Genomic DNA, 72,089 nt, shown 5'->3' with positions numbered 1-72,089 from the left:
CAGTTACTTAGAAAATTTTTGATAATTTGGGGGGATAGTTTCTATTGCTATGTCCTTATCCAGTGAATTTTTTTGTTTTCACTTTGTATTGCTGAGTTACTTTTCATTGATTGCTTTCTTCCTCTCCTTTTTATGGTTTATATTTTCCTACTTCTGTGCCTGCCTGGTTGTTTTTTATTGAACCTCAAATATTTTGAACTTTAACTTCTTACGTGGAAGGTATTTCTATAGTCCTATAAATATTCTTGAGTTTGTTCTGAGTTACAGTTACTTAGAAAATTTTTGATAATTTGGGGTTTTGTTTTTAAGGTTTGTTAGGTGTGACTGAAGAGATGTTCACTTTAGTGTTGATTATTCCCCACTACTGAGCCCAGAGCCTTACAGGTATTCTACCCAGTGCTCCATGAATTGTGAAGTTTCCATGTCACTTCACAAAGACATGTAAGAACTTTGAAAAGCACAAAAAATTACTGAAAATTTAAAGAAATCATAGAAAAGTAAAGAAATATATAATGTTCATGGATTGGAAGATTCCATAACATTGAAATATTAATTCCCTCAATGTTTATGTATCAGCTCAACTCAATCCCAACCAAATTGTACCAATAAATTTGACATCTTAGAAAAACTGGACAAATTCCTCTAAAGATACAAGATTTTTGTAGAAATAACAGGATGTTTCTAATTGTTTTAATAAAAACTTGGAAGACCTAGAACAGCCAAAATAATTTTGAAGCAAGAGAATTAAGTACACTTCTGAATTTCAGTAATCAAGTGCAATAATCATGATGATGTGGTATTGCCAAATGGATAGACATATAGATCAGTGCAACAGAATGGGGAGTGCAGAAATAGATATACACATATACGGTCAATGACTTTCAGCAAAGGTGCTAATATAATCCAATGGATAAAGGATTGCTTTTTAATATATTTTTCCTGAACAACTGTATATCCACATAGAAACAATAAACCTTGACCCTTAACTGTCAATATGAACAAAATTTTTTTTAGAAATATACTTAAATATAAAAGTCTATGAATTAATGACCAAACATTTAAAAAGACATTTTTCCAAAGATGATATTTGAAATAAACTCATAAAAGGTCATCAATATCAGTAGTATTAGTGTTGGTGTTGGTGAGGATAAGAAGCATCTGGAACTCACGTATTATTGGTGGGAATGTAAAATAGTACAACCATTTTAGAATATCCTTTGGCATTTTCTTTAAAGCTTAAACATATGCTTGCCATATGGCAGAGTCATTCTCCTAAGTATTACCTAAGGAAAAGAAAACATATGTCACAAGAATTCACATATACGATATCTATATTAGCTTTATTAGCATAACCAAAAGTGAAAACAACCAAAATGTCAATCAACAGATGAATAGACAAATACATTTTAATGCATACATAAAATAGATCCTTACCTAGAAGCAAAAAGGGGATGAACTATTTACACACATGACAACCTGGATAAATGTCATAAATATTATGGTGAGTGAAGTAAGACGTATTTGAGTATATGTTGTATGATTTCCTTTTTTTGAAACTCTAGGGGGAAAAATTAGTCTGCAGTGACAGAAAGCATATCAGCTTTTGTTAAGCCAGTGGTGGGTATGAGGTGCTGAGTGAGGAAGAGGCAACTTGTTGGGGTCATTTAAATGTTCCATATCTTCATAGTGACAGTTGTTTCACAGCAATATACCTTTAACAAAACTTACCAAACGGTCTTAAAAATATTCTGATTCTCTTGGGCCTCCTCCACAGTCTCTAAGATAGATTGAAATGGGTGTCAGTCCTGGGTCCCAAGAGCTCAGGGTCACCTGAGGATATAAATCTGTCCCTTCTCTGGGAGGTGGGGGTGAGTGAGTGAGCTAGCTTTGAGCCCAGCAAAGACCTCTCTGGCCCCAGTGGTATTCTGTGAATTTTGGGGGAGCATGAGTGTGAGGGTCCTACCTCCCAAGGATCTAGAAACTGAGCTCCCACAGCCTGAGTCAGACAGCTATCTCCCTTCTCTGCCCAGCACTTCCAGCATTAGAGCACTCAATGCCACAAACAGGAAGGGGGTGGTCCCATTCCATGGCTTCTCTTGTCCATCCCATCATCTAGGGATCCAAGAACCAACCCCAGGAAGGCATAAATTTTTTGCATATAAATCATACTTTCAATAAAACTGACAAAAATAGCATACCATTTCTTGCCCATCAAATTTACAAGCATACTGGCAAGGATGTGAGGAAACTGGAAAACTTGCACCTGCTAGCAAGGTTGTAAAATGGTACCAACCAACAGAAAAATTTCCCAATATCTAGTATATCTAAATTTGTCATAACTTATGACCCAGGAATCCCACTTCTAATTGTATAGTCTTGTGAGTCTCTCATTCATATTACACTCCAGGAATAAAAATCAAATGTTTTCACTGAAGCATTCTAAGTATAAACAAAAAACTAGGAATTTATCTGGTCTTCAATAGTGAAATGGGTAAATAAGTTATGGTATTTTCATACAAAGGAACACCATACAGCAGAAATGAGTGCTCTAAATCTTCAAAATGAAAAGATCTGGAAAATATAATATTGAGCAAAATATTATATTTTAAATATTAAAATATTTTATGCTATTATATTTTAAATATTAAATATTTTCTTATATAATATAATATATAATTATATTATATATATATAATATATATTATATTATATATATATTATATTTTAAATATTAAATATTTTATGCTATTAAAAAACAGCATAAAATGCTAGATATAATAAAGGCAGCAGAAAGAACCAGACAAGCTAATAGAATAAAGGGAATTTTGTTTTAAATGATAGAGTTATTATAACTTCTTTATATCAGTGTGATATTGACCCAAAAGAAAGGGAAAAAATTAATGTTGCAGGAATGAAAGTGAAGGGAGGGGCAATTTCAGGAGTTACATTCTTCAGTATGGATTCAATGCACAAATGGAGAGCAAGGATTTCATAAAGCTTAATGATGTTATCTTTTTTATGCTGTGTATATAAAACCTTTAAATTAGAAAAGAAATTTAAATTGAAAAATATAAAAATTAATGTCAAAGTAAACAAACATCATTTTGGTTGAAGATACATTCAAAATGAAAGATGAGACAAAAAATGAGATGGATCGCTGAAGGAAATTTTTACTAGATATGAGAATTTGGATTTCACAAGTGTAGTAATAAGGAGACACTGTAGATTACTGCCACTCTCAGAGCATTGCTTTTAAATATTCTCCTAGGTTATATCCTTCCAATTAAAAATTTTGCAGACTCAGGTTTATGAAAATACCTGAGGCAAAGCTTTTGCAAACATAATCCATTTAAGACTAGGTTTTGAGCCCTTCACACATTGGTCTTAACTTGCATTATTTAAAATACAGAAATATCAGGATTACTAGTAAGTGAATAGTTTTAGCTTTATGGGGATATGTATGGTTAAATTAAGATAATTAATGTACTAGTACATTTAGATTCTCAACCTATTGATATGTGGTTAATTAAGAAAGCTTCACCCTCAATTAGTTCTTGGATGAAACCTAAATGTAGAGGCAGAAACATTGCTTAAGTGATTAGGAATATCCAATTGTACTTCCGGTCTCATATTATTCAACAAGCTTGTAAAAAAATTGGACGCATACATAGGAACTCTAGATACATTTGTTAAAGATAATAAACCAAAGCAGTTATTTTAGACATTTAATAGGCCAATGATCCACCCATTTTAGTGTCTCCCTTATGTAGAACAAAGCCTACTTCAAATTCTTCCTTTAAAGTTTATTTTTATAATATTTTGTGTAATAAATCACAAAGGTTTGGAGGAGAAAGATTAATAAGCTAAATATATGTTCTTTTTTTTAATTTGCTTCAAAATATACATTTACATGGCAAACTATGATAGTGCTGAAGAAACCGACATATGCTACAGAAATGGATTAATATTGCTGTTCTCAAGGATTTCCAAAATGATTGTATGTGAGAAGTAAACAGCTTTTATTCTTAATACAAAGACCCCTTTGGGCACTATAAGAACTATGAATGATCACACATTATCTATAAACTGATCCACTATATCTTACATATCTTTACATACTGCTGCATTTTTTTCAATTATCTGTGAAATACAAAATTAGTAAAATAACATTTTAAAATATTTTAAATACAGAATGGTTTTAATAAGTCATTTATCCAAAAAAACAAAACAAAACAAATAGCCCTAAAATGTAATTGCTATCAACTGGATGATTAAAAAAATTTTTAATTTTATACTGGGAGCTGCACCCACTCTAAATCATATAATCTCAATTAAGATTGCATCATAATAAGACTGAGCACTAGTATTGTCTTCTCCCATAGCCGTATGATCATGTTACTAAATCTTATTTAATTTCTTCTATAACCAAATGGTCACCAGTCCCAAATATCTCTTAAATCCATTTCTCATGTCCCATTTCTACTGGATCTTCCCCAAAGACCCTCCATATATCTCACTTATGGATTCTACTCGCTGTGTAGCCCTCTCACACAACACATACTAGATGAATCTAACATAGGGATTCTCTACAGTCAGTTAGAAAAAAATCAAACACAAGAGTATTTAATATTTGGTATGATTATCTTGCTTCCTTTGTCTGAACAACCATATTTTATGCTGTGTCTGTAGGGTGTTTTTCAGCAAACTTTACCTGCTTTACACATACCTGATGGATTAAAAAAAAATAGCATCTCTCTTGGTAGGTGAGTGAGTGGCCTGTGGCAGTTACAGCTTACATTTATTCATTCATCAAATACACATTCCTTTTTTGATTAGTTAACATATTTCGAGAGTGGCCTGGGCATTAGGAATACAAAGTGAATAAGACAGTTCCTGTCCTTATAGACAATGAAACACATACTTTCAATATAGTTTGATGACTTACATAAGGGACTTTTAAAAAAAATACTTAGGACACAGGTTGCAAGATGAAGAAATGTTAGCCTTGTTGTAGACAAGTGAGGTAACAACATTCCAGGTAGACAGAAATAGTTTATGCAAAGGCATAGAGGATAAAGAGCAAATTATAGTAGTCCCACCTTATCCACAGTGAGATGTTCTAAGACCCCCCCCAGGGGATAGCTGAAAACATGGATAGTATTGAACCCTATATGTGCTATATTTTTTCCTATACATAAAGTTTAAGTGATAAAGTTAACTGATAAAGTTTAATTTATAAGTAGCACAGTAAGAGATTAACAATAATAACTAATACTGGAACAATTATAACAAGATACTGTAATAACAGTTATGTGAATGTGAGCTCTCAAAATATCTTACTGTACTGTACTTGCCCTTTCTCTCTTTGTGTTGAATGAGATGAGAAAATACCTATGTGATGAGATCAAATGAGGTGAATTACCAAGTCTTTGTGACTATGGCATTAGGCTACTATTTGACCTTCTGATGATATGTCAGAAGGCGGACCATCTGCTCCCAGGGTTGGTCAACCAAGGTTGACCATGGGTAACTGAAATTTCAGAAGGCAAAACTGTGAATCATGGGGACTACAGTACTTTGGTGTGGCTAGAATGAGGCAGGGGGTAGAGTTTTACTGGGACAGTCAACAAATTTGGAAAAATTGGCAAGGACCAGACAGAGAAACCCTTTTATGCCTTTATGAAAATTGGTTCTTATGCCGATGGCAAGAAGGAACCATTACATGATTTTAAGGTCATGACTGACATGGTTAGATTTGGTTAGATTTGGTTTTGCTTTTTAAAAATATTCTGGTTGTGTTTAGTAGTGTGGATTTGAGAAAGAAATGCTGAGGGCAGGGAATCCTTTGAGGAAGCTACCATGGGAAACATGAGAACAATAATGAGAAGTTATAAGAAAATGGAGGCAGAGAGGACAGTGTTCACAAAACTAGATACTTGACTGGAGGCAGTCATGTTTACTGATGCAAATTGGGGAGCAGATTTGAAAGCATTAGATCAGTGACTAAAATCTAAGTTTTGGTGGTAGACACGTTAATTTGAAGTACCGGTGATAACCTAAATGAAAGGCACAATAAGCAATTAAATATGCAAATCTATAGTCAGAATGGGGACCATTCACCAACTCAACCCAAATGTGCAATGGCCCATGTCTAGCATGGCATCACGAAGCTGGAGGGAGAGGAATAAATGCAACTAGGATTGCTATTTCTGGCCACATCTCCATTTCAAGGGGACAGTTTACTGCTGTTGCCAGAAGGGTCAGCATTCCACTGACTTCTCAATGTTTCCATTTCTTTGGTGGCGCAAATTTCTCCACCTCAAATCATCAGACAAATTAATCTCTGAGGCTGCTTCTTCCACGGCAGCATTATTCTTTCAGTCTTGGCAACCACAGGAGCTGTTCCTGAGAATGCCAGCTAAAGGACAAGCAGTTTAGCAGTGTGTTCTGATACCCACTTCATTTGAACCAATGAAGAAGCAGGGTTGCGGCTGGTAATTTGTTTATACAGAATAAAAAATACATCAAAATAAGGGTACTGGATTTTGCAAGTCTGAAAGTTGTGATGACCTTCAAGAAAGATTGAGCTGGAATTTCTATGTTGGTGTTTTAGGGAAGTGATAGCCATCTGATATAGCCAGGGGATGATTTAATGCATTGCTAATATACTTAATTCTAACAAAACCAATCCATATTCCCCTAATATCCCATTATTAGGAAAACTTTAGCAAAGATGAAACATTTTTCTCTGAAGAACCCTGGTATTATAACAAGATAATTTGATAAGTACTGGGTTGACAATGTAAGGATATGAAGACCATCTTACATATTTTTCACTCAACCTGAATTTCTAAACTATCTGGTCATAATAACATCCCTTGTATGTATTAGACACAGACTGAATCAAACCCAACTCTCTCTGCCAAGTTTTCAAACCCTTTCATGATCTAGCCCCAGAGGCAGACTTACCGTGATGGTAATGAAGTTTAATACTCAGGACTCCCCACTTGCACATGAGGAAGACCCCGGCCCCCAGCACTGTGTTCACAGTATCATAATATGAAATTGACAAAAATGAAGCTTTTTTTTTTTTTTGCCTAGTTTTAGAATTGCTGACCTTTCCGCCCCTTCCTCCCTTTTGTCATACTTGCCCTCATGTCAGGTTGTGTTGAAATGACTAGGGATTTGGGGGATCCAGCTAAAGGGAAGGTGAGCTGACAGCAGGTCATCTTCTTTGTGTTTAGTGGGGTGTTTCTGTGCAATTCAAAGTCACTATTGTGCGTAATTAAGTTATCGCCAGCCACCAAGGAAAAGAATGGCCTCCAGGAATATTTCCGCCACCCACTGCACCAACTCAGCCAGTGTCAGCGACAAGGAATGCAGGGTCAGGTGATACGTAGATGTCCTGCAGTGCCTTCAATCAAAATATGTGTGTAATGGGGGAGAAACAAGGTTGCAATGTACCAAGGAACATTTTGTGTAGGATTTTCCAATCCTCAGTAATTTAAAACTGTAAGCAGAGGATTTCTTTCTCATGGGCCCCTAATCTAACTCATCAGTAATAAAGAACAAAATGTTCAGGCTACAGGAAAGTCAGAACTATCTTCCTACCTTTCCTGTACAAAATGATACTTCAAAATCATTATCATGTGAAGAGGCAATTCTAGAGGATTAAGCCAAATCATGTAGGAAAAAAAGAGTGTCATAGAGGCATGTCTGGCACCAAGTAACAAAAATATTATACCATTTTTCTGGATTTTCATGAGCTTTTCAGATCTGTGGTTTGTTGTAGTTACTTTTCTTAATCCAAGTAAATATTTCATGTCATAGCTGAGACAATATACAATCGTCTTGTCAAATCAGACTCCTAGAATTCAGATATCGTACCTCACAAATAATTGTATAGATTAAGCAGTTGTGAGGCAGTGACAAAGCAGACAAATTGCTCAGACTTCTCATGCAGCAAACCAGAGACATTGTTCACGTTTGGGTCCGTGTTAATAAGGATATCAACAGGCTAAGTGTGCAGTCCCCTCACTTCTAGAGAAACCCATTTTGAACCTAACACATCTCCATTTTATACATAGTTAAATAGTTCATGAGACATTTTCCAACAAATTCATAGACTCCAAGTTTATTTATGATAAGGGCTCTATAAAATCAACTTCCTTGTGCGTGTGTTTAAGAACGCCCAGTGACTTTCCACTCTTACAATGCTTTTGAATATGCCGTTGTCACTTTATCATTGATTTTGTTGGCTTCTCCATCTGTTCTCCATCAGATTGCTTTGACATCACCCAAGACATGATGGGTATTTCTCACCCTAAGTCTTCTCTGATGGGGTAGTGTTCACTGCTGCCTGGTCATAAGCTGACAACTGTTTTCTAAGTGTCTACAATGAGCAGCTGTTTTGGACAGTTTACAAATGCAAAACCCAAGCTGTCTTTGCCATGTTCAATTTCTGCCAAAGGTTTTGGTCTATATATGATTCATACCTAGGTATGGTTCATAATAACCAAGTGGGACTGCCTATATCATCTTCTCAAACTATTTAACCTTTATTTCTATTCATGACCCTCTTTCTAGCCCGCTTGCCTCCCCTCCCTCCCTCCATTCTTCCCTCCCTGCCTCTTTTCTCCCTCCTTTCCTCCCTTCCTTCCTTCCTTCCTTTCTCTCATAACCTATTGACTTTGTGAAGAGGGGCCATCAGGATCCTAGAAGAGGAATATTATTTCACCAAAAACTGAACAGTCCTGTGGACCTTCTACTGTCTTCCGCATTACCAGGTCTGAGAACGTATTTGTTAGTTATGGGAATGTCCTCAGTTGTTCCGGTCTATGTAATTCCCAGGAATTTCACAGACAAAGCTGAATCTGGAATTTTAGCTGGATAGGTCAGCCAGCTTCTATCTGTCCTCCAGAGCCTCTTCATCTGAGGCATCAATGATAATCATGTCATCAGTGCAGCATACTAACGTGCTCTAATGGTTATCAAGTTCAAGTCCTACCTCATTAAATTGTGGCCATATGCCTGAGAATTCATATTTCCCTGTATCAAAACAGTGTATTCATGCTGATTTCCATCCCACAAGACTGCAAACTGCACCTGTCTGAACTCCAAATCTGGTATGAAAAGAACACGTCAGCCAAGTAGGTAACATCATACCAGTCCCCATTGGACTATACACTTCCTGGGTGGTCTCTACTGCGTCAAGTACAGCTGAAACAATCAAAGGAACCCCCTTGGCTCATGCTCAGTAGTCTAGTATTAACTTCTAAACACTGTCTTCCAGAAGTACTGGCCAGACAGGACTATTACAAAGAGAGAGGGGGGATTAAAACTCCCTCCCCAACCATTCCTTGATGAGAGCAGCAATTTTGTTTCTCTCTTAGAATTCTCCATAGCTTAATATTTATCACGAGGAAGGCTTGATTCCAAAGATTCCCATTTACCATGGCTGATGAAAATTGCGTGAAAGATGGATTTAGCACATTTTTTTGGGTAAAGAATAACATCCCTGATATGCACATAATACCCATCCCAAGCATGCATTCAGGGAAAGGGAAAGAAATTATCCATATCCAGTCACATTTTCCAAATTGTAATTCTACCCTACCTTGGTTCCCTCCAGCTGTATCTCTAATCCTCCTAGGTTTACCGTCATGCCGTATAGAGTACCATTCCTACATTCTTTCCCCCCACCACCCAAACATAGGAATTATTTCACACTGGGCACCCATATCTAATATTCTTAAGAACGCTTTTCTTACCAGACCCAGGCCACTTGACCTAATCATTCCATACAGTCTAAAATCACTTGCTAGAGATTAAGCAAGCAGATCTTGGCCTTTCGGTCCATGTTTTTCAGAATTTATGGCTTAGCCGTTAATGGAGGGATTAAATTCCTCCAGACAGGACAGCTAGAGAAAATTTACCATTACCTTTTAAGAGGTAAGAATGAGGCTGAGGAAGACCCGTCACCTTCCCTCACCTTCCTCCCCTGCAACTTGTTGGTTGCAGACCACGAAGATGCCTTTGCCCATAAAAGTTCTGAGTCACTTAAGGGTCAGCTATAACCCAAACAATCACTTACATTCAGCAATATGTGGTGTCAGCACCATGCTTCCTCATTGCTATTTCTTTTTTAAAAGGAATTTATTTATATAGTTATTTACTTAGAGAGCACGCACACACGCACACACGAGTTGGGGATGGGGCACAGGAAGAAAAAATATCTCAAGCTGACTGGTGCTCAGTGCTGTGCCTACCCAGAGTTCAATCTCATGACCTTGAGATGACAACCCAAGCTGAGATCAAGAGTCACATGCCTAACTGAGTAAACCTCCCATGCACCCGATTAACATTTCTAAGAGACTATTCCAGTAATTATTCCCCAGATTTTTCTAATATTTTGTTTCTAATTGTCCTAATGCTTGAACAGAAAGGATCCCCTTGGGATTCTGTAGTTACTTGAGCCTGGTCTTTAGACACTTCTATAATTTTTTGATTAATCAATAGTCCTAGCTGAGTGGCAAATGAAAATAAGTGTCTCCTGATTTTTTTTTTCCCACTGCCACCTCCTCTTCTATTACAAGTCTAGCTTTTTATCAAGGCTGCTAACAATGGCCAGGAATACAACATTTAATTAATTTGCTCTTTTTCCTGTTATGCCTTGTCTATCCGCTTAGTCATTTCCACCAGATCTGGAAGAGTTTCCTAAAAATTCCACTGATAAGACTTATCCCAGTAATATCCTTTGGGTTTTCACCATTTCATACAAAGGTTGGTAGGCAGCTAACTTGGCATCAAGCCCTCATGATATTTTCCCCATATTTCTTGCCAAAATGATAATAAATGGCTATTGTGATTGGTGGATATGAAACATAACCCTGTTTAATGCACAAATCTGGAATAACTTGAAGGATCACCTTGTCAAATCAGACACACACAGACCAGAGATGTTACCTGGTATCAAGCTTTACCAATAAAGAATTTGAGTAATCCTGAGGCTCAGGCAAAGCGAGGAGGTCCAGGGTCCCCAGTACAGCTCCCCACAAGGGTAAGCTCTGCCATTCTTAACATGAGGCTTTCACACTGCAGACATCACCATTTCTAACCAGGACTGAGGTAAAAGCAGTAGCCCAGAGAAACAGATACCTTTCAAACAAGCAACATGGAAGTTGAATACATCAATTTGTTTCCCATTCTGTTGGGAAAAATAGAGTCCTATAACTGTAAGAGCAGACTGGAAAATGTAGCCTCTGGCATCTCTAAGGCAACGATATGCCAGGCCAAAACTTGATCCTTATGTGTAGGCTAAAATAGGCTAGGTCATGCCGTGATAACAGGCAAGCCTCAACTCTCAGTGGCTTAAAAGAACAATTTTAATTTTTACCCATTCTCCATATCCATTACGGGTCAACTGGGAGCTCTGATCGATACTTGCTCTGTGTCCTTCCTCTGAGAGCTTCATGGCTTGTACAGCTGTTCTCTGGATCTATGCCAGATGCTGCAATAAGGACAAAAAAAAAATCTTAAGAGTCTTTCATTTATATGGTCTGGCCCAGTAGTGAGGCATCTCACTTCCATCAAAAGTTCATTGGCCAAAATAAGATAAGATAAGATAAGATAAGATAAGATAAGATAAATAAAATAAAATAAACTATTGGCTGGAACCAGTCTCAAAGTCTTTGCACCCAGGAGATAGCAAGCTCTTAATATTCAGTAAGCAGCAATGTTTACCACAGTCTAGAAAAGGTGAAAAATGGCTTTGGTTTATGACTAACAATATTCAACACTGGCTGTCCCTGCATCTAAAAGAGGTGATCAATATAATTTTTTAAAAGTTAGATGCAAATAATAGGAGTTCACATTGTAGGATTCAGACGATTTGAGAAGCAAGAATTTTTATAGAAGATAGTTGATAATTGCTGGTCTTTTACCCAACATCATATCAACCCCAAGATTTTCATTAGGGAATAAACTTCCTCTTCACGGGATCATATGGTTTGGAGGAACTGAGTTTTTACTCAAATTCGATGGTGGGCATTTATTGGTCTAAATCAATCAGCACAATGTTACCCACTTGATTGTAGTGATTTGATTGAGAATAGGCATGTAACAAATAAGTCCAACTGGCATAAAATCAGAATTTTAATTTTAAAGTTGAGGGAGAGACACAGTCTTCAAGTATAGACAAGAAAGAGGTAGCCTTGGCAAATGTTAGCACCCATCTTTTTGAGAGGGGCCACCCACACATGAAAATTATTATTTTTTATATTCTTTAGCTGCTAAATTAAATCAACCTTAAAGTTGTATTACTTAATAGAGTTTGGACTGAATATTCTGTTACAACATAAAGTCCTCAACAACCGATTTGGCCTTTAAGGTTTTAGCAACTTGAGTGATATAATCATAAGAAAATAAGGGTTTAGAAATCAAAATAAAGGAATGCTACTTACAAAGAAGTGACAATGGAGCTTCTCTTAGCAACTGTGCTGAAAATAATTTGAAGAAATAAACTGATCCCCTACTTTTAACCTGTATCTCTGTGTTTTGCCAAGTTTTCCCATAGGAGAACGAAATGACTCCACTAATTACGGAGGAGAACATTTAGAATTCTTCAGATAATCTGACATAAAGATAACAAAAAGAAATAGAACATAGAAATAGAAAGATAGGGGCTGGCAAAAGTTGCAGAAATCTAAATAAATAAAATCTTTAAAAAAAAAAAAAGTTGCAGAAATCTGTAGGCTATGCAATTGACTCTTTACTATCAGCCGCTGACCCCTCCACAAAGTCCTCTAACCTGATGAGTGTTTCATATCAGAGATTTATTTTTGTAAATGAGTTCCACCTCAGGGCTTAGGTAATGGAAAAAACAAAGCTCCACATAGGGAAGCCAGAGCCCAGGAGGCAGTGAAGGCCAAGAGAAAAGTGTACCTCAACCCTAAGAATTAGCAAAAGTTTCTATGAGGGCTTTGGACTGAGGCTGATAAAAGTTGGAAAGAGAGATGTTCGGGTGCTCCAAGAAATTAAAATCTCATGAAAACGTCTAGTTTACTTTGCAAGTCACATGCATAGAATGATTTTACTTTTTCGACATTCTTCATTCCCACATTCAACATAAGGGAGCAAAGACTTCTCTCTTTTCCCATCGAGGAGCACTAAGACCAGCAGTGATTGTTCACGAAGCCAAACACATGCACAGTGTGTACACACTGATGAGAAGCCGTGCTCCAAAAGTATGCTTTCAATGAGCAAGGCCAGGAGTTAGGAGTTTTAGATGCTCTCCAGATTTGCCATTAATTAGCACAGGGGGTCTTCCTGGGACTTATACATGAGGACATAGCATAAAGTCACCTTTGGCTCTACAAATCTATGAATATAAGTAACTTGAATATGTGACTTTATTATTTGTCTCATGTCTACTATCCATGCCAGTTACTCCGACAGCCTGGGACAATATGCTATTAACCTATTTGTATATGGCATTCTAAGTTTCAATTCCCTTTCCATACACCCAGTATTCTCCTTGTAAAAAATCTTGTGCAGTAGGATGACCAATTAATAGCATGCCCATTTCCCTGTTAAGGAAACTGAGCTAGAATGAGGGCAAGGGATATGCGCAATGTTGGGTGATCTGTAAATGGCTCAGCAAAACTAGAAGCCAAGACTTTATTCCAACCTAGGATGTTGGAACAACAATTAAGTAGCAAAAACTTTTTATTGTCCCAGAAAGAATAATGAGTGATAGAATAAATGCCCTTTGATGCTATGAACCAAAATAGAGTTATCCTGGAGAAACAAAAATGCTTAAGAAGAGAATAATTTGGGGGGCGCCTGGGTGGCTCAGTGGGTTAAGCCTCTGCCTTCAGCTCAGGTCATGATCCCAGGGTCCTGGGATCAAGCCCCACATCAGGCTCTCTGCTCTGCAGGGACAGAGAGGCTGCTTCCTCCTCTCTCTCTCTCTGCCTTCTCTGTCTACTTGTGATCTCTGTCTGTCAAGTAAATGGATTAAAAAGAGAGAGAGAGAGAGAATAATTTTGTCCAGGCAGACAAGTTTGCAACACATATATGCCAGCATTTTTATTATTTTATATAATATCTCAAGTCTGACTGAAGTAAACCACGGTCATAAATTACAGTGCCTGAACTTCAGTGAATTTTTAAAAATATATCACCAACCACAGATTAATCCCCAAGGTCAATGAGCACTCTTTGAAACACAGGAGAGCAGTCCAGAGACACTCCGAGAGAGCAAGCACATCAAGACGGCAAGTAGTGACAGGTGAGATGCCATGGGGATCAATATGAAAACCACTTTGGCTCACTTTTTTTCAAAGACGGGGGAAAAACAAGCAGTAAAAACGATGAAGTTTCACATGCTAAAAAAGGGAAAAGAAAATAAGGAAAGCAAATCTTGAAGGGAGGGGATCCGCTAGGAGAGCATACGTGAATTCAGAATAACTTGGTCAGAACTGAAGCCCTGAGAGAGAATTTACTGACTAATGTAACTCAGCTTGAGTAAATAAATACGAAATGAGAAGGCTACTGACAAATACAGCGTAACAAGCAAGATGCAGCAATTACAAGCAGAATCCTGTATCCTCTTGAGGTTTTTCAGGTACCCAAGGACGGAGCGCTCTAGTAAATAACGCAGGCACCAGATCACTGCCTGAGAGCGGAAGCATCGAGCATCAATCTTGACTGTTTGGGATGCAGAATAAAAAGGGGCACAGTTCCCTAACTCTGTTGCTGAGTCCACAAGTTCCTGGTTTTGTTTTTGCCAGATTTTAATTTTTGCCTGCTGTCACTTTTCACCTGCAAATATTTTTTTTATTATTTCATAAAAGTCACAATGAAAATGTAAGGAAATTTGAATTTATCTTGTCCAACAGTTTTGCTTTATATCTGGAGGAGACTGAGGCTCCACATCAGTTCTCTCTAAATTTCGGAGATGGATTATATGGTCACTTTGGTCCTATCAGTATTCCTGAAACTTTTTTTTTTAAGATTTTTATTTTATTTTTGACAGACAGAGATCACAAGTAGGCAGAGAGACAGGCAGAGAGGGGGGGGGGGAAAGAGACTCCCCGCTGAGCAGAGAGCCCAATGCGGGGCTCGATCCCGGGACCCTGAGACCATGATCTGAGCTGAAGGCAGAGGCTTAACCCACTCAGCCACCCAGCCACCCCAGTATCCCTGAAACTTTTAAGAATGCATGAATCTCACTCCACATGTCTGTATAGGGCTATAACCTCGTCATGTAAGGCAGTAACAAGGAAACACCTTCTACAGTACAGATGCCTAATCCATGCTAGGATTCTTGGATTTATTCCAAGGGTCTATAATACAAATGCTATGTCTACATTCTTAACCATAATGAACACTATTTTTGTACCTATACTCAGTAAATGAAATTAACATTTCAACCAGAATTAGAAATGCCAGATTGAGTCCCTTCCTCAAGAATACGCTCCTTGCTACAATTCCAAAATTCCCTTACAATTTATCACAGTGCCCATTACACTATGCTATGTCTAATCCCACTTCTGCATCAAAGCTACTCCTGCTAAATAAAAATAAAAATAAAACCACTTTTTGTCCCTTTCCATGAGGAAGAGGACAACAAACCTTGGAGGTGACCCCAGGAGTAGCAGAAATCCAAAAGCACTGAGAAAATAGCTCCATTTTATCCTTGTGACAGCAGCACCTCCTAAAAAGGCATTTGGGATGGAAGGGCAATGGGAAGTAGAAGTTTGGGGGGAGCTTTTGTGAAGGATGTGGAACATGAAATTGGGCGTTGTTGGAAATCTCTAGAAAGAGCAGGGTTAGCTGCAAACATTGCTTGCCATCCCCTCTCTCCTCAACCTTCCAAGTCCACTGAAACTCCGTCAAGTATTCATAGATCTAGCCGGATGTGGAACATCTGACAACAAGAAGAGACCAGGAGGGGCACCTGGGTGGCTCAGTCAGTTAGGCATCAGAGTTGATTTTGGCTCAGGCCATGACCTCAGGGTCATGAAATCAAGCTGCAATTTGGGCTCCCCGCTCAGTGTGGAATCTGCTTGGGATTCTCTCTCTCCCTCTCCCACTGCCCCTCCCCCTGCTTGTGCACATGCACTAAAGAAAGGAAGGAAGAAAGGAAGGAAAGGAAGGAAGGAAGGAAGGAAGGAAGGAAAGAAGGAAGGAAGGAAGGAAGGAAGAATACATATAAAGTCTTAAAAAAAAACACACACAGTAAGAGACCAGTATCAGCTAACTGAGCCAGCAAGTCTATCCCCTCCCCACCTCCTAAGAGGGCAGCCTCTATTTAGCTCATATGGTAATGGGGACCTCACATGGCCAAACCTTAACCTCTAATTTTTAAAGAAAAGCTGCAAATATGATTTTTTTATGTAACCTATATAAGTTTTAAGACATCTGCAATCAATTCAGTCTTGTTTCTTTTTTATTCACTTGGCCTGTTTATTCCTGATGTGTTTTTAAGAGGCAACTGATGGTAGTATTTATAGAACCAGAAGGATCAGTCTTATGTTTAAGGTACTGTATTGGCCAAGCAGCATTCGTCTGCAAACCATTTAGGCCAGGATACATTCACATAGGCAACCAATCAGCAATGTATCCTGGCCCAAATTCTAAGTTGTTATATAAAAACAAATCTACTCCAAGCCAGAATGCGTTAAGAGAATCTGTTTCTTTTTTTAATAGACCTTATGATGACCTTGGAGGAGACATATACCCAATGGGGTCTGTAGAACACACTGTTTCCCAAAACAATTAGGGTAATGAAAGTGGAATTTTTCTATGATTCATCATTAGAATTTGTTGAAAGAGTGACAAGAGGCCTATAATCATTCAGATCACCTGACACCTGATTTTAATTTTTACTTCCACAAAAAAAAGGAAGAAAATGAGATTTAGATTTTTAAGTAAAATTAGCACCCTACTAAAAGCAACCAAAAGATGTCCTAAGTACATTCATTCTCAAAATAAAACATGGGCCACTATAAATTATCAAATTCTATTTGAGTGTCAGATCCTCAAAGAGAATTAATCCTAATGTATGAAACCAATGTTCACAATGAGACCATTATTTTTAATATGAGATCTTATAAGTTGATGGGCAAGGAAATGGAAAGCATCAAAGTGACATCCTTCAGCCAAGAAGGGTGACTCTTGGGAAAACAAAATTTCTGTAGCTAAAATGTAAAAGGGGCACCTGGGTGGCTCAGCTGGTTAAGCAACTGAGTCTTGACTTCAGATCAGGTCATAATCTCATGGTCAAAATCAAGCAGCGTAGGGCTCTGTGCTCAGCAGGGGAGTCTGCCTGAGATTCTCTCTCTCCTCTCCCTCTGCCCCTCCCCCTGTTCACATACATGCTCTCTGTCTTGCTCTCTCTCTCTCTCTCTCTCTCTCTCTCAAATAAATAAATAAATAAATAAAATATAAAAGTTTTACCTATAAATATTATTTTAACCTTAGTTGGAATAACATTTCTTGATCTGACACTTGTATTAATCAATGTATGAATTAAAAATCAACTCTATAAAAGCTAGGTTTTTAAAATTTATTTTATTGTTTTTATCCTCTTCCTCTATTTCTCACATACCCACTAAGCCAAAGAGAAATATTTAGGTGTAGAGTGTTTACTCTTTTCTGTTCTTCAAACATATTTCTTCAAAGAGTATGAAAGTAAAGTGTAAAGAATAAGAGTAAGAGGGACAAGAACTTGTCAGTATCTAATTTGTGTTACCCTGAAATTAGTATCATTATACTAATTATTGCATTTCCATGATACTATAGGCTTAGCATCCAAAAAAGATTAATTTGGAATCAGAAAAGCCAGATTTCAGTGTAACTGTTATAATAAAAATATACAGTTTGACTTGCAGTATAGTTTTTAAATTGTTGCCAATTCTTACTGTGATTTCTCATAGCGACAGGTGGGAACGGAGGAAGATATTGCCAGTTTTCCCCAATATTTATTCCCTCCTCACTAAAAACAAAAACAAACCCCTGCTTTGTGTCTGAGTGCATTATTGCTCAGAAGAAAGGCTACCTTCCCATACGCCTTTGCACCCAGGTGTAGTCATTTTGCCAATTTCTGCTCAACAGGATGTGATCATAAGTGATTTGTGCAACTTTTGAGCCGCACCGTTAAAATGAAGTGTATCCTCCCCTCATCTTTTCACCATTTCTTTAGGTGGAATGCAGACAAGGTGATGGGTCACCTTGAACTCTGTGATGAAAGGCAATGCCCCGTAGATAGTGTAGTAATGATGTGAAATGAATCCGAATCCCTGGTACAAGGCCATCTTTGTGCCACCCACCCCTCACCTAGTTATAGCCCGATCACATGCAGGGCAAATTTAGAACTGTAGCACAGTAACTGAATATCCTAACAAATGCAAAATTTGATTATAAAAAAAATCAAGAATAACTAACAATTATCATCTAGAAGTCAGTTGCAACAACAGAAACCACAAAAAAGGAAAACTAGTCTTTATTATGCCATGGGGGAATCATGTGGGGAAAATTATCTGCAGTTGAGCTTGGAGACATTATGGGAGAAAATCACAAAATTGGTATATATTCATTGTTTCTTGGCACTTCCAACACATTTAAACAAGAAATGACTAAGATTAATGCTACAAGTGTATATGCTGAAATTGAAAAGAATTTGGCTCTTTTCTAGATAGAGTTTCTCAGTCTGCCATCTGAAATCTAAGGTGAAGATCTGGGACATTGCAGAATTAATAAGGCCAACTGAAATAATTTTAAGAAGTGGCTCTGGAAAGATCATTTTAGCAAGAGTTAAGTCTGTGGCCCAGAAGTTTTCTCCCATACAAGCCAAACAATGTAAGCCAATGGAGCAGCTAAAAAACAGAGTAAGATTACTCCCTCATCACCTAAGTCCATTTTCAGATGGCTGGTTCTCTCTTTATGTTCACTCTGGGCATCACTATGCAGATTAATTGATAAGGAAGAACCTTCCAGACCATAGTATCTGGGATCACAGAGAGCGATGAACAAAATAGATTCTTCCAGGGAGCAAACCAGATAGCCTAACCAAGGAATTTTTTCAACTGCTAGCTCATGGCTCTTCTATTCCTGTCCAGTAGTCTGTGGTATTTTATATGGATCATTGATTGCTGGTATTTTCCATTCTTGCCTTTTCCAAGTAGAGCTCGAAGTGTGATTTTCCTGTTCCATCATCATTATATACTGGATGTGTTGGGGGGGCAGATAACATGTCATTTAATTTGGAGGTAATGTACTTGGAGGACCACCTCTCTCACATATCCAAGATTTTAAGTTGAAGATGGCCCTGGTACAGAAATTTGGATTGTCTTTCTTGGGGACTGTGTTCTTTACATGGGAAGAAGAGAATGCATCATTATTTGTGGTCAAATGATGCATTTTGGTAAAGACTATTTGTTTCCAAATACCTACACTTCCCTTATCTGAGGGTAATAGAAATTAGATTTATCAGTAGGTTTTTTAGCTGCCATTTTTAGTTGCCATAATCTTTCTAAATTTCTCAATATCCCCAAGATCATTATGACAAAGGCTTGGCCAATGATAAAACCAATCTAAATGCCCATTGACTGGTGAATGGATAAATAAAATGCAGACACGTCCATATAATGGAATATTATCCTACAATAAAAACAAATAAGGTCCTGATACATACTACAACATAGATGAACCTTGAAAACATTCTGCTAAGTAAAAGAAGGAAGTCACAAAAGGTCACATATTGCATGACTCCATTTATATGAAATGTCCAAAATAGGCAAACCCATAGAAAGAGAAAATAATCAATTTTAGAGTTATTTAAAAAAAAAAAAAAAAAAGAGCAGAAGACAAAAAAAAATAAATAAAAGTAACAATTTGGTTGCCAGGGGAAAGAGGTAGTTGTTTTTTGGTGGAGGTTGATGGAAAAGTCTGGAATTAGGTAGTGGTGATGGTTGCACAACTCTGCATATGCCAAAAACCCCTGAATTACATATTCTATAATTCCTTAAAAGATTTTATTAATTAATTAATTTATTTATTTATTTATTTATTTGAGAGAGAGAGAGAGATCATGAGCAGAGGTTAGGGGCAGAGGGAAAGGGAGACTCCCTGCTAAGTTGGGAGCCCGATGTGGGGCTCAGTCCCAGGACCCTGGGATCATGACTTGAGCTGAAGGCAGATGCTTAACCGACTGAGCTACCCAGGTGACCCCACATTCTATAATTTTTAATGTAAATGTTACGTTAATGTTAATTATATCTCAATTAAAAGAAGAAGAAGAAGAAATACAGGCAACTTCCAGGTCTTGTTAAGAAGGGGCATGCCCTCTGTTTCTTTCCCTTCAGCTCCCAGGCTGGAATGGGACATGCTGGTAGGAATTGTCTTGGTTATGAGGATGAAGACAACTCGCTAAGCAAAGTAAGACAGAAACAGCTTTAGGTCTGATACCACCATGTTAATCAACATCTAGCAATCCTAGATAGCGTCTTCCTAGACAGTCAAGGTGGAAGATAATTATAATTCAGTTTAGCATAAGCCCTTGTTTTTTAGCGTGAATGTTATAGAACACAAACCTTTATTGTATTTCAGGAATTAAAAGGAAAATGACATAACTTTCAGAATTGCTTTTAAATTGTCACTATTATCTTTTAACTTCTGTCCAACCATCCATACAGAGGCTGAGATTCCAAGTGGAAAGCCTTTCAAGAGAGGCAAAGTAGTGCTGTGTCTTGGTGTGTAAACTTTGATGTCAGACAACGCTAGACCGGAGTCCATCACTGACATTCCCTCCCCATATGACTAAGCTACTTAATCCCTCAAGCCATATTTTTCTCACCTGGAAAAGGAAAATAATATCAGCTTGACGCCTAACTGAGAGCAAGGACTCAATAAATGGTAGATTTTTTTACAAAGAAATAGCACTCACTCTTGGGGTATAGTTTGAGGCTTTGATTTTTCTTCCTATATGTAAATTTTTCTCCAGGGAAATTGTTACTTTTATTTCTTTATCTTCCGCTCTTTAAATTCTCCATAGCTCTAAAATTGATTGCTGATCCTACAATAAAACATGGCTCTTTTGATTAACGATTAGGAAGTGAATAGTAATCAACGGTTATGATTTGCTACAGCTAATAGTATTAGTAACTAAATGAACAGGCAGAATAAATCAGATATATTTGTAGTATACTGTTTTTTAAAGCAATTCAAATTAGATGGCCTTTTATATACACCGTCTGGGGATAACAGTGCTCTTGAAAAGTTGCTATGCGTGCCCATGAGACTTGCAGAAACCAAACTACAGTCTCCAAAACGCTGTGCCGTTCAGCCCTGCTGTATGATGCCAAGTCGCATTTGGCAGTGAGGGGGGAAGGAGAGTTAAATTGCTGTACTGCCTGACACTTTTGCATGAACCTTAAATGAACAGCTCATCTCTTGAGCTCCATATGCTATAAGCATGTTACCCAATGAAACCTAAGGAAATGCTGTCTAATCAAGAAATTTTCCTAGCCCAGATAGTAAACATTATGTCAAATATGCATTAAACACGTGGTAAATTCAAAGTTTTACGAGGCACCGGTTATTCAGACTGAATACTGTCTATTCTAATTCATTACAATATTGTTAAATCAATTTATGTGTCTGAAGGTTCTGACTTCAAGATTTGGATTTCTATAGATTATTTTTGCATGAATATCATAAATTGCACTATCATATTGAGGAAGGAAGACTCATGGAGTATAATCAGAAAAAAAATTCAGATGATTTCCCCATTTCCTTATACCCTGAATGAATGAAGACTAGGGTAGGTCCATGGCTTCTTAAGTCACTATTAGGTCATCAAAGCAGTTCTTGTTCAGCAGAATCAGTTGGACATTCAAGACAGCATAATAACTAGTAAACTGCAACTTCATTTAAGTATGTAGATTGGGAGTGCCTGAATGGCTCAGCAGTTAAGTGTCTGCCTTCAGCTCAGGTCATGATCCCAGGGTCCTGGGATCCTCACTCAGAGGTAAGAGGGGAATCTGTTTCTCCCTCTGCCTTTGACCCTGCTTGTGCTCTCTCACTCTCACTCTGCACTTTCTCTCTCAAATAAATAAAATTTTTAAAAATATCAAATAAATAAATATACATAATATAAATACATAAATATTTTATATATAAATACACATTTTATATTTTATATATTTTTAATATATAAATATTTTAATAAATATATAAATATAATATAAATAAGTATATATAAATACACACACAATGGAATATTACTCAGCCATCAGAAAGGATGAATACCTATCTTTTGCATTGACATGGGTGAAACTGGAGGGGATTATGCTAAGTAAAATAAGTCAAACAGAGAAAGGAAATTATATGATTTCACTCATATGTGAAACATAAGGAATAGTGCAGAGAACATTAGGGGAAGGGAGGGAAAACTGAACAAGAAGAAATCAGAGAGGAAGACAAACCATGAGAGACTCTGGACTCTGGAAAACAAACTGAGGGTTACAGAAGGGAAAGGGGTGAGAGAGATGGGGTAACCATGTGATGGCTATTAAGGAGAGCATGTGTTCTGATGAGCACTGGGTGTTATACACAACTGATGAATCGTTGAACACTACATCAAAAACTAATGATGTACTATATGTTGCGTAACTGAACATAATAAAAAAAATGTAGATTGTTCAGGATATGGTAACGAAGAACAGATTCAATTTATTTGTCCTCCTTACTCCTTTCTCAGCTTTTATTTTTTTTTAAAGATTTTATTTATTTATTTGACACAGAGAAAGAGATCACAAGTAGGCAGAGAGGCAGGCAGAGGTGGGGAGAAGCAGGCTCCCTGTTGAGCAGAGAGCCCGATGCGGGGCTCGATCCCAGGACCCTGGGATCATGACCTGAGCCAAAGGCAGAGGCTTAACCCACTGAGCCACCCAGTGCCCCCTTTCTCAACTTTTATTAATGATGGCTCTTTGACCCTTCAGGATGGAAGAGTGGGAAGGAGCAGGGAGAAGTCAGAAAAATGGTGAGCATTTCTTCTTTGGCTCTTTTGGATGTTGTAGTGATCTACCCTGGTGGCATCTAGAACTAGAGGCCTTTCAAAGGGGATGCTTCCCTCCTGGGAGATCAGTCATTTGAAGATTTCTTGATCAATGCATAATTATGTATTTATTCCAGTTGGCCATAAGCACATCGTTTCTCAGAGCCTGGAAATCTGATGGTCCTTCTATTTTTATTTTTATTTTTATTTTTATTTTTATTTATTTATCTATTTATTGGTGCTGAGGTCTTTTGCCTCTCAAGGCTGCCCCCAATGGAGAAAATAAGACAACTCTACTCCATTGTACTTGACAACAATGGCCCCCGCCAAGTGCACAGGAGAGACCAAAGCATCCTGTGCTCTGTCACTCTCTAGATGATCAGGAAATGCTTTCCTTCTGCCATCAGAACAACTAACCAATCATATACTATCACCCTTTAGATCCATGAGGCGTGCATTAGACATCAGTTGAGTGTGTCCTCCCAGCTCTAGGGACATGTGTCAAACTTTCTGAGGGGCTCATTAAGTCCCTCTCCCTAGTCTGGAGGCAAAGAGGTCTGACAGCACACTGACAGAGCTCTCCCAAGGCTTCCTTAAATTCCCATTTGTTTCTCCAAATTATTGCATAGGCTGCAAGTCAGTGTTCAGCTGTGATAGCACAACTAGTTAGGAAACCTCCTTGAAAGTTCTGTGGGGCCTCACACCTCATTTTAAAATGTTGCAGCTGTGGCCTAGAGACCTTCACTGAAACTATGACTGAAAAATTTCCGGTTCAACATTATGTAAATACTTTTCTTTCTCTCTTCAATCTTTTTTTTTTTTTTTTCATCTCATCAGTCCAGTTTGTTTTCATAGTTAGACTTTGGCTACTAGGAGACCTTTATTTATCTATGGGTAGTTAGAAGGTAGGATGGTGCTGAGATGTGGGACATAGGTCCATGAAATATAGCCTTGATATCACTGTAACTCTTCATGGAAAATATATTGTCCTAGTCATCTTGGGCCAGCATAAATAAGTACCAAAGACTGGGGTGCCTGGGTGGCTCAGTGGGTTAAAACCTCTGCCTTCAGTTCAGGTCATGATTCCAGTTCATGGGATCAAGCCCTGCATTGGGCTCTCTGCTCAGCAGGGAGCCTGCTTCCTCCTCTCTCTCTCTGCCTGCCTCTCTGCCTGCTTGTGATCTCTGTCTGTCAAATAAATAAATAAAATCTTAAAAAAAAAAAAGTACCAAAGACTGAGTACCTTAAAAAACAGCCACTTATTTTCTCATAATTCTGGAGGATAGAAGTCTGAGATCACGGCGTTGGAAGGGTTGGTTTCTTTGGAGACCTCTCTTCTTGGCTTGGAGATGGCTGTTTTCTCGCCTTGTCTTCATGTAGACTTAACTCTGAGCCTATTTCCAAATTTCCACTTCTTATGGTCAGGCTGGATTAAGGCCCACCCTACTGATTTCGTTTTAACTTCACTATCCTTTTAAATACCTTAATTCCAAATAAAGTTATATTTTGAGGTACTGGGAATTAAGACTTTAACCTATCAGTTTTTATGGGATAAAACTCAGCCCATAACTAATAGCAAAATAACCATCATTTAACAAACATTGATTACTATTTAGAACATAACTTTTAAAAATTATCACTCCAAATCATCTTTTTTTTAAAGATTTTACTTATTTGACAGAGAGAGAGACAGTGAGAGAGGGAATACAAGCAGGGGGAGGGGGTGGGAGAGGGAGAAGCAGGGTTCCCACTGAGCAGGGAGCCCTATGCGGGGCTCTATCCCAGGGCCCTGAGATCTGACCTGAGGCAAAGACGGACACTTAATGACTGAGCCACCCAGGTGCCCCACCACAAATCATCTTGAACCAAATACAACCACTAATATATACATATATATAAATACCCACATATATATATATATATATATATATATATGTATATCCTATGCTATAAGCTATTATATCCTATCCTTCATTATCTTCATAAACAAGAGTTTATTTTTCCAAGTTTTACTTTCTGTATCAACTCAGAACGCATTAGCTAGCTTTTCTCATACTCTTTCCAAGCAAATATTTTCTAAGTATATAATACACCTAATACTATGCCCACCATCATCCCATCCACCCTTCCCCACCTCCCCCCAAAAAGAAAGCTAATAAAAATAGGCTTAAAGATATTTGGATTTTATTCACCTCACTAAATCTTGGTTTTCTCTATTATGACATTGGTGTGATAATGGCTTTACCTTGCTGTGAGGCTCAGAAGAAGCTACTAGGTAAAGTAAGTGTTTAGCCTCACACCCAGCACGTAAGAGATTGCTCAATAAATACTACTTCTTATTTTTATTATCAGTATCACATACATAATTGACCAAAACATTCACTTTAGTAATAATAAGGTTTGCATTTAAAATTACTGAATAGTATAGAATATTTAAAAACAATTTGAAATACAAGCCATGCAAAATCTATGCAATGAAAAATACGACCTGACACTTTAGTTGATTAGTTCCTATAACAGGCATATTTACTGCCCTCTGGTGGCCACTGTCCTAACAACAGACCCATTACTAAAAAACGTGTAAAACAATTTTGAATCATGGTCTTTTAGAAAATGTAATCAAACAATCAGAGGAATCATTAAACATAAGAAATTACACCCTTCCATTTGATTCTGAGAAACTAGAAAACCGTACCTTATAAAATTATAGTAATAGAAATTTGTATGCTTACAAAAAGATCCATTGGGGGAACTTTGAAACTACAGTCTTTACAAGAATGTCGTTTTGCTGTCATCTGAACACTTTCCCAACTGAAGTTTGAAAAAGGACTGAATTAGATCAGTGTTTTCATGAGGATTGTTTTCCTTACACATCTGGCCAAAGTTACATGGTTGCTTTTAAGGATGTCTTACTTTACGTCATCATTATCATCTTTTCTTAACTGTCCATCTAGACTAGTTTCAGCCCAATAGTAATTCACAGTGTTTCCATAAGATTTTCATGTTAGTGTCAATATCCCAAACTTAAAATGATTAAAAAAAAAAACCCACAAAACATGACTTTGTGTTTTCCATTAAGGCACATCCATCAGTCTTGGTAATTTAAAAAAAAAAAATAGAAAAGTTATAGAGAGATATGTAGAATTCTGGATTTAAGAGTTAACTGATTTTTAACTAATCCTAGAAAGTATCTTTAAAGAATTATTGAAGTTAAATATCTGGAAGAACCTGATATATTCCAGGGAACTTTCTTTCATTAATCTGAAGAAATTTTTTTCTTGCAACTTCTAATCAAGTAGTTTCTGTTATGAATTTTAAATATTAGTACATAATGATGTTTTCAATTTGTATAATTGAAGAGTATATTTCAGTGATCTTTTAAAAAATATTTTTATACTGTTGACATGGTTTAAATGAACACCTTCTAAAAGTTAAGAAAAGTGTACTAAATAATCTAGCAGGGCTTTCAAAACCTGACCTGTTTTATTTGTTTTTAACTAAAAAGATTTTTTATTTTTTCCTACTTCCTGTATAGAAGCCAGTTCATATATTTTTCTTAATGACAATTTTACACAGACCATATTGAAAGCAGCAATGTTTACCGTAATGCCTCAGCTCTCTTGCATGCCGTTTAAATAATCTCTTTGATCTCTTCGTTTCTTCAATCTCCTTTTTTCTGTAATATGAATTACTGTTATTATAGTGACATTTTAAAAGATACACACATAGATGTGTTAAGTTTTTAAAACTCTTACACACCTATAAAAGTTTTTAATAATAAAAAGATAAATGAGCAGAGTAGACAAAACTAATTTAAATTAAAATTAATCTCACATGGTCATTAAATTGCTGGTTGAAATTTAATATAATACTGTTCAGAGGCAGGTCCTTTGAAAGACACAGTGTGAAAGACCCCACTGTAAACTGGTTGAGGATTCAAGCCTCTCTCACTTTCCCTACCCTATTCGAACCCCTAGGAAAATCTGTTTCATGTTAAAAATCTCAACATTCCTTAAAACTTTGTTGATGGATAGGTCCCATGATTTTTCTATATTCAGAGTTTCTTATCCTCTCCTCTGAACTATAATCTGGCCTGTAGTATCTCCAGCAATAAGAATCTGATGAGTAATGAATTAACTAGAATGCCATCTCCATGTATCTCTTCTGTATGTTTATGCTATAATGCTGTCATTGGCTTCTTACTCAAATTACAATGTTGATAATGAAAGTTAATTTATTTAGGTCCCATGACCATTTGCTGATATCTCTTTTATCAATAGCAGTTTTAAAAGAGACCCACAAATTCTTTGACCACTCATTCCATTAAATTATGTCTATATCCCCTCCCTCTGAATCTTGGCTAGCCTTAGTGACTCAACAGAACAGAATCATAGAATTCAGCAGAAGTAACAGAGTGTGACTTCCAAGCTGGGCCACAAAAGTTGGTACTATTTCTCTGGTCACTGGAATTATGCTTGGAGCCAGGAGCCATCGTTAAGAACTGCTCTGAGGCTGCCATGCTTTGAAGAAGCCCAGTCCACCAGAGAAACCACTGGTGAGCGTCTGGTTGAAAGATTCAGTTGCTCATTTTATTCACATTAAGCTTTGTGCATTAAATTTTATTTTGGAGCCACATAGCTTAGTATTATGTTCTTAAATCCTTCCCCCATTGATCAATGCACCTTCTGAGATTTTATCAAGAAAAATAGTTGACAGTAAAAGAAAAATATTTCTAAAATACCAGTGTGGCTAATTATTAATAGAGTAAGCTCAGGAGTGTTAACAAAACACAGTCTGGTATAAAACATTGCCCGGGGGCCTTTGAGACCCCCTGGAGGATCACTTGAAGAATCCAAACAAAAAATCTTTTAAAAGGCTGATCCTCCATCCTGTGGTGTGCTTAATGCTAAATATGTGTCTTTTTTCAAAAAGGATTAGAGACCGAAGGGACATTTTTGGTTTGATACTTTTGACATGCTTTATTAACTTAGTCATTTGGACTTCTACGTGTTTAGCAACTCACCCAGGAAAACTTCTTATGGGAATTACTGTGTCCAAACAGCTGTAATTTGACTGAATTAAAAAGAAGATTAATTGGGAAGAGGTAACTGTTCCACCTTCTCATACCACTTAAACCTAGCTAGTTAAAAACCGTTATGCAGGCTTGAGTTTTAATATTTAATGAAAATAGAATGTTGGAATAAGCAAATTGTTCTACCCTAAAATTATGAGAGAGGATATTCTGAATCACTCTTGGCACCTGGTCCAGCCTTCTTAAACTTCCAAACTTATGATTATACACACTCTGCCTTTCTTCAGCAGGCCAAAATTCCAAAGAGGAAGAATAAAATAAAATTATCCTCCTTGAAGTAAAGAGATGTTAGTTGATGATAATTGAAAACACCTTCCCTCTGTTTGTCCAGTCAAATGTTTTATTCCTTTCATCATCCAAACATCCAACCAGACTGTCTTCAAAATACATGGATTATTATTACATAAATAGTTTCGATTTTTTTGTTTTGTTTTGTTTTTATCTAGTAATAGTATGAAGTCATCTGTAAGCAAATCTGGCCCTAGAAAATTTGCTTCTTTGGGACTGGTGTATACAGGGCTCCAGGGACAGCAGTGACTCCAAGCATAGGGCTGAGAAGCAAATGCTGCCCATTGAGTGGAATCCTCTCAGATGGAGACAACATGAACCGCAGGTCAACCCCCGGTCTGCGTTGGCTTCTGTCTGTGCTTGCACATGTGTGCGCGTGAGTGTGTGTTTCAACAAGCGCAGTGTCTTGAATTCTCATTTCTTTTTGTTTTTTAAGATTTTTTCATTTATTTATTTGACAGACAAAGATTACAAGTAGGCAGAGAGGCAGGCAGAGAGAGAGGAGGAAGCAGGCTCCCCGCTGAGTCGAGAGCCCGATGCGGGGCTCGATCCCAGGACCCTGGGATCATGAGCTGAAGGCAGAGGCTTAACCCACTGAGCCACCCAGGCGCCCCTTGAATTCTCGTTTCAAAGTGTTATCTGCTCAGCATGAGCATGATCATGAAAGCACACATTTCTAATAGTTTGTTCTTCATGATGAGCAAAAATCAAAGGAAGACAAGCAAACACGTCAACTGTTATTTACTTAGTATCAGGTATGTGCTTTCCTGATGGACTAAGTATTTTAGATAAAGCCTGATCAATCCTGAACACCCTGATTTGGCAGAAAAGAAAGTGAGCCTCACTGAGATGATGCAATTTGTCTTTCTGTAAAAATGATGGGATACAGCAAAAAGGAGGGTTTGAACCTGGCTCTTTCTGACCTCAGTGTCACATTATACTACAAAATAATTTTAATGTGCAGTGATGGACCTAGTAAGGTCATTTCATTTCCATCAATAAAAATGTGACAGGGGTGCCTGGGTGGCTCGTGGGTTAAGCATCTGTTTCTGGTTTTCGGCTCAGGTCATGATCTCAGGGTCATGGGATGGAGCCCAAGTGGGGCTCTATGCTCAGTAGGGAGTCTGCTAGAGATTCTCTCCCTCTCCTTTTGCCCTCTTCCCCTCTCATTTTCTCTCAAATAAATAAATAAATTCTTTTATAAAATGTAACACAAAATCTGAAGAAAGTTCTATCAATACTATATTTTATTTAAATATGAAACAACTTACCTTGCATAAGTCCTCCTAGGTTCATGCACTCCAACTTAATTTTCTGTAAAAATCCATCAATGTGTAGTTTCTCCACCAGAGGTGAAAGTAACCTTATGCAGACTGATCTATTTCCGGTGCCAAGGCTCTAAAACTTCATACTTGAAAATATGTATTATTTATCCATGGTATTTGAATTTTTGTTGCCTTGTGAACATTTGAAAATGAAAATTTAAAGAATTCTTCAATTTTAAGTTAGATTGATCTGATATACTACTTACTACACTGGAATATGCAAAAAATCTGTTTTTATAAAGTCATTGACAAATTTTCCTGTTAAGTTTTTCCTAAGTTAAGTTCCTAAGTTCCTAAATTCCTGTTTAAAAACAGAAACTATAATGCTATTATCCATTATTATGACAGATTAATATATAGAAAATATTCAATTTTTAAAGAAATGTATTAATATATTTTAAAAGTAACAATCACTTTTTCCTTTATACTGTATTTTATATTAAATTTTTAATTATAATTTAAATAAATTTTACTGACATCATTGTATGCTAAAAAGTCAGTAAAAAAAAAGTTTGTTTGCATTCTTTCTGGCCATAATTATTATTTTACTTCACCCTACAATTTTTTTTTAAAGATTCATTTATTTATTTTAGAGAGCAAGAAAGAGACATGGGCTCCCTACTGAGCAGGGAGTTGCAGGCAGGTCTCAATGCAGGACACTGAGGTCATGACCTGAGCTGAAATGAAGAGTTGGCTGTTTAACTGACTGAACCACCCCAGCACCCCTCCTCTCACAATTATTATTGCAAATAATCATGTCATATAGTAAAAGAAATACCAGCTGCATTAAACATGCCATTTCTGGGGCACCTGGGTGGCTCAGTGGGTTAAAGCCTCTGCCTTTGGCTCAGGTCATGATCTCAGGGTCCTGGGATCGAGCCCCACATCGGGCTCTCTGCTCGGCGGGGAGCCTGCTTCCACCTCTCTCTCTCTCTCTGCCTGCTTCTCTGCCTGCTTGTGATCTCTGTCAAATAAATAAATAAAATCTTTTTTTTAAAAATGCCATTTCTGTGGGGTATAAAACATGTCTTTAATATAATCTTTTTCTATTTAGAGTAGCCAGAATGGATTCTGTTTTTTGCAACGATGAACTCCAATCTATATAAAAGGATATGAAAGGGATTTGTTCAAGAGATTTCAAAGGGCCAGAAGACATTGTGCAGAACTGCACTAACAGAGGGAAATGAAGGAACAGCAAGAGTCTTGTGATTATTGTGTTTTGTCTCTAAGACTCAAATAATATTACAATTTCACCTCACATTGTTTTTAAATGATAGCAAATACTTCAGAGTCTACCCTTTCCAAATTTCTCTTTATCTGGAAGATCTCCATCCAGCTGAGTAGTGGCAGTAATGCTAAGTACATAGAGGCTCATTTGTGTGTCATATGTTAAAGCAGATACTGAGTTCAGAAACAGGAATAAAGCATATATTTTTGCTTTCAGGGATTTACTAAGTTATTTGGGCAGGAAGGCACATCCATTAAAAGGTAAAAATTAAAGTTGCTTGGCTCCAAGGGCAATATGCAAATTTGGTAGGAATGCTCTAAGCCTACTAAAATATTGAAAGTTTTTAAAATATGTATTATTATTAACTTCCCATTATTCAACATTCAGTTATTCCATTAGGCATGACGTTCTATGACTATCTGCTTTGTATTATAAATAATAATAATGACAATAGCTAACATTAATTGACCTTCTTTTGTGTTAGAGACTCTTCTGCATGCAACATATGCTTGACTTTATGAGCTCAGATTATTTTGAACCTTGAGGTAGCTTTCAAATGAAGTCAATCATTCAAAAAATACAACCCAAAATCTTGGAAGTACAATTTAGTAGGAGTAAATAAACTTATATTTCTTATGCTTTTTAAGCTTGATATAAATATTTTTTTAAATATAATATTCTCTAGGGGCGCCTGGGTGGCTCAGTGGGTTAAGCCGCTGCCTTCGGCTCGGGTCATGATCTCAGAGTCCTGGGATCGAGCCCCACATCGGGCTCTCTGCTCTCTAGGGGAGCCTGCTTCCTCCTCTCTCTCTGCCTGCCTCTCTGCCTGCTTGTGATCTCTCTGTCAAAATAAATAAATAAATAAATAAATAAATAAATAAATAAATAAAATATTCTTTAAATGTATTTCTCCTTTTCTTGTGTTCTTATTTCCTGAACACATTCCACACTTTTCTACGGAACATCAAAAAGCTCTCCCTTTCACAGATATGGTATTCCAGATGCCCGCTCCCACACTTATGACCCTACAAATCCATGACCATGGCATGATTCCCTGCATCTCTGGGCTGTCTCCATCATTAGTGAAACTGTACAGATTATCATAAAATGCACAGGCTGTAAACTGCCCTGTGTGTACGAATGAACGGAAGTGTCATCTGACTTCTAAAAATCATTTTCAGCAGGTAGAAGGTAACTGCTTCTTTACATAACTGATTTTACTTAATAGTTCATTTTTTTTCCTCCACTCTGCTGTATCAAATAAAGGAGCTCATAAAGTTTAAATAAATGAGTAAGTGCACTGACATTCCTCTCAAACAAATGCTTTTTAAAGGTAACACCTTTTATAATCAATATCATTAACTCATTAACTTCTGTGGATAGCTTTCCGCATTATGGATTCCCTTGATGTTCACGTTGGTGTTAGTTTTTCTGAAGGGCAATGATAAACAGGCAAACAAAATAAGGAGGTACACTTTTGAAAAGACAAAGAGATCACAGCTTTAATGAAACAATTCACCCATTTGGTAGTCAACTAAAGTGGAGATATTAAATGTTGAAAGGCCCAGGGCCCAATATTTAGAAATAACTAAGAAAGTGAGTATCCAATCTTTGAGTATCTCTGCTCATTCTCTCAAAACTAAGGCTTATGGGACACCTGGGTGGCTCAGTGGGTTAAAGCCTCTGCCTTCGGCTCACGTCATGATCCCAGGGTCCTGGGATCGAGCCCCACATCAGGTTCTCTGCTCAACAGGGAGCCTGTTTTCTCCTCTCCCTCTGACTGCCTCTCTGCCTACTTATGATCTCTGTCTGTCAAATAAATAAAATCTTTAAAAAACAAAAAACTAAGCCTTATGTAGGAGGTCAAAGTTTGGAAGTAAAATTGTATTACACTGAAATACATTCTTCAGCAATTCCTGTGTCTCCTTCTTGAGCATTTGCCACCCCTCATCTCCTTTGCCACACAAATGTCTAAATACCTTTGAACTCCTAGCCCTGCTCTTCCCTTCAAAGCTTCTCATCATAAGGCAACAGATCAATTCATTTAGTCAAATGATAAAATAAACAATAACACAAGTGTATGTGTGTGTATTCCCCCTTTCATATAAAGTGTTTGCATTTTTTAAAGTTATACCCATAAGTCCATTGAGATTGGTCCAAACCAAGACTACAAGGTTAAGTCTTTTCACAAGGAGAAAATTTATAAGAAAATTCTAAGATTTGAATTTCAAAAAAGAGCAGTTGAGCTCCTGCTCCAGGGAAAATATGACTTTCACTTTGCAGGTTTAACCAGAATCTGATTCCCACCCTCATTCCCACCTCAAAACTATCATTACCTTGAACCTTCATTATTCCCCATAAACAAGAGGAAGACAGACCTTCTCATGTCAACCACTGCTACTTCTGGTTATTCCTCCCCAACCTGAGTTAAATGCTTGCTACTTTCAGACTCCTATTACTCATTCAGCAGCCTTTAGCCTCCCTCCTTAAGCACTATCATCCATATCATTGAAAACAATGCTCTTTCTCTTTAATTTCTAGCATTATCATCAGTGACTTCAATACCCAAATTACTGACCAATACATAACCCGGACCTTCAGTCCTCTGATCTCATCTCCTATGGCCTTTGTTCTCTATTCTGTCTCCTACTCACAGAGTCACTCTCTAGTTACAGCTTTCAAAGTAACACTACCTCTGTAATCCACACCTATACAATTCACCTTATTCCCATTATTGTCAATCAGCTATTCTCATTTTACACTATATTTTTACCAACTTAGTCCTCTTAATACCCCTACTTACTTTACATTTAGCAGCCCTCACCTACCTTGACCTCTTTTCCCGTGGAGAAAAATTCCACGCTCGATCCCTTTAATAGAGCTCCTTCTACACAATTTCTTCAACTTCCTTGCCCCGTTGGACCTCTGCCACTCCATTTAAAGGCCAACCCTGTTTAAGTCTAATTGTCTGGCTTCTTTGCTTGTGTCTTCTGCTGGAGAGTATCTCAGACAGATGGTTCTGTGCCTCTATAAATTTGTGGACCTCACCGAAAGAAAACACTTCCCAGAAATGTTTATTTCCTCCTTGGAATCTCTTTAAAGTTCCCATCTTCATCACATTTCCATCAGCCTTAAATTTTATCTGACTTATTACAGTGCAAAATATGCATACATCATAGCGTAACTTCTATAATTCCCACAGTAAACATATTGTGCGAACTTACCCCTTCTCGCTCTCTACTTTCATAAGAGAAGAGCTTACCCTCTTTGTGTCTAAAATTCTCATCTTATCCTTATGATCCCATTTTCCCCTGGGTCCCGGTGTACATATTCAGCTCCTTAGAGAGTTCACTTTTCAGCCACCCGTTTCTTCCCCTCTCCACTGGCTACTTACTACCACTCAAATCGACTCGGTTCTTCCTCCAACCAAAGATGAAACAAAATTTATCCTGCAGTCCCCATCTCTCTGAGACTTCATAATCAAAGTCTCTAAGGGATTTTCTACATGAAATCTTGGTAATTTCTCATTGCCCCACTTTCCATGTCTCCTTCCAAGTGTTTCAGTGGTATAATGGAACCAGCTCCCACTGATTCAAGACAGCCAATTATGGTGTTTCTCTTCCCAACTGCACCAGGATGTAACATGGTGGCTCAAATATAAATAATGGTGGGAATATTTACCCCAGAGACGCTGTTAAATGTTACAAATCTATGAATCAGTTTTATTTCTTTGTTTACTGCTGCTTTGTTACCTGCTATCTGTCTTCTTCTACTAACTTCAAATGCCATTTCTTGCACTTCTCAGGTGTTACCATACTATACTAGCCTGTACTTTACTATACTAATTTTCATTCTTTCTTTTCATTCTCAGAAAGTCAACATTACCCATGTAGTAGGAATTCTCACAATGTACCACCAGCCCCAAACTCACTCATAAATCAAATCCAAATTTCCAATGTTCCTCTCCATTTAAATGACTCACAACATGCACATCTCAACTTCGATATTTCCAAAATGAAACTTCTATTGTTTTGTTTTGTTTTGTTTTTTTCACAAGATTGGTCCCCTCTCTAGGCCTTCTTTCGGCAAATGACTTGGTTGCTCAAGCAAGAAACCAGGGTTTTGTCCTTGATTCTTTGATCTTCCTCCCCCTATCAGGGTAATCTACTCCAAAGCATTTCCCACTACGGTTGTCCTATAGATTTTAGCTATAATCTCAATTACTTCAACAGGACTTTAAATTTATTTCTTTGCCTCCAGAATTATTCCAGCCCAATCCATTACTTTCACCAGAAAACGAATGATTTTTAGAAACAAGTATAGAGATCATGTCAGTCTCCTAGTTAAAAACCTTAAAATGTTTGTGATAAAGTTCAAAATCCTTTCATAGTTCATAAAGTATCTTTTACTCTGGCCCCTAATTACCTGCAAGGGTTTGTCTGTCTTCTGGTTCAGTATATGTACGTCCCAAATGTTGACATGCTTTTGCTTCCCACACTGCTTTTCTGCTTGTTTTATGTCATCGCTCCCCACCTCCCAAAGTCCTCTGCTGCCTTATGCCATTCCTCATTGCCTCTGACTTTTAATCCACTAATTGCATTTCTTCTAAACTGTTATATTTTAATCCTGTGTTAGCTTTCTATTGCTGTTAATTTCCTCAAATGTAGTGGCTTGAAACCACCCAAACTGATTGTCTCACAGTTCGGTAGGTCAAAAGTCTGACACAGGTCTTCCTGGGCAAGAATCAAAGTGTCAGCAGGGCTAGATTCTTTTCCTTAGGCTAGAGGAGAGAATCCATTGCTTTGCCTTTTATAGATTCTAGGAGGCAACTTTGGCTTGTGGTCTCCTGTTTCCACCTTCAGAGCCAGCCAAGGAAGATGGACTCCTTCTCACATCCTATCACCTGACCTTGCTTCTCTCATCACCTCTTCTTCCATGACTGACTTTTCTGCCTCCATCTTCCATTTTTTGTTAATGTACGGTTGTATTCAGCCTGCTAATATTTTTTTGAGGATTTTTGCCTCTATGTTGGTCTTTAAGATAATGATCTACAGTTTTCTTTTTTTGAAGTCTCTTTGTCTGGCTTTAGTACCCTGGTAAAGCTGGCCTCATGGAAGGAATTTGAAAGTTTTCCTTCCTCCTCTATTTTTTGGAATAGTTTGACAAGGATCAGAATTAACTCTCTTTAAGTGTCTTATAAAATTCACCTGTGAAACCATCTGGACCTGGACCTTTATTTGTTAGGAGTTTTTTGATTCCTGATTCAATTTCATTGCTAGTGATCAGTCTGTTCAAAACTGCTATTTCTTCCTCATTCAGTTTTTGAAGGTTTTATGTTCTTAGGAATTTATTCATTTCTTCTAGGTTGTTCCATTTATTGGCATAGAAATTTTCATAATATTCTCTTATAATCCTTTGTATTTCTGTGGTGTCAGTTCTATCTTCCACTTTTGAGAACTTGGGGATTACATCGGATCTATCCAAACAGTCCATACTAATCTCCCATTTTAAGGAGCTGAACTTAACCACTTCTACCAAAATCTTCTGCCAAGATCTTTACTTCAACTGTTCCCAGTCTCAGAAAAGATCTTTTAGATCTTTTAAGTAAAGTAACTTATTTACAAGTCCTAGGGATTAGATTACACACATCTTTTGGAGCCTACTACAGAGCCTCAACTCTATCCTCTCACAAAGTTCTGTGGCTTTAGTGTATGTTCATGAATATTCTACAAAGATAGTGCTTTCCCACCTAATTTAAGGTAAAACCCTGCAAAAGGCTCTAAATAGTTTGTAAATACCTAGGGCTCTAGCTTGAGACACAAAATACCACAATCCATCATTTTTATTATCATGGGTAGAGCACGCACAGCCACAGAGAACTGGAACAATGTCCAAAGGGTGTGGTCTCCACAGGGCTGCTCCGTCTGTTCTTGTCTGGATTGACCAGAGAAGTGAGGAAATGTCCTCTGAAAATCTTTTAAAGCAAGTAGGATTTCTAGATGATTTCTCTTCCAGCTTTATTGAGCTAAAACTGACACATGCATTCTGTGTTTCTTATGTGTGAGATTTCAGATTTTATTAAAATGAATGAACAGAAGACAAACTAAAAGTTTTAAATTAACAAAACTTGTTTCCTTAAAAAAAGGGGGTGGGTAGGGGTAAATTTTAATCTGCTTACTATGGCTCAATGAAGCAGCTCCTAGTCCTAGAATTCAACTATTTAAATGGTACATTCTTTTTTTCTAACCAGCAGCAAAGCAATTTAATATAAGATTGAATTTTAGTGATTTTTTTTTAAGATTTTTTATTTATATATTTGAGAGAGAGAGAGAGAAAGCACAAGAAGGGGGAAGGTCAGAGGGAGAAGCAGACTCCCTGTTGAGCAGGGAGCCCCATGCAGGACTAGATCCTGGGACTCCAGGATCATGACCTAAGCCAGCAAGGCACCTGGATTTTAGTGATTCTTATTATCAGAATGCAAATGTTCAGGGCACCTAGGTGGCTCAGTGGGTTAAGCCTCTGCCTTCGGCTCAGGTCATGATCTCAGGATCCTGGGGTCAAGCCCCACGTCAGGCTCTCTGCTCAGCAGGGAGCCTGCTTCCTCCTCTCTGCCTACTTGTGATCTTTCTCTCTGTCAAATAAATAAATAAAATCTTAAAAAAAAAGAATGCAAATGTTCACTCATAACTTTCTGACCATTCTTGTGATGTCTTTTATATTTATTAGAAACTCCTAAATTTGATCTAAAAGAATTATATGGACCCATATTTTATTTTAATAGAAATTTGTATTAAGATGCATTCGTGATCTCAATGTATATGAAATTCTTGAAGTGTTATTTTTTTTTTTCTTCTGGAAGGAAGAACTTCCATAGTTATTCCTGAATGTCACTGAACTATGTTTTTAAAATTTACTTCAACTGTTCCCAGTCTCAAAAAAAAACCTTTCAAAACAACCTGAAAAAAATTATATATATATATATAATATATATTATATATATCATATATACATATTTTTTTATATTTAATTTATAATTATATATATATATATATATATATATATGTATATATATATATATGGGGGGGAGAGAGAGAGAGAGAGTTTGGAAGTAGCTGTTTGATACTGAAATGAAGGACAGTCACTGAAATATTTACACACTCGAGACACACTTTTTCTCAAATTGCCTAAAGGCAAACACGGTGCTTAAAACAGAGTCTGCAGGTTATCTGAGTGAGGTGACCAAGTTATTGTACTTGTTAAGAAAAGTGTATATTTACATCACTGAAAAATATTCAACTTCATCCCAAAGGACTCTACCTTTCACGTTCTCTTCTCAATGATACATTTTGTCTCTAAATGAGTATGTTGCCTCTATTTTGTTTCCTGGTAATGGAAATTGTCCAAATTAGAATCAAAGTTTGAATCTAGTTACATGTCCTCTTCAGACAGAGAAATAGATAAGCAGACACAGCAAGAGCTAGTGTCGGTATTTCTTCAGCAAGCCTTTATTTGTTGAGAACTTTTTTTTTTTTTTTTTGCTTTTTGTCTTGAATGGTACAAAGTTTAAAATAAACCTTTAATAATTGTGTCACTTCTTCACTTACTCTTGACTGCATAAGATTTGTTTAAATAGTCACAAGGCAGGGAATCCTATAGAATTAGTGAGGTAATATGTTTCAAAATCCAGGAAATGGTAAAGTAATAATCAAAAGCTCAATCAAAAGCTAGGAAGAAAATACTATGGACTGTAAAAAAAAATGATGTTAACTTAGTCAATTCATTAGACAATCTGCAAAATGGCAATAGTGGGTAAATTCATCATTTTGCAGAATATTGTTTATCGAAATGAGATTTCTTTAGAATTTTTAACTCCATTAAATGAGTTTATCTTGAGGTCTTTAATTATTTTTTACTGAATCTTGTAGTTTCTAGTTTGTGATTTCTCCTCAAGTTATAAAACATTAAGGATCATTACAAGCACTATTTCACAAACTACAAATTAAAGTTCCACAGCATTTTTAAAAAGCCTAAGTACCTCCATTTCCAATTACAAAGCAGGTATTTCAAACAGTTATTACATGAGAAGTTTCTAAGTAAAATCAAGGTAAAAATTAACCATATGATTCCAGCATGCCTGAAAACATCTGAGATGGTGCTGACAGCCAAATCTTTCCATGGAAAGTGGTCTTTATATCTTCCAATATTAGACTGTGTTTCCTGTTTCTCAAATAATCTTTCAGAATCAATGAGTTACTGAAAGGAGGAGCACAACCCCAAGAAACTAGAAATTTTGCTTTTGGCAAAATTCTGCCACATAACAAAAAGAAACATTTCTTTTTGAATTCTGCCTCCTCTCGGGAAGGTTACAGCCATACAAAGAACAACAGAAGTACCAAGCTATAGTGGGGTATAATTCAGAGTTATAAAACTAAGCTATTCTTTTTTTCTTATTATCTTCCCTCTCCTTTCTGAAAATGCAAACTGGAAATTGAGTATGTATTTCCTGGCTTAAAGAGGGCTATTGCAAGAGAAAAAAACAAATGGGGTTTCTAAATATTCCCATTTCTGCCTTTCATAGTAAAAGAAGCAGTTAATTGTGAATCTTCAGGATGTTTTAAATTACATTTTCAGGAAAAAAAGGAAAAAAGATCAGTTTTTTTTTAAATGGGATTACCCGGATGAGGTTACCGTGAATTAAATAATGAAAAAAAAAAATTTATGTAAATGTAAGAAAGAAGTTTATGTAAATATGAAGTAGTTCCTATTTTGATGTGGAAAATTACTTCCCTTACCTTTTCCATTTAGGTAAGTGTCTAACAAAATGTTATCTGTATCAGCCAGGGTCCAGTTAGGAAAGAGCAACAAAACCGGTCATTCAAACACGGAAAATTGAATATGATACTAATTTATAAAAGCAAATTAACAAGAAGGCTGGAGAGAATCTAAAGAATAAAGGAATGGGGACACCTGGGTGGCTCAGTGGGTTAAGCCTCTGCCTTCGGCTCAGGTCATGATCTCAGGGTCCTGGGATCAAGCACCGCATCGGGCTCTCTGCTCAGCAGAGAGCCTACTTCCCCCGCCCCCACCCCACCCTCCCTGCCTCTCTGTCTACTTGTGATCTCTCTCTGTCAAATAAATAAATAAAATCTTTAAAAAAAAAAAAAGAAGAAGAAGAAAGGAATAGCAGATGTAAGTGGCAGCCACTTCCAGGGCTGAAAGGGAGTAGCCACAGATGAGAATCTCAGAAGAGAACCACATCAAGACTGATAGTTTTCAGAACCGGTGAGACAAAGTTCAACTGTCACCTACCTGAGGGAAGAAAATTATGCTGAGATCTTGCACTCCAGGTCTGGCAAGCAGAAACTGCCCAAATGAATCCCAGCAACACTCCCTGAGAAGTGTTGCTTCTCACCCGCTGGGGAAAAAGAGGTGGGACACAGACCCTTGAAAGGAAGCCACCTCTGGACTGAGAACAAACCTCGCTAGAAAGCTCCCTCTAGGGTTCTGGCAAAAGTTGCTAAGAATCTACCAGCTGGGATGCCCACCCCTGAGTGGCTTGCATGTCAGGGGCAGCTCAGAGACACATCACGAGAGCAAAATGGAAAAGCCAGTAGATTCAGGAAGAGAAGACCTTTTTCCTGTGAACCCTTCCAGAGCCTTACTAGACATAAAAGGTTTGACACTTGTCACCTGTTACAGGACAACTGTTTACAGAGTCCAGCTCCAGTATTACCCAGTAGGACAAAGAAGGATGGCTTAGGGGCAGAGAAGAACTCATTGATGACAGGCCCACTGTACTTCCACGTGACGTCCATTATAATTCTGTAGCCATAAAGGAAGACGAGCATATGGTTCAAAACTCTGCGTGTCCCTCTACCATTTATACATATTTTGGAGTGTGTGTGTGTGTGTGTGTGTGTGTGTCTATGATTAACATCAAGGAACACATGCTTCCGGCCACCTCGTTTCTTAGATGAGGCTCCATGTCAATAAATAGCAATAGAGAATAAATAGCAGCAGATAATATAGTTGATAAACACTGAAAATCAAGAGAGAAAAATGACCACAAGCTTTTTTCATGTGATAACAGAACACTGTTTAACAAAGTCCCCTAAGAGTCATCGGAGCCTCTGGTGGAAACATTCCATGTGCTATTAATTAAGGCTTACACTATAAAGTTAGATATGAAATTGAAAAAGACAGATGAGATTCAAATAACTTTTGTCTTATAGAAGTGATTTCTGTCTGCTAAAGAAGACAAACTCAGACTCTACGACTTGATTTTCCCGAAGAGGCCATTAGAGCAGTCTGGTATCTGAGCAAACTTACTCCATATACACATACATGCACTTAAAAAATCTTTTCCCCTCATTCATATTTCAAGATGAATTTCTACACAGACTAGAGATGTTTTTCCGAAAACCAACATATGAATTATACATTTTGAAAATGACTTGAAATATTTTCCTCAGCTTTTTCAGAAAAAGTTTATTTTGTAGTCGTAGCCCAAATTCACTGAGTTTTTGTCACTGAATTCATCCAGCATTCTTAATTCCTTTTTTCCTACAGTGAATTGCTAAAAAAAAAAAAAAAAAAAAAAAATTAACGAACTGGATTTCTGGTTGGATTTCAAGTCAGATGTGCTTAAAGACAGAGCTCTTCCTCAGTATTTGATTTTTTCCAATATTTTTCTTCAATAGAGATAAGTGCTCCGTTTTTATATCTACTGGTTTAAGTTCTGTCACATTTCACTTCTAGCCTTTTAGTGCAGTAAATTGTGTTTTGCTACCAATTAAGCATTGGTATTTTGTATTATTAGGTCATAGCCAGGAAACAGCCCTGTGACTGAGCAACCAATATTTCTGTATAGTTTTCTGTTCATAGGATGTTTTTGTTTGGTTAGAGTATCAGGGTAACACTGGCCCCATAGAATAAGTTGGGAAGTGTTCCCTCCTTTCTATTTTTGGAAAAGTCTGTGAAGGATTAACACTGACTCTTGTTTAAATGTTCGGTAGAATTCACAGTGAAGACCTTTGGGCCTGGGCTTTTCTTTGTGGGCGGTTTTTGTTTATTTTCTTTTGTTTGGGTCATACTAGCTCAAATCTTTATTTGTGATGGGTCTATTCAGAGTTTTTATTTCTTTTTGAGTTGGCTTCAGTAGTTGGTCTCCTCCTAGAAATTTATTCATTCCATCTAAAATGTCTCATTTATTGGCACATAACTGTTCAGAGTGATTGTGTGAATCATTAGACTATTATGGGGTACATAGTAATATTACCTCATTCATTCTTAGTAATTTTAGTCTTTTCTTTCTTAGTCAATTTACCTAAAGATTTATCAGTTGTTGTTGTTTTTTTATCTTACTTGAATATAGTTTTGTTTTCACTTACTTCCTTTTGGTCTCTTTTATTTTATCCACTGTTTTTCTATTATCTCATTAACTTCTGCTCTAAACTGTATTATTTCTTTTCTTCTTCCCCTTCTGTTCCTTCTTCTTCCTCTTCTTCCTCCACCTCTCCTCCTCTCCTTCTCCTTTTCCTTCCTCTCTCCTTCTCCTTCTTCTTCAAATTTATTTGCTCTTCTTTTTCTAATGTCCTAGGGTAGAAAGTTAGGCTGTTCATTTGAGGGGTTTTGTTTGTTTGTTCTTTGACATAGGCATTTACAGCTATATACGTACCACTAGGCATGGTGCTACCTGCATCCCATAAGTTCTGATGTACTATATATTCATTTTTACCCATGTTAAAGTTTTTTCTAATTTCCCTCATGAGTTTTTCTTTGACCCATTAGTTATGTAGGAGCATGTTTATTCTCCACACATTTTTGAGTTTACCAAGTTTATGTTAGTTTCGAGTTTTGTTCCATTATCTTTGAAGAACAAAGTTGGTATTACTTCAATCCTCTTAGATTTGTGGGGGCTTATTTTATGGCTCAGAATATTGTCTATCCTGGAGAATGTTCCATGTGCCCTTGAAAATAATATCTCTCCTGCTGTAGTTGGGTCGAGTGTCACAGTGGTCTGTTAGGTCAGATTTGTTTAGAGTTGTGCAAATTTTCTATTTCCTTGTTGATCTTCTGCCAAGTTGTTGTCTCCACTATTAAAAGTGAGATATTGTTGAATTTCTATTTCTCCCTTTGTTACTGTCAATTTTTGCTTTATGTGTTTTTTAAAGCTCTGTTTTTAGGTAGCACATATTTTTAAGTGTTTTGTCTCTCTCATTAATTGACCTTACTGTTATCATAAAATATCCCTTTCTACCTGTAGCAATATTTTTCGTATTTGTATTCCTCCTTTACTCTAAGTGAATATCTTTTTGTTAAATGAGTATTTCAGTGTAAGACTTTAATTTCTTTTTTTTTTTAAGATTTTATTTATTTATTTGACAGACAGAGATCACAAGTAGGCAGAGAGGCAGGCAGAGAGAGAGAGAGAGGGAAGCAGGCTCCCCGCTGAGCAGAGAGCCCGATGCGGGGCTCGATCCCAGGACCCTGAGATCATGACCTGAGCTGAAGGCAGAGGCTTTAACCCACTGAGCCACCCAGGCGCCCCAAGACTTTAATTTCTTTAATGATTTTTTCTACTTTAAAAAAATTATTTCCTCAGTGGTTGCTCTAGGCATTTTTAAATACATCTTAACCTACTAGAATCTACTTTAGATTTACATTAGATTAATTGCATTGAGTTATAGAAACATTATTCCTATGTATATTGATGTCTTCTCTCCCTTTCTGTGGTATTATTGTTACACTATTATACCTATATATGATACCATTGTTGTATTATTTCATGTAATTTCATTTATTTTAAAGAAGTCAAGGGGAGGGCGCCTGGGTGGCTCAGTGGGTTAAAGCCTCTGCCTTCGGCTCAGGTCATGATCCCAGGGTTCTGGGATCGAGCCCCATATTGGGCTCTCTGCTCAGCAGGGATCCTGCTTCCTCCTTTCTCTCTGCCTGCCTCTCTGCCTACTTTTGATCTCTATCTGTCAAATAAATAAATAAAATCTTTAAAAAAAAAAGAAGTCAAGGGGAGAAAAGGGAGTAAGTATATATTTACAGTATTTATAGTATATGTATTTATATCTTCCTATATACCATTTCTGGTCTTTTTGTCTCTGTGGTTTCAATTACCACCTGGGATCCTCTTCTTGGCCCAATATAACTTTGCCTTTATTCACTTCCTTTGTGTAAATAACATTTCTATATGTTATAGACTAAACAATACAATTATATACTTACTGTTCTGTATGATTTATTTTTAAATCAATTAAGGGAAGAAAAAATAACTCTTTACCACTTTTACACTTCCCCAACCTTCAAGAATGAAATCAAATTTTGTCTAAGCCTTCAACTATTAGTCTGACTGACTTACCAGTTGGGAATTCATACTTAGATGTTAATAAAGCAAGACTAATTTGAAGAGATGAGGATTAAAAAAAATGTGCAACCATATCCATTTGTTCTCAAAACATGAAAGAAATTACAATTTGAATGTGTTAAGGAGTCACATCCAGTTAATATTTCTCAGGTTTAAGGAAAACAAACCAAAAAACAAAAACTCCTGTATGCTAAAGTTCCAATGACATCAGTATAATTAAACTTCTAAATTAATCACTTAACAATGTTATATGTTGAAAAAGAAGCATTAGATTCTGATGCCATGGAACAGCGTAAGGATTTCGGACCCATTTCCCTGGCTGATTTAATGGCAAATTTATTTGACAATGGAGGGAGAAAATAAATGACCTGTAAATGTACCATCCAGTCATGTATTTCTGTGACTTCAATAATCACAAACATTATTACTCCATCTTCTCAGTTTTATTCTATTTTTACTGAAATGTTAAAATCAGATATTATGTATGGAAAGAATAAAGCTTTTATGGACAGGTAGAAAGAGGTTTTATCTGAAATAGGCAGCACTTCTCATTTTACAACCGTGATATCAAAAGAGACTAACACCCTGACCTTGCATTTGAAAGGATGCTGTCTGTAGTGTGATAAAAAGTCATGGAAGGATTTAGCAGACTTGTAGGTTCAGGCACTAGAGTCCAAGGGTAAAAGATGCAGAAGTAAAAGTATTAAAAAAAAAAACAAAACTGCCAAAGTAGAATGACTCCTTCCCTCTGGCAAAATCATTGTCGCCCTGAAAGAAAATGTAACATCCCAATTCTTTCAAGGGAGACCCTCTGATTTTTCCTCACCATAGCCCTGGGGCCATACCCAAAGCCATCCTCTCCCTAATAAGGTATCAGGGTTACAAGGAATACAAGAACTACAGAAGGAGAGAAATACGAATGGGAATCCCTCTAGTTAGAAAAGACTGGAGAGGAAGTCTACAAAGGAAGGACTAAAAAGCTAAAGAAATAAATGTGGTACAACTTTGAAAGACAAAAAAGAGAAATATAAATTCAATATATAAGAAAAAACAAAATGTATTTTCTTAATTTTTGACACTTTCTAAACTAATGCTGGAAGGAGTCTGAGAGCTCATTGAATCCTACTCCTTAGTTTTCCAGATAAAGAAATTGGTGCCCAGAAAAGTTAAGTGTTTTCCCATGTACATTGAGATTCTTCTGAACCTATAGCTTTAGAAATAGTAATAGGGGCGCCTGGGTGGCTCAGTGGGTTAAGCCTCTGCCTTCGGCTCAGGTCATGATCCCAGAGTCCTGGGATAGAGCCCCGCATCGGGCTCTCTGCTCAGCAGGAAGCCTGCTCCCCCCCCCCACCTGCCTCTCTGCCTACTAGTGCTGTCTGTCAAATAAATAAATAAATTTAAAAAATTAAAAAAATATATTAAAAAAAAGAAATAGTAATAACCAAGAAAAGAAAATTAATACTGTTAAAAGGGTAGAGGCAGAGATTATTCAGCTTTAAAAAAAGGAAATGCACCTTCAAGTTTCTAAAGGGATTTTACCCAGCAGATGGCTTAGTATCTCTTTACCATTAAAGAAAACACAACAGTAGAATCCCTGTTTACAAGAGAATAGGAAATATGGGGATAATATAAGGAGCATCTATTAAAAAGTTCACTTTCCATATCTCATCCCATCCATGTATTATAGATACTTGAAGTTAAAAAACAAACAATATAGGCCTGTACATACATGTATACAGAAATATTATGTTAGTGCATATGCTTAAAAAACTTACACATTCTAAATTATCCTTTTTCCCTGGAGATCTACAGAAGTAATGTCGGTAAGAGGGATCAGGTTGTGATTAGCTTTCCCAGAATAGATATTTGCTGGTATACGATCCTTAAAATGAGGAATTATGGAAGCACTGAGAGTTAAATCTCAAAAATGTGACTTATGACACCTCTAGATGGATTTTCCTGTGCTCTCAGCTATCTCTTGAAAGTATAAAATCTTCTCGAAAATCAATGGGAATGTATTCACATCTTTAAAATTGAGGCTGGCACACCATGTTCTAGATATGTAATGACTAGCACATTTTAGAGATTCAATAAATACTAGATGAAGTCCAAGGTTAGGCAAAATTATCCTTTTTCTATTTGAATGGACAGAAGGCCCCATTTAACAACAAGGAAGGCTGCAAATGTGTTATTATAGCTGCATGTTAACACTCCCCCTAAAAATGGAGTTCAGTTAGAAAAGAAGGAGCCAATGAAGGGAAGCTGCTAACACCGTCTCTGAAACACACCTCATTTTATTTTTTTTTTAAAGATTTTATTTATTTATTTGACACACAGTGACAGATCACAAGTAAGCAGAGAGACAGGCAGAGAGAGAGAACAGAGGAAGCAGACTCCCTGCTGAGCAGAGAGCCCGTTGCGGGGCTGGATCCCAGGACCCTTAGATCATGACCTGAGCTGAAGGCAGAGGCTTAACCCTCTGAGCCACCCAGGCACCCACACACACCTCATTTTAATAACAATAACATACCCACTTCTTCCCCAGCAACCACCACCTGAACTGGATCAATCCTTTATATTTTTATTAACATTATTACTATCCATACCAACATAAATCTAGTTCGCGTTCCTCTTTTCTGAAATTCTAAGACTTTTTTTTCGGTGGCTGCTTCACAATCTACCTCACGGGGACAAATAACATTTGCATTTCAAGAATTTTTATCCGAGAACAGAAGCCAACATAATGTCTCGAATTAGAACAACACTGGATTCTGAACTATGAAATTATAATGCCCTATGACTTCAGAAGTTGCCTTAAATGGGTCTGAAGAGAATGGACTAGAGACATAAGAGATTAGAACTAGTCATTCTATTTGTTTATCTAAAGTCCTTTGGTTAATTTAATTCTACTTTTGCAATCACAACAAAATCCACTGTGCCACATACCAGCATGGTATTATGTACACCTCGAAATTTCATGGAAAAATAATAGGAGGAAAGTCAGACCAGCCTAGATTCTCACTTTAATGGTTATTCTGCAAACAGGCAGTCTTATTTCCAGCAACTCTAAAAAATATAAGAATACCTGGGTGATGGTAGGCTGCTGTACACCAATGGCCCCTGCAAACTGGTTTTAGCCAGTATCGCTTCTGATTGGTCAGGGCTCGTGTCATTTACATTGTTGAATGTTTTGAATTTTTTTTGAGAAATTAAGTAGACTTTGTCTATAGAGTTTCAATAATCAATAATTAATTTCCTCCTTTGAATACATTTATCATGCAATATATAATACATACCAAGTTAACAATGTGCTTTCAAATGCAAAATGTATTTCTTTGTTTGAAGATATGAATATTGGAAGAAAATAATCATATCACTCTGAGTATTTTTTTAAGATTTTATTTATTTGAGTGAGAGAGAGCATGAGAGAGAGAGAGAGAGGGAATAGGAGTTGAGGGGAGGGGCAAAGGGAGAAGCAGACTCCCCTCTGAGCAGGAAGCACAATGTGGGACTCAGATCCCAGGGTCCTAGGATCATGACCTGAGCCTAAGGCAGACACTTAACCAACTGAGTCACTCAGGTGCCTTTTGAGTATCTTCTTATTTTATTTTATTTTTAAAAATTTTATTTATTTATTTATTTATTTATTTTTAAGATTTATTTATTTATTTGACAGAAATCACAAGGAGGCAGAGAGGCAGGCAGAGAGAGAGGAGGAAGCAGGCTCCCCGCTGAGCAGAGAGCCCGATGCGGGGCTCAATCCCAGGACCCTGGGATCATGACCTGAGCCGAAGGCAGAGGCTTAACCCACTGAGCCACCCAGGCACCCCAAATTTTATTTATTTTTTAACAGAGAGAGATCACAAGTAGGCAGAGAGGCAGGCAGAGAGAGAGGGGGAAGGAGGCTCCCTGCTGAGCAGAGAGCTGGATTCGGGGCTCGATCCCAGGACCCTGAGATCATGACCTGAGCTGAAGACAGAGGCTTAACCTACTGAGCCACCCAGGCACTCTTCGAATATCTTTTTTAAAAATATTTTACTTATTTATATTAGAGAGAGAGAGAGAGCCAGGGATGGGAGGCAGTGGGAGAGAATCTCAAGCAGACTCCCTGCTGAGCACAGAGCCTGACTCAGGGCTTGATCCTACCACCCGGAGATCATGACCTGAGCTGAAATCAAGAGTCAGTGGCTAAGTGACAGAGCCACTTAGGTGCCCCTCATGCTGAATATCTTAAAGCCTAACTATCCTCTTACAGACACATAAGGATGAAAGTTCAGTCAGTACCTCTCTAAAACAGCATTCTAAGTGGCTACTTATACTTACTGTTATGAAAAGAAAAGACATTTTAATATATTCTTTACGAGGCAAATGTTAAGTAAAAGAGATTCTTTTTCTATTTTATTTATTACATTACTTTCAGTGCTCATGATAACTCATAAATCAGAATTGTAGCAAACATATTTCCAGTCTGATTGCTTTAGAAGCACTATCCTATTACATGTCATTCTTCTCCATATTTTTGGTTTTCCTGAGGTCTTATACCATGCCTCTGAAATGACCATGATTTAATAATTCAGACATATTGCAAAATAATGAGAACTGTAAAGTATGTTGGCTGTTTAAAACTCAGAGTACTTTCCAAAGATAGCCATCAACCGTTAACAAGCAGAAAATTTTAATTTATTATTCAGAGTCTGACTGCCACCTACAGGGCTAATTCAGTCTTGTTTTCTGCCATTTCCATGATCAATATGATTAAATCTTCTGTAATTAGATAAAATTGGGGGCATGGGGAGAGACTTGTGAATAAAGTCATCTGTTCCATTTAAAGACTGCTCGTAAGAAAATTTAAATGATCAGTCCTAAAGCTCAATATGGGACTTATACATTGATTCAGTGTTTTTTGAGATGTGGACTCATAAATCTCTTTTACATGATAACATGCTTAAAAAGCTCATTTTAGGACCACAGTATAAAACCCACATATAAAGCAATACTCATTCAATGCAAGTGATTCCTGTAAATATTGAAAATCTTAATTTTAATAAAACTACTAAATTTCCTGAACCTGAAAATGATGTTGGTCCAAAGTGCGTGTGTGTATGTTTGAGTGGGTGAGTGGTTTACGTGTGTACATATATGTATAATATATATCTACAATATATATTATATATATCTCTATCAGAGTTCTGTGCAGGGTTGCCATGGCGACCAGCCACAGTCCATATGTGATTCTTTCCATCACCCTACCCTCTCCTTTACGTGCATCCATACAAGAGTTTCTTGTAAGCCATCAAAAATTAACCTTGAGGATGGGGGAGAGGGGCAAGAAGGGAAAAATGGGAAATAGTCTGATTTTAATGAAATCAAATGTGTGTCTCATCGGTTGGCTACATTTTGGTTATATGCTAAACTGTGAAATCAGAGAATTGATGAAGAATTACCTGCAACCAGTTGAAAAGTGTTCTGTGCGTCTGTTTTGTGTCTGGTGCAGAATATGGCAATCTACCAAATGTCCCTTTATTTGAAGTTGGTTCAGCTTTGGAAAAGTTACTGTAAATGCCTTGCTTGTATTATCATCCCTAGTCACCTGACTTTGGAATTTGCACCATAATGTTTAAGTGAAGATGCTGTAAATAGGTTCTGATTTTGCTGTATATGGATTTGGGGCGTTGCAGTAGCCTTATTCCCCTTTTTAATAAAAATACACATGAAGACGACAACAACAAAAAAATTTTGTGCTTTAACCAAGGGTATCGATGGGCCATGGATGAAACCAATATAGTTTGTACAAGATAAATCACAAGCAGTTTGAAGGGGAATAATAAGAAAACATGTCCTTGGAAATGTAATCATGTCATCAGGACCTGGAACCTAAAACAAACTGGAATAAATCTATCGTGCATACTGTATTTGTCCAGGCGTGAGCTAAACCGTGTGCAAGCCATCAGGGTACCATCCTTCCATGGCGGCTAACATGCATGACTGCTGTGTTTTGCCAATTACAGCTGTAGGCTTTCTGTCTTGTAGACAAGGTTTATTGAGACACCCTGTTTCCTGGCAGTGTCCAATGCAGAGCAGAGCACCCCTTCCTTAAACTCTCCCCCAAGCCACCTAACACAGGCCCACCTTATACAAAGCATCCTTTCTAATATCCACTGGTTGAGATGCCTCCCAGTTCCCCTTGGTGTGCGTTTCCTTTGCTACCACTGAATGATAAGCCTGAACTGATCCAGACCACAGAAGGTTTTGTTTTTCAATAAATCACATACTCTGGTATTTTAAAAAGTACTTTTTTCTTTATTCAGTAGATCCCCTACTATCTTTTCTCCAGCACCTTGACTTGCACCCATTTCTAAGTATTACACTATAGTTTCCATTAGATGGATTCGTCCCTATGGTAGGATTTTACAAAAATAACCAAAATTATTCACCTCCCTGAATATGAGATCCTGTGCAATGTGATTTTTCAGCTCGCCTATCAAGAGGTAAACTTTATTAAATGGCCACTGGTCTTGTGACTTGCTTTGACCTCTAGAATGTGTCATAGTGATGTTGCCGGTCACGAGCCTAATCGTCCAGAGATGGTGCACACTCATGTTCTCTGGCGTGGAATCCCCCACCGCCATGTGATCAGCTCTGACTTGGTGGTGAATCAAAGACCAAGAGAAGCAGAAACAAGCCAGCAGGCCATGGCCCAGCCAAACTGGGGCTGACTGCAGACAAGTAAATAGACTTAACCAGCGCAGAGGCAGCCAGACGCAATGAGCCCAACCCCAAATTCCAGTCCCCACACCCATGCAATCAAGGGTTGATTCTCAGCCACTAAATGTTGTGGTGATGTGTCCTGTAACAAAAGTTATTTGATATCGTCTCAGTAACCAGTTTCTATTTTGCTAAATTTATTATTTCGCTTTTATCAAATTCACAATTTATACCTACTTACCTGGTAGTGTATCACTCACTAGTTCAAACAGAGGCAACGACGAACAGTGAGGGAATAATGCCGTGTGTATCACATGTCCCTTTAGTTTGCCTTGTATCGAATAGTCAACACGAAAAGTTGAAATTAACATACTTCTTAAGAAAAGGGCTGGCTATCTGGAAACTCTCACCACAGGAAATGGAAAATTAGTGAAATAGCCACTTGCAGTAATTTACTCATTTGATTACTTCGAATAACCTTTCAGATAAACTCTTGTGGTTTGCTTCATATCTTTTGGTATTTGATTTTAAGTTGTAAGTAGAAATGTATGGGTTATAACTAGTACTAAGCAAAATGGTGCCTTGATAACATGGTGGCACTACTTTTAATCTCGAAGTCTTAGCTAATATGGAATTACCAACCTGCACTTCAAAAATGTTTATACCTTTGGGGCGCCTGGGTGGCTCAGTGGGTTAAGCCACTGCCTTCGGCTCGGGTCATGATCTCAGGGTCCTGGGATCAAGCCCCGCATCAGGCGCTCTGCTCAGCGGGGAGCCTGCTTCCCCCTCTCTCTCTCTGCCTGCCTCTCTGCCTGCTTGTGATCTCTCTCTGTCAAATAAATAAATAAAATCTTTAAAAAAAAAGTTTATACCTTTGAAACACAGTATTATGATGCTGAAAATAACTCACTTCCTACAACCTACTTTGAAACCCAAACATAGCACAAAGTGTGATGCAAGGAAAAAAAATTATTTTTTGCTCTAATGTTGAGCAGGTGGAGGTAATGCAGAATGGAAAATACAAAGCGTAGTGAATCTAAATGCTTAAATCCATCTGAAAAAAACAAGATTGTTAAATTAAAAGCCAATGACCCACTGAAATCTGTTCTCTCAGTGTCGGATGAACAAAAATGATGTAGTTGCTTTAGAAACCCAGGTTTGTCTAACTTGAGGGAATCAAATGTTCCACTGTTCTTTCGCTTAAGCTCTCTTCTCAAAACTCCAACACCTGGGGCATCTGGGTGGTGCAGTCGGTTAAGCCCCCAACTCTTGGTTTCAGCTCAGGTCATGCTCTCAGGGTTGTGAGATCGAGCCCAGGCTGGGGCTGTATGCTCAGAGCAAAGTCTGTTTAAGACTCTCTCCCTCTCCCTCAGCCCCTCCCTCTACTCTCTAAAATAAATAAATGAATCTTTAAGAAAGATATTTTGCTCCCTATTGAAATCAGAAGAGAATTTCCAGAAGGTCTCACCATCCCATCTAACCTCTCCTTGGACCTGTGGCCATAAACTTCACCTTCTCCTTGATTGCTGTGGATGAACTCCTAAGTCATCTCCTCTAATTCCCCCTCTATTTCTATATTCTTTCTGTGAATTTCCACTAGAGTTTCCTCATTATCTAGAGCTAATTCTTCTGAGTTTCTTATGCAAATATGGAAGAAAATAGTCGTAGGCATGGTTCTAGCATGGTGATTATGAAATAGCGGCCTCAGGCAACATACCGCAGCCATTGCCTGAGCATCTTGTGAAGAAGGCAGACGGAAAACCCTCCTCCCCCAGGCGCATGAATCAGAAACTCCATGATGGAGCCCAGCAATCTGTAAATTAACAAGCCCTCCAGGGGATTCCAATACACCCTCAGGTTTGAGAACAATTGTTAAAGCAATGGACTTCCATCTCTCCTGTCACAATTACCCTCTCTCCACTAGATCGTACAGAATCAGGTTTTCTTCTCTCCCATTTTCATATTAAATAGTTATCTCTCCTGACCCCACATACTATGACTGCTATGCCCGCCATTTTTTTTCTTCTCATATTGAAAATCTTAAAATTACTGGCTGGAACCAACTTTTCTCCTCTTGTTTGTATTGAATTCACGCTAGTGAGTCTCCTACTGATCCCATGCCACTGAAACAACATTCAACAAGATCTCCCGTGACCATTATGTAACCAAATCTCATGTTCTCATATCAGTCCTCAGATCATTTGGCCTATGGCAAGATTTAACCCTGTCAAATTCTCTCTTTCTTGAAATGCTTTTTTATTTCTCCCCACTTGACTTACGGACGTTACTCCTGATTCTTCTCCGCAATTCAGTGGCCCTTCTGTTTGTCTCCTTTGCTGTTTCCGCATCAGCTCATCAACAACTAAATATTTAAATAGCCCCGGGCTTAGCTCTAGGATCCCTTTTTTAAATATACTCACTTCTCACGTGGGCTTATTTGTTTCATGGCTTCACATGTTAACTGTGTGCTAATATCATCCATATTTTTTTTAAAACCTAGAATTTTCACCTTTGAATGATGGTATTTGATTAATATATTACACAACACATATCCTAATTACAAATGTGTTTTTAAAGCATGATGTTTTGTGACTTCAAATGTCATGATGAGCTCTGACTTTGGACATGATGGAGGAAGGTGATTGGCCAGTCCTTTTCCTCAAGAATACAACTATGAAGCTGTATAGAAGGGTCAAAAGCCACCATTCTAGCACTTGGGAAACACTTGCCCAAACAGAAGCCTTTACTCATAAAAACAACTGAGCTTCAGGTGAGAAGAGCATTAGTGTAGAAGTTAACAGCTGGGGCTCCCAAGCCTCCCACCGCCCAAAGCTCTGTCAGGGCAACAGTTCAACCAGGACAGGGCAAGCTATGAAATCCAACAGCTTTGCTGCCTCTGCAGAGAGAGCTTCCTTGATTTCGCTTTCTTACCTGTCTGAGTGACAACCTCAGAGACAAGCAAACAGGAAGGCCCAGTGGCTCGATAGCCTATGGTTATTATCTACTTTGGGACAAGAAACTAACCAGTTAATGCTGTGCCAACACAGTGGGGTGCAGTTGAGCAATAAAAAACCAATAAAATGTAGGGGCCACTGAGTGGCTCAGTTGGTTAAGCATCTGCCTTCCTCTTGTATGATCTCAGGGTCCTGGGATCCAACCCCACCTTGGTCTCCCCACTCAGTGGGGAGTCTGTTTATCTTGCTCCCTGGGCCCCTCCCCCCACTCATGCTCTCTCTCTAATAAATAAAAAAATCTTTTAAAAAAAGAATAAAATGCATGTTAATAGGGATAAGTTTAGAAAATATTATGTTAATTAAAGAATATATATGCAAAAAAAAGAATTTATATGCAAAAGAATATATACTGTATGGCTCCATTTTTGTCTAATGCCCAGAAAAGGCAAATTTCTAGAAACAGAGAGCAGACTGGTAGTTGTCTAGGACTGGGAGGTAGAACTGGAATTGACTGGTTGGGAAATGGGTGGTTATTTTTTGGTTTTTTTTTTGGTGATGAAATGTGCTCGAGTTCAATTGTGATTTTAGGAAACAAACACAGATACTCCTTAGCTCAGTGGTTTTCAAAATGAGCTGTTTAGTTATCTCCTAAAAGAATCTTAGAGATCTCTACCCTGCATCATACATTTTTTAAGTTAATACCTAAAATTCCTTATCATAAATTTAAGTCAGTTCAAAGGACTTCTGAGGTAAGGTAAATATTGGCATTTTAAAATAAAACTCATATCTCACTCCTTTAAACTTTATCCACTGGACTCTGAATTCATTTCAATTATACATTTGGCAGAACTAGAACAGCATATCAACAGCTGAAAGAGAAGGATTAATCCCCATTAAAGCCAATTTTTAAAGTTCAGGGGCATTATGCTTAACATTGCATTAGGGAACATTTTGCCCCTATCTCTTCACAAGCAGTAGTTCTGATTTTATGAATGCGGTTTAATCTACCTTGTGGAAATTAACAGCAAAACAAGGGAAAGCATCACCCCATGAGTAAGTGAGGGGCTAAGCAAACAATGTATTAATAGTTGTTGTTATCTGCATTATTTAAATATTAATCACAATGTCTTCTCTTAAGGTTAGTATAAATCTAGTAAGTACACAGAAGGAATTAAGCCTTACATAGAGAAATTTTTAATCATTGACAGCAAGAAAACTTGCACCCAATAAACCATAACAGTAATAAAACATAAATGTGGATTTAATGTCTGCAGCAATCTCTTAGAAAAGTTAATGAAGAGGGGCACCTGGGTGGTTCAGTGGGAAAGCCTCTGCCTTCGGCTCAGGTCATGATCCCAGGGTCCTGGGATCGAGCCCCGAATCGGGCTCTCTGCTCAGCAGGGAGCCTTCCCCCCACCACCTGCCTCTGCCTACTTGTGATCTCTGTCTGTCAAATAAATAAATAAAATCTTTAACAACAAAAAAAGAAAATTTAATGAAGAAATATGTCCAGAAACTAAATAAATTTTCAAGAATACAACTTGAAACTTTCTAATCTGTGTTACTTCTGTCTGAAGAAACAACATTGATGTGTTAGAATTAACATGGAATTTCTCCTCTTATATATCTTGAAACCATTCCAAGTCTGAAATTGCAATACAGACAAAGTCTCATCAATGCTTCCTCCCTATGAGAATGATCAAAGTGCGGGGCGTTGCACTTGGAGCAGACGGGTATCTTGCATCATGCTGTTTTTTGCAAATCTTGAACTTTTTAGGATAGATAAATAGATGATTCATGGAGCCTTGAAATGAGTTTGCTTCCTAGAAGAAATAAGAAACTTCTACTTTTTTATTATTTTTTAATGAGGTCCTCTTTGCTTTTCTCTAAGATAAATAGAGAGAGAGAGAGAGAGAGAAGTGGAGGTAGTAGAGAAAGCCAGACTGGGCAGAGAGGGACACTGAGCTGCTAATTTAGGTCCAGCAACAACCTCAGCTGAACACATGGGGAATCTGGAGCTAAATCTCTTGTCCATCTTGGGATGGGCATGACCCTGAGCAGGGAACTTGGCAGGTAAAGACACTATTTCAGAAGCACTCCCAGATGCAAGGGCACATCTTTCTTTCACTGGGCATCTGAGTAACTCATCACATTCATCACAGTGATGTTCTTGGATAGCCCTAAGAACACATGAACTACATTTGTAAATGCTATTAATATGCCCCCCCCCTTTTTTTTAACAGTAAGAGGGTCATTTTATCTGACTGTGCACATAGGTTCCTGGATTTGGAGATGGACAAGATTAAATGTGGTAGAAAAATGAGGGCCAGTGTGGTGAAGGGGACAGTTACTAACTCTGTGATTCCTTTCCCATGTTTCTCTCTGTCTCTCTTCCCTCATTAGCTCCTCATAAAACAAAAATTTGAACAGCAGAAATATGCCCTTAGAACAAGACCAAGGCTGAAATTGAAGAGTATGGTGTGGGGCCTTGCAAATAAGACAAAGTATTCTTTTGAGATGGTGGGGCAAGAGTGAATTCAGATGTCAAAGATTGCTGAGAAAAAAGAATGTACTGATGGGATTCGGAGATAAATTTGGAAAACTCCAGGAGTCATGTGCAGGATCTAGTTATTTGAAGATTTTATTCTGAACATGGTTTTATTCAAATTATAGAGGTTTAAAAATAAATGTTTCAGTCGTATAAAAGATGGACTGAAAATACCAATCCAAGAGCAGAAAACCATTAGGAGGTCAATGTCAGGATCCAGGGGAGTTGATGAGGACAAGGAGGGCAGCCAGAAAGATACATTAAAATCAGTGAGACATAGTGATCTTTTGGAAATAAGTGGATGAAAGAGATGAAAAGCTAAAGTAGATCTAAAATTTCAAATCAAACAGAGAGAGGAATGGGAAGAAGAACACCCATTTGGAGGGAAATATTTTATGCTTAATTTTAGACACATTGAAATTTCAGTACAAGTCAGCTGCAAACTAGGCATAGATCAGGGCTTAGAAGAGGACAAGTCTGAGGAAAGAGGTTTTAATAAACAGTAATAATACTGAATAAAAGAAGCACAGTAAGTTTTTAAAATATACCTTTCAAATTATCTTATTTTTCCAGTTTATAATAAAGAGAAGATAATGGACTTATAAAGGTGCCATTAATAATGCTTCTTTGAGGGCACCTGGGTGGCTCAGTGGGTTAAGCCTCTGCCTTCAGCTCAGGTCATGGTCTCAGGGTCCTGGGATCGAGGCCCGCATCGGGCTCTCTGCTCAGCAGGGAGCCTGCTTCCCCCTCTCTCTCCCAGCCTCTCTGTCTACTTGTGATCTCTCTCTCTGTCAAATAAATAATTAAAATCTTAAAAATAAAATAAAATAAAATAATGCTTCTTTGAAAATGCTCTATCCAAAACTCATTTCATTTTTAGTCCTTCAATACTTAAACTTCAACTATCAATATTTTAATTAACCATAACTTTATTATTATTTCACGTTAGAATTAGTCATGTTTTATAATTATACTTTCATGTGTAATAAGTCAAAATACGTATAAAATACAATTTTTAACATAACTTTGGTTGCATTACAAGGTGGGAATATAAATTTTTGAGATTTGACAAGTGATTATAGGTATTAATATTAATTCTATTTAATGCATTCTTCTTATCTATAGTACCATAAATTTGCTCTCACCCTGACATTTATCAAATTAATAAACAATGAATACAATGAGTTTAACTGTTGGCATTAAAAGTTTTTGGACATTATATGTGTATCAAATTCTGGCTGGAGACACTGACTGGAAATTACTATTCAATCCATGTAAAACAAATACTTTTAATTATTTTTTTTAAAGTAGAGATAATCCTCTATATGTATCTTATACACTTGATTAGAGCAATGTGCTTGACAAGAGATTTTAATCATTCTCAAAGATAAAAAATGATTTTAATTAGAAAGGGGTAATTTCAGTAATTCATTTATTCTGTAAGGACTGGTCTTGGTTGAAATCACATGTAATTTGGAAATACAAAAATGTTATTCAAGAAGTAGAAAGATTTTTTTTTTAAGATTTTATTTATTTATTTGACAGGGAGAGAGCACAAGTAGGCAGAGAGGCAGGCGGGGGGCGGGGTGGGGGAGTAAGTTCCCGCTGAGCAGAGAGCCTGATGCGGGGCTCGATTCCAGGACCCTGAGACCAGACCTGGGCCCAAGGCAGAGGCTTAACCCACTGAGCCACCCAGGTGCCCCGGAAAAATGTTTTTTGAGAAAGAATCTAAACACCCATCAAAGTCCAATGATGGATTTATTAATGGATTTATCTTATAGTGCAAAGCTGATGTTGATTTGTTAACCCATACACATAAATGTGACCTTCTCCAGAGGAAATCTGGTTGACATAGAGAATTTTAATGAATGCTCAGTACCCTTTTCATCCCCTTTCCTCTATAAAACAAGTTTTGCTGAAGTCTGAATAGTAAATAATAAATGGGTACTGAATGCTAACTTGTAAAATATGAATGCTGTATTTTATTTCATTGTCTAAGATTTTATTTATTTGAGAGAGAGAGCATGAAGGGTGGGAGGGGCAGAGGGAGTGGGAGAAGCTGACTCCCTCCTGAGGACCCCAGACCAGGACCTGAGCCCAAGGCAGATGCTTAACTGACTGGGCTACTAGAGCGCCTGTGAATGCTGTATTCTAATGCAAGGGAAATAATGTAAGATAGATGTGTAGTGTCAATTTCTGAGAAGCTTGAGAGGAATTCCTAGGACTTCTGTAATCTGTAAAATCATATGGAAAAAAAATAAAACTTACATATCATATCATACAAAATGTAACTCCAGATGAACCATAGCTCTCAGTAAGAAAAGCAAAAGAATAAAACTTCCAGAAGATACTATAGGAAAATATCTCCATTGCCTTGGTATAGGAGGACTGTATGTATATGTGTGTGTGTGTGTGTGTGTGTGTGTGTATTTGGCATTAACCTTGAAGGAAGAAATCCATGGCATGAGTGGCTTTAAAATTAAGAGGTCATCAAAATACGGCATACAAAATATATCATTAACACAAATAACCAAGAAAAGCCTCATATTGAGGATGTTTCGAAAACTCCTATGAAACAATAAGAAAATGTGTAAGCAACATAATATTTAAATGGGCAGGAGGTACAAAGAAGAGACCAATTGAAAATGTGCTCAAACTTCATTTGGGGTGCCTGGGTGGCTCAGTGGGTTAAGCCTCTGCCTTCGGCTCAGGTCATGATCCCAGGGTCCTGGGATCGAGCCCCGCATCGGGCTCTCTGCTCAGCGGGAAGACTGCTTCCCCTCCTCTCTCTCTCTCTCTGCCTGCCTCTCTGCCTACTTGTGATCTCTCTCTCTGTTGAATAAATAAATAAAATATTTAAAAAAAAAAAGAAAAAGAAAATGTGCTCAAACTTCATTAATCATCAGGAAAATTCCAATTAAAACTTCCATCAGATATCAGTACATGCACACCAACGTGGCTAAAACTGGGGAAAAAAATGGCACCACCAATCACCACTAACAACCTGGAACAAAAGGGACTCCACACTCCTTATAGGAGACTGAATGGGTGCAACTATTTAAAAAGAGCGTTTTATTCACTGCAAATTTGAACAGACACGTGACACACAGATCCCACAGTCTCCTGATAGGTATAACCAGCAGAAATCTCCATATCTACATCTACATATTTATGTATACATAATGACTCCAATTAAATATATTTCCAAGGCAAGGAAAACTAAGCTATTCTAACAGAAGTCAAGATAATGGCTACATTTGGGAAGAAAAGGGGTTTAACATTTGGGAGGGGTCCTGAGAGGTGCTTCTAGACTGTTGTCAACTTCTGTTTTGACTGGGGCAGTGGTTACATGGGTGTTCACTTCATGGGAATTTATCAAACTGCACATGTGTATTTTTGTGTACTTTGCTATCCTTAGGAAGGGTATTTCCAAATTAAAAAATTATTTTAAAATTTAACAACTTTGGGTGGCTCAGTGGGTTAAGCCTCTGCCTTCAGCTCACAAAACAGATCAACTGAATTTCACTAACTACAAGGTTAAGTGTGACATTAACAAAACAAAGAATTTCCATGCCAGATCGGAGTCACCTGAGCCCTTATCCATATCTTATCTTCTTCATAGAAATTTGTTTAATTCTGCGAAGGCTGTTTGAAGGATCTCAAGTCTTCAACCTCCGTGCTGCGTTGTTTGTGGAAATTTTTATTAGGAAAGTTATTTTTCCTTTGGCATCGTTTGATAGAAATCCTGCTCTGAAAAAAAAAATCAGGTCTTACAGTCAAGTTCCTTTGAGAAATACAAATTAATACTTTTAGAGGCCAAATTCATTTCATGTCAGAGCATAATGCTGATAAGCAGCAGAGAGGCAGCCTGAAAGATTGTATGTAGCAGATTAACCCGAGTCTCCCAAAGTGCCACACACTTCTGGAACTTTCCGTGAGGTGAACTGAGAGCCGTTAGTTTTCAGGGAAGCAACCGGATGTATCAAGACCTGTACTTGTCTCTGAAGTAAGACCAAAGACTGAATTCTGCTCTGAGCAAAGCAAATCAATGTGAAAAGCAGTCTCTTTATTTTTTATATCTCACGGGTAATGGTAAGATGTTGAGTGAAAGAAATGATGAAAACATTTCTAGGTTATTAAATTGCCTATATTGCCCTTGAAACATGGGGCCCAAAGTCAATTATTTCTGTAGGACAGAAAGGAGAAGTCTGGGCTTTGAATATGGGGCTTTAATAGAGCATTAAGAAATAACAAGGCAAGTGGAGAGCCAGCCAGTTGTGGAGCGAGAGCCGAAAGCATGATTGAAAGAAATCAGACCCTGCCCATAGGAAGCATTCAAACCAAAGTGAGACCAGTTGACTTCCCGGACTGGCCACGCACTGCAAAGAAGGGGAATTCATTGTACTGTCCCGTGTATTCACAACCAAAGCAGCGAGTCAAAAGATAGACTCTCTGACCTTTTCCACCCATCAGACGTAGTCTACCATTGTACAGGATTGCGGAAGTCATAAAGAGAAATCTATTTCAATTAAAGAAAACCCCAAAGTGCTGTAAGGGAATGCTTGTGCTGGCTGGTAATCCTGTTCTTAGTTATTATTAGGCGGCCCGTTCACACGTGAAACTCGTCTCCAATTTGGAAGTTACCTCCCCTTCCAGCTGCCTCTCTGGGAGGAAAGGATGTAACTTGGAGGAAAGCAGCCCCTCCTGAGACCTGTCCCAAATCATCAGGATAACGTACCTCCTCAGTATCTCAGCCCGTTCTGGGCTCTCGCTTTCCTCTCTGAAGGCAAAATGTGATTGCCATAAATCTCTACCACGGAAACACAAGCGGAGCCGTACTGTACAAACTCATAACCATCCACTGTGATTCTTGCCATAAGTGGAGGTTTATTTAATATATGGCAGTATATGTCCCCCAAATTATATCTCCTGCTGTTGAAGACTTTAAAGATTGTGATTGATTGATTGATTTGGAAAGAGCACACGCACCGGCACACACAAGTGGGGGGAGTGGCAGAGGGAGCAAATCTTCAAGCAGACTCCCGTTGTCCCTCAACCCTGGCTGAGCCCAACATGGGGCTCAGTCCCATAACCCATGACACCACCACCTCAGCCTCAACCGACTGAGCCACCCAGGAACCCCAGCCTGCTGCTGAAGATTTTAAATCTCTCTCTCTCTTTTTTTTTTAAGATTTTATTTATTTATTTGACACAGAGAGAGAAATCACGAGCAGGCAGAGAGACAGACAGAGGTGGGGGGTGGTGGGAAGCAGGCTCCCTGCTGAGCAGAGAGCCCGATGCGGGACTCTATCCCAGGACTCTGGGATCATGACCTGAGCTGAAGGCAGAGGCTTAACCCACTGAGCCACCCAGACGCCCAAATCTCTCTCTTTTTTTAACTCCACCAATTAGAGGTGTTATTATCAATTTGTATAATTAATATTTGTTCAGGCTTACCCACAGGTCTACCTATCCCAAGACCCTAGACCATGAGCTTCAGAGCTTGGTATTGTCAGGTTTTCCTGCAGGGACCGCATTTGTGAAACATTCCTTCGCTAGCGTCTATTGATAATAAACTTTCTCAGTTTGTATTAGTCTGGAACTGTATTTGCTTGGCCCTCATGCTTGAAACATGTTTCCCAAGTCTATAATTCTAGACTGATGTTTTCCCTCATTCTTTTAAATCTATTATTCTACAGCCTCTATAGCCTCTGGCTTCTTTTGTTGCTACTGAAGAGAAAGGCATCAGCTTCACTTCCACTCATGTCTGTGTGACCCATTTTTCATTCTGACAGATTATAAGAGCTTTAATTCTTTTTCCGCAGTATCTGTTTTACATAGATGGAATTTATCTTAATTTTACTTGGTATACATTCTTCTTCCCATACCTGAGGCTTACGATCTTTAATCAGTGCTGGATATTTATCAGTTTTGTGTTTGTATTTTTATATGTTACATATTTTTCATTGTGTTTCTCCTGTCATTTACTCATAGAATTCAGATTATACCCATATTAGCCTATCTCACTCTATCTCCCAGTTCTCTTTATACTGATGGAAAACAAGAAATAAATGGCCCACTCAAATAGCAAAATCCAAAGAGAATGATGGTATATATAAAATATCTATTTAAAACCTGGACAGGGGCACCTGCCTGGCTCAGTCAGTAGATCATGAACTCTTGATCTCAGGGTTGTAAATCCGAGCCCCATGCTAGGTGTAGAGATCACTTAAAATTAAAATCTTTTTTTTTAAGATTATTTATTTATTTGAGAGAGAGCATGCACAGGCGAGGAAGCACGAAAGGGGGGAGGGTCAAAGGAAAAAGCAGCCTCCCCACTGAGCAGGGAGCCTGATGTGGGACTCCATCCTGGGACTCCAGGATCATGACCTGTACCGAGCACAGATGCTCAACTGACTGAGCCCCCTGGGCACCCAAAAATAAAATCTTTAACAATTTTAAATGTAAATTTTTTTTAAAAATGGACGGATCAAGGGGACCCAGGACACAGGCAGCAACCAAATCTACAGCAGCAGACGCATTAACATCATAGGTCCTAAGGAACAAGGAGACGGAGTGGTTTCCAGCACTCAGAGAGACAGAGAGCTGTGTGCTGCAGTCCACCTTTTTTTTTTTTTTTTTTTTTTTTTTTAAGATTTCACTTATTTGACAGACAGAGATCACAAGTAGGCAGAGAGGCAGGCAGAGAGAGAGGAAGGGAAGCAGGCTCCCTGCTGAGCAGAGAGCCCGATGCGGGGCTCCATCCCAGGACGCTGAGATCATGACCTGAGCCGAAGGCAGAGGCTTTAACCCACTGAGCCACCCAGGCGCCCCCGCAGTCCACCTTTTGATAAGCCATGACTTTCTGTAGAAAAATAAAGTTAGACTGAGTCACCCTGCAGGATCAGCTCCCATTCCTTCTCGGCCAAGGCTCCACCCTGATTGGCCTCACCTGAAAGCAGAGGGCATGGGATGCGGTCCTTACACGTCATCCTGGCCCAGACACATGGGTGGAGTTTGTCCTGACTTTCTCGTGCTTGTGGGTTTTTTTATTGTGGGCTTGTATTCCTTGAAATATTAACTGTAGGAGTTGTCTAAGCCTGCGTTTAAATTCCTTTCTTCTAGATTAAGTTTACCCTCACTTTACCTAGGAGACAATCTTATCTTTTGAGGGGAGCTGCTATGGGCTGAAGGTGTGTATCCCCCTCCAAATCTATATGCTGAAATCTTAACTTCCAGTGGTCTTGCTATTAGCAGATGGGCCTTTTGTGGGGGAGGTGTTTAAATCAGGAGGCTGGAACCTTCATAAGTGGGATTACCGCCTTATTAAAGGAGCTCCAAAGAGATACCGTGCCTCATGTTGCCATGTGAGGATACAGTAGGAAGTCTGTGACCAGAAGACAGCCTTCACCCAATCATGCCAGCACCCTGATTTCAGACTTTTTGCTTCCAGAACCGTGAGTAATAAATTTCTGCTGTTTGTAAACTACCCAGACTGTGGTATTGTACTAGAGCAGCTCAAACAGACTGAGACAGAGAATTGGTACCAATACCGAGAGTGTGGCTGCTGTCACAAATACTTAAAAAAAAAAAAAAAAATGTAGAGGTGGCTTTGGCATTGAATTATGGGCAAAGCCTGAAGATGCATGTTTGAAAAACCCCACAGGGCTCTGAACGAACTCTGAGAGGCCAAGCTGGTGAGGGCTCAGAAAAGGAGAGCTGTAGAGAAAGCCTCAGTCTACTCAAAGCATAACTAAAAGGTCATGAACAGGATGTTGGGAGAAATAGTAAAGGCTGTGCTGATGAGGTCTCAGATGGAAAGAAGGAACATGTTACTGGCAACTGGATGAAAGACGATCCTTGCTATGCAGTGGCCAAGGAGCTTGGCTGAATTGCGCTTTTGTCCCAGTGTCCCATGGAAGGTAGAACTCTGAGCCATGAAATTGGATATCTGGCTGAAACTACGGCCACGCAAAGTGTTGAAGGAACAGCTTGGCTTCTTTTGAATGCTTGCCGTAAAATTCAAGAAGAGGGAAGTGATTTGGAGACAGAATGGTTGATTAAAAAGGAAACAACTCGGATATTTGGAAAATTTCCAGTCTATCCATACTGAAAGAAATAAGAAATCGTGTTCATTAGAGAACACAAAGGCGGTGGCCCCGTTTGACAGAGATTGGTACAGATCAGCCACCTCCACAGAAACTAGGAGCTACTCATTAAGGTGACGGGGAGATTGGTTCGCCATCTAAACAAGTCAAAACCCATTTTCTAAGACAATGAAAGAATAACCCTGAGGGCATCTCAGAGATCTTCAGGGCAGGCCCTCCCATCACCCATCAGTGGAGCAGAATAGAAGGCACCCTGGGGTGGAGTAGGGGGTGGGAATCAAAAAAAGAGCCTCTGGGGGCACCTGGGTGGCTCAGTGGGTTAAAGCCTCTGCCTTTGGCTCGGGTCATGATCTCAGAGTCCTGGGATCGAGCCCCACATCCGGCTCTCTGCTCGGCGGGGATCTTGCTTCCTCCTCTCTCTCTCTGCCTGCCTCTCTGCCTACTTGTGATCTCTGTCTGTCAAATAAATAAATAAATAATCTTAAAAAAAAAAAAAAAAAAAAAGAGCCTCTGCTACCCCAGAACCACCTCACATCTTGGGGTTCAGCTCTAGAATCCCAAATCTGGCACCATAATCCTCAACTATCCCAGGTCTGGGTGCCCCGGTTCTGGCCACCCCTACACGGGGTTGTTTTCTGCACCAGCTTAAAGGATGCAAAGAGCCACGAAGGCACAGCTGCCTCCACCTAGATTTTAAAGAATATCCTGGAGCGCCTCCACCCATGCGGAGGGCCGCTATGGGAGCGAAAGGACTGCAGACTGTCCTGTGGGGCATTGCCCAGCGGGGCCATGGGAGCGGGGAACGGTCTTCAGGAACCCCATACTAGTAGACCTGCGGGCATGCAATTCCAGCCCAACCAGGAGAATCTCAGCGTGAGCTGTGCCTGGCAGAATCCCGGGGGCAGCCCCCAGAGCTTTGGGGATTCAACTGCAGCCTCAGTGAGCCCAGAATGTGGGATACAGAGTCAAGGCGGATTGCTCTCAAGCCCTGGGGTTGAATGTCGTTTGCTTTGTTAGGGTTTAGTCTTCCTTTGGACTTGCTGCTGCCCCTTTCCAGTGGCTTCGCTGGATCTGGATCTGTGGTTTTGCTTTTTTTTTTTTAAAGATTTTATTTATTTATGAGAGAGAGAGAGAGAGAGCATGAGCACAGGCAGACAGAGTGGTAGGCAGAGGCAGAGGGAGAAGCAAGCTCCCCGCTGAGGGAAGGAGCCCGATGTGGGACTCGATCCTAGGACGCTGGGATCATGACCTGAGCCGAAGGCAGCCGCTTAACCAACTGAGCCACCCAGGCGTCCCTGCGGTTTTGCTTTTTGCAGTTTCATCATTACCTCCAGCTGGAAGCAATGCTCCTCCTCCTGACAAAGCATCAGAAGGTCAATGGTCTCCTAACTCTCGGTCGCCGTACGTCACGTACCTCTCGTCCTCTCACCACAGGGGCATTTTATCATCTCCCAGCACCTCAAGAAGGAGGGTGAGTGCAGTACAATTTATGCTACGATTGTCTTATTAGATATCGTTAGTCTCTTACTGGGCTTAGTTGGCAAACTGAACTTTACCGTTGGTGTGCAGGTACACGGAAACACTTGGTACATAAAGGGTTTGGTACGAGCTGGGGTTTTGCGTGTCCACAGGGGGTCTTGGAACAGATCCTCAGGATAAGAGGAATGGCGTACTCCATCTTTCTTCTCTATTTCTCCCTTTGGAATGGGAATGTCCATCCCATGCCTGCCCGCCATTATCTTTGGAAGCACGTAAGATTTCATCTGAGTTGATTAACAGTTTCGTAGCTGGAGAGCCATTTGCCTTAGGATGAATGGGCTCTTGAGTCTCCCTCATAACTGCTTTCGGTGAAATGTAGATGAGACAGGATGTGGCCTTTTGAGTTGACCCCGGAACAAGATAAGACTTTGGGTGCTCTTAGGTTGGAATGAATGTATTTTACATGTGAGAAGGGCATGAATTTTGAGAGGCCAGGGGCAGAATACTAAGTTTGAATATTTATGTCTTACCCCACCAAATTCCTATGTTGAAAGCCTAATGCCAAATGTGATGGTATTAGTAGGTGGGGTCTTTGGGAGTTGTGTAAGCCATGAAGGTAGAACCCTAATAAATAGGACTAGTATCCCGTAAGAGAGAATCCAGAAAGATCTCTAGCCCCTTCCACCATATGAGGACTCAACAAGACAGCTCTGGCTATGAACCAGAAAGAGAATCCTCATCAAAAGTTACCGGGCTGACACCTTTACCTTGGACTTTCCAGCGTCCACAACTGTGAGAAATAAATATCTGTTGTTCATTAGCCACCCTGCCAGTGGTATTTTGTTACAACAGCCCACATAAACTAAGACAGGAATACTAAGCAATCTAGCTTGAGTTTGATCAGGCCATACAGGAGTTAAAAATTTGACTCCAAACATTTATATGGTTGGGAATTCTCTGGGGGCATTTCCATTTTTTGCCTACTCCATTCAGAGAGTTACAAATACTCACACCACCTCCCTCTGTAGGACAGACTTACATAACTACATGATTGTGTTTCCTTTGGGGGACTCCAGCTTAATTGCAAATCCCTGATTCCTCATCCCAATCTGTTTTTATTCCAAGCTTGGTACCGCCTGCCTTATTTGTGCCACCACGGTTTGATAGACATTTTCAAAACTAAAGCTACTGTCCAATATTTGGGATGTAATTGATCATAGAAATTGTTTGTTTTTTTTTAAGATATACAACCTGATGTTTTGATATCTGTATACATTGTGAAATGGTGCCACAGTCAACATATCCATCAGGCCATCTCAGTACCGTGTGTGTGTGTGTGTGTGTGTGTGTGTGTGTGTGTGTGTGTGTGAAAACTTGAGACTTATTCTCTTGGCAAATGTCACGTATACACTACAGTATTAATTGTAGTCGCTGTGCTGTACTTTAGACCTCTGAACTCAGTGTTTGGAAACCTGTTAGAATTTGTGCTTCCTTGTCATTTCTGTTCTAGAAGGAATTCTCTCACATTCCTGTACTCCCCACCTGTGCTCTTGGTTTTTTGGTTTGTTTTTATCTGTGTTCAGCACCTTTAGGAACACCAAATTATAACAGTTTCTCTGTACATCCAGTCTCCCATACTGCTTGAAAGGAAACTCCACATTCACCTTTTGAAACTTGGTAAATGTATTTGATAAATACACTTTGGAAAAAAGAAACTGCCTGAGTTCCCATTTTTTTTATGAGAATTATATGTATTTACTATCCATAATGGCCAAAATTTTTTAATCCATAGTTCCTTTTGTTGTTTCTCATATTGATCTTATTTCACAATGTCTGGATTGTCCTGACAAAGAGTCACAGGCCATCGTAGTCATTGCTTATTCACCCAACCACAAAAGGGCTGGAGCTCTCACTTTCACCCGCTGTCTGTGGTTGTGGCTTTTCTAACGGCTCCCCCTTCCAGGTGGTGGTAACTTTCAAAATGTGGTCAAGAGATCTTCTGGTTCGCAATCACCTGAGACCCTTGGATGAATGCAGATCCAGGGTCCTAAAAGCTGATAAGGATCATTACACTTAGGAATAGGTCCAGAAATTTTCATATGAATTTAGTCTATAAATTATGAAGAAGAGTCACTGAATTATAGAAATTGTACGCAAGCACCTTCATTCTCTTTCCTAGTAGGTGCCTTGGAAAAGGATTTAAATCTTATTAGGTGGCATTGGTCGTGCCTTCCTAAGGAAAGTAGGAACTTCTAAAAGTCCTCTGACTTTCCTGTTGAAAATGATTGAACGCTCGGTTCCAAATTCATCTCTTTTTTTCTGTAAAGCATAGGGGTATTATTCACACTCTAAAATTGAAAAGCTATGAAAGTATCACTTATTTAATAGGGCACCCTACCGGTGCATTTCTCAAATATAAAAATCGGTGTGAGACAGACCAGGGGAGAAAGTTTCATGAGGCAAGCCGGACTTGAACCGATCATCAGGGAGGATGCATGAGAAAAGGGTGTCAGGGAGGGGGTCAGACACACGCTGCAGAAGCAGGGATACTCACCCAGCCTCTGAAGAACAGTAAAGGATCCCAACCGAAGAAAAGAATCCTGTTAGAGAGAACAGAAGATCAGGCAAGGCTGGACTGTGGAGGGCCTTATATACTCTATGCTTTGGGATTGCACTTTGGAATTTCAGTGTTTCACAGATTCCATAGATTAGGGAACCACACCCAGTCCCAGCTCCCTCATTCCTCGTTCACTCCCACTACAGAGTGTGTCAGGGATGCATACTCACTTCCCAGAATCACATTTGGAGGCGGTCAGGTGAGAGAGTTCTTGGCAGTGAGGTATAAATGGAAATCGCCAGCAGGTTTCCGGTACATCCTCTGTTTTCCTAAGAAAGGAGCAGAAGGAGACGGCACAGCTGCCTTTTCCTCTTTTTCTTGCTCTGAACATGGACATAGTGTCTGTATCACCATGGTCCGCCTCATGGCCATGATTCTGAAAACATTCCGAAGATAGAGCCACGCTGCTAATTGTGGTGGTTGGACAGGGTAGATCAGCTGAACCAGTGCCAGCAGCTGACCTCTGAACTTGGCATTGAGTGAGAGAAACACACCCTTACGTTTAAACCAGCCTTGGTTGAGTTATCTGTTACAGGTAACCAGACGCAGTCCTAAATTATACTTTATGAATGGAGAGTCTGACTTAATCTGCAACACTCGTGGGAAAGAAATGCCACTCTTTCTTTATTTTTCAAAATGGAAATTAGCCTGCTTCAATCTGCCAGATGGCCAAATGGTAGAAAATTTAATGTAGCTATGTTTGGGGGATTCCAACTTTCTACTTTCTACTTCTACTACCCCCTTCATACCAAGTTGATTTGATTTCTCAATGTATCTGTAAAAAGGAAACAGGGAGTTTTATAAAACTTTCTTAATATGCAAGTCATCGTACTTGGTAATTATATGTAATATGTGTAAATGGGTAAATGGAGTACTTTGATTCTGATTACTATGCTAGATGCATGGGGTGCTAAGGTAAATAAACCAGTCCCCATGCTGGAAGATGAAAGCTAGTTACGCCGTAACATTCTAAAACCGGTGCAAAATGTTATGTTCAGATATAAATTCATGTGCTCAGTACCCTGCTCTATTTATAGGTGGTGAAAATAATACACATTCTGTTGGAAGGATTATAACAATAATTTCACCAAAAATGCATAAACAAATAAAAAGCCTTAGTCAAAAGATACCTTAAAGAGAAAAATATCTGGGGTACAAAATTCAAATTTTGAAGAGGGTCACCTTCACATCCTAGTCTTTCTTCACACATAGACGTTATTTTTATGGCAATTCTCTCCTAAACTCTTAGGAAATTAATTCAAAGAGGTTTTTTTTTTTTTTTTTTTTTTAAGATTTTATTTATTTATTTGACACAGAGAGAGACAGCAAGAGAGGGAACACAAGCAAGGGGAGTGGGAGAGGGAGAAGCAGGCTTCCCGCCAAGCAGGGAGCCCAATGTGGGGCTCGATCCCAGGACCCTGGGATCATGACCTGAGCCAAAGGCAGACGCTTAATGACTGAGCCACCCAGGCGCCACCAAACAGAATTATTATTACATGTATTAGTAACATATATGAGTAATTGGTGTATATTAGTATAATACATATTTCTAGTATATATTAGTAAGAAAATAATTATAGATCATATTTATTGTTTATTGTATTGTGTTAGCGTAATTATTCTGTGACACACTCTGCTAGCTCTGAGGAGCTGAGGATGAATAAGACTTGTCTGAGCCTCGAAACTTCAAACTAGGGAGGGCGACAGAAACACACAGCGTACACACCCAACAGTCACACACACAGTTGTAATAACTATGAGTACTGGATACTTCATATATGCTTCATGATCTATAAGCTTCAGAAACACCCTTTAAGACAGATAATGTTATCTTCATGGTACAAAAAGAAAGGGAAGCACCTAGACATTAAGTAACTTTCCCCAAGGTTTCTGGTACATTCTCTGTTTTCCTAAGAAAGGAGCAGGTCACACCGCTAGTAGCAAAGCCTGTTACTCCGATCTACCTACTATGATTGTAAGAAAGAGGCTTTTTTTTTTTTTTAAGATTTTATTTATTTATTACAGAGAAAGAGAATGAGAGAGCACACAAGCAGGGGGAGTGGGAGAGGGAGAAGCAGGCTTCCCTCTGAGCAGGGAGCCTGATCCCACTGGATCCCAGGACCTGAGCTGAAGGTAGACGCTTAACCAGCTGAGACACGCAGGCACCCCGAGGCTTTAAAGTCTAAAAAACTACACAAGAAATTGTTGGGGACAAGAGGCCAGCATATTTGAAATCATGGGGGTTTTTTTTCTGGAAAATGTAAGATACGTTGTTATAGTAACTATGCCAAAGCCAAATTTTCAGAAGTAGTATAAAATAAATACAGACAAAATGTGAGAGGAGCATAAAGAAAGAAATTATACCTTAAAAACACATTAACTAACATAATTTTAAAATATGGGCAAATATAAGAGTGAAGCAAATGACTTCAAAGTCTATCCATATAACTCCAATTATTTTATTAAAAATAAAAATAATAAAAGTACAAGATAGAAATTCAAACAATATAGAGATTTTTAAAATAATACCTTTACCTCAACCAAGCCTTTTGCTTCAAAGTAAAGTGTTAAGAGTTAAAATGTCAGCATGTATAATATCTTCTATTAAAATTGTGCAACTATATACTTACATACACATTTTGTATTTGAACTCAAACCATAACACAGTAATAATGTTCTATATCTTGTTTCTAAGATTTTCTTTTTTTTTAAGATTTTTTTTTTTTAATTTATTTGACAGACATAGATCACAAGTAGGCAGAGAGGCAGGCATAGAGAGAAGAAGGGGAAGCAGGCTCCCCGCTGAGCAGAGATCCTGATGTGGGGCTGGATCCCAGGACCCTGGGATCATGACCTGAGCCAAAGGCAGAGGCTTAACCCACTGAGCCACCCAGGCACCCCTGTTTCTTAAATTTTCTAATCTCTTAAAACGACTTTCATTTCAGAGTTATTTCATTGTTTTAAGTTCCACACAGTGTCTTGCTGTGTGGAAATATCATGATATATGAAGAGAGTGAATCATATTTCAAAAGCTGATGCTTATTTGTAACTCCTAAGAGCTTGTCTTTCTACATTTTGGGTGGGCTGAAGTCTTTAGTGTCAGTCTCTTGAAGTTCCAGCAGATGGCGGCACGACAACGTGTGAGGAAATGTGAATTGCTAACAGGACGCCAAACTACTTAAATCAGCCAAAGGGGGGAAAAAATCAGCCAAAGGACTGTCTCCTTTCCAAAGTAATAACGAAAATGAAACAAAACAAAACAATTTCACAAATGCTATTCTTTCATGATTTAAGGGTGATTTTGAACA

The sequence above is a fragment of the Enhydra lutris genome, unplaced genomic scaffold (genome assembly GCF_002288905.1).
Source record: "Enhydra lutris kenyoni isolate GAN:26980312 unplaced genomic scaffold, ASM228890v2 scaffoldscaffold11, whole genome shotgun sequence".
Classification (NCBI taxonomy): Eukaryota; Metazoa; Chordata; class Mammalia; order Carnivora; family Mustelidae; genus Enhydra; species Enhydra lutris.
Note: the sequence above shows the minus strand (reverse complement) of the source record.